The 68,150-nt window shown below is 51.0% G+C and overlaps 1 protein-coding gene and 1 long non-coding RNA gene across 2 annotated transcripts; both read left to right on the top strand.

Moving 5' to 3' along the window:
- Nucleotides 1-16,689: 16,689 nt before the first annotated feature.
- On the top strand, nucleotides 16,690-19,772 carry LOC142358987 (uncharacterized). Its single transcript, XR_012762019.1, has 7 exons — nucleotides 16,690-16,764; nucleotides 17,552-17,739; nucleotides 17,847-17,887; nucleotides 17,972-18,018; nucleotides 19,280-19,344; nucleotides 19,559-19,623; nucleotides 19,713-19,772. It is a non-coding gene; the product is annotated as an uncharacterized LOC142358987 (long non-coding RNA).
- A 20,510-nt stretch (nucleotides 19,773-40,282) lies between these two features.
- On the top strand, nucleotides 40,283-56,378 carry LOC142358986 (uncharacterized). Its single transcript, XM_075411877.1, has 9 exons — nucleotides 40,283-40,307; nucleotides 40,342-40,389; nucleotides 40,645-40,779; nucleotides 41,026-42,181; nucleotides 45,567-45,681; nucleotides 51,411-51,596; nucleotides 53,770-53,879; nucleotides 54,534-54,724; nucleotides 55,992-56,378. The coding sequence occupies exons 1-4, from the start codon at nucleotides 40,283-40,285 to the stop codon at nucleotides 41,499-41,501; spliced, it is 684 nt and encodes a 227-aa protein (XP_075267992.1). The 3' UTR covers nucleotides 41,502-42,181; nucleotides 45,567-45,681; nucleotides 51,411-51,596; nucleotides 53,770-53,879; nucleotides 54,534-54,724; nucleotides 55,992-56,378.
- Nucleotides 56,379-68,150: the final 11,772 nt, after the last annotated feature.

Raw genomic sequence — 68,150 nt, 5'->3', positions numbered from 1 at the left:
AGTGGCACAGGTGCCGTGCGCGCTGGGAGGAGCCGTGCCCTGTGTGTCCGGTGCTGCAATAAAGGACGCCTGCCTGCTTGCTGAAATGCCCAAACGGCTTCAGAGGGTCTTTGTGTTTGCCCAATGACGGCACCGTGGGATCCAGCCGTGGGCCGGAGCCGGAGGAGCCCCGGGTGCGGGCAGCACGGCTGATGGCGACGGCCCATCCCTCTGCCGGTGGAGGGCCCGGTGCTGCCGTGGCCCGGGTGGCTGTGGAGGGGCCGGTGCGAGTCGAGGGAGGAGCGGAGCCGTAGCCGGGTTGCGGCTGCAGCGAGGGAGAAGGTGAGCGCGGGGTGTGTGGGGGTGTGGATGGAGTGGCAGGTCCTGGGGAAAAGCCCCCGGGAGGTCGGGGGCAAGGAGCGGCGGGGGTGCGGCGCCGTCTCGGAGCCGCGAGTCGGGGGCTGCTCGGAGCGGGAGGCGCGCGGCAGGGCGCTGCCCGGAGCCGTGCGGAGGTGCCGCCCCCTGCCGGCGGCGCCGCCCCGTGCCGGCGGCGCGCGCTGCCTGGACCCGGAGGTGGGGCCGGGCGTGGGCGCCGCGCCGTGTCCGCTGGCGCCGTCCCCTGGCCGCGATGCGGTACTGCAGCCCGGCGTTCCGCGCAGGGACTGGGGACTGGCCACTCCGGCGCGCCGTCGGCACGTGGCGCATGCGCGGTACGGCGCAGCAGCATGGCGGCGCCCTGGTGTCGGGTGCCGGGGCGGCGGGGGAGCAGAGAGGCCAGCCGTGAGGCGCGGGCTCCCCTCCGGCGGGTGCGGGGGTGCGTGGTGGTTTCCCGAGGGTGGTGGGACGGGAAGCTTCGAGCCGCCCGCTGCGGCAGGCTGCCGGTGCGCTGGAGGCGAGGCGGGTGCGGGCAGCCCCGGGGCCAGAGGCGGGAGGTGACGGAGGGGAAGGGGGGAAGGAGGCGGGCACCCCCCCCAACTCGGCAGCGCTCCCCGGCCCCGCTCGCCCCGCGCAGCCGCCCCCAGCTCCAGCACGTCCCCTGAAGCCTGTCCCGGAGCCCCCGGCCTCCCCCAAGGCCCGTGGTGCGGGCGGCACACTGGGCCTCGAGCGTGCCTCGTCCTCCCTTAACGCGGTCGCCGCTGCTTCTTTCTCTGTGGCAGGGGCCGCGCTGAGGACGCGTTTGTCCGTTCCTGCCCTGGGGATGCCGTTGGCTGCGCCCGCTCCAGGCTTGTGAGGGCTGTGTGTGCCGGGCCTTGGTCTCCTGGCGTCGTGGGGGCGAAAAGGGAGAGGCGGAGCGCTGAGTGGCTGCGGACGGGAGCTGGCGGGGCTGAAGCTGGAGAGTCCCGAGAAGGCTGAAGAAGAAGAAAAAATGGAAGGCCACCTGGCTGGCAGCTGCCTGGCGCCGCAGGCAGGAGAGAGCCTGCTTCTGGGGGTGAGGAAAGCTCCCTCTTGGTAGCCCGCAGCAGGCCAGGCCGCCAGTGTGTCCCGCAGGGTCTGTATGTATCACCAGCAGCAGCATGGTACGGTTGTGCAGCCCACGATTGAGGCTGCATGTCTGGGGAGCCTTGTCTCCTAAAAGCTGAAAGAAACACACGTTTTCTCTTAGGTGGAGGACAGCCATGCGACCAGAGTTATGGAAGAGGAAGGTAGAAAGAGAGAGAAGCATCTGAAGTGGCAGAGTCTTCTAGGAGCACTGAGAGTGGGACCTGCGGTGAGTCCCAGGCTTGGGGCCCTGTCGTACGTCTTCTACATCCTGGGACCTTTCTGCCTCTCCCCTGGATTCTCCTCTCTCCCAAGCTGCTGTGATTTTTTTTTTTTTTTTTTTCTCTTCCCTGGACCTCTCCTTTCTATTCTTGTGTCCTGCTCCCACTCCCTGTCCCTCATTTTTTTTTCATCCTCTGTCTCTGTCCTGCAGCCCATTGCTGTATTTTCCTTTTCCAGCTGCTTTTCCTCATCTGTATCCATATCTGTTTTCCCTACAATTTTTGTGGCCTGTTCCCTGGTGTTCTTTTCCTCTGTTTTCCTCTCTTTTCCTCTCTTTTTCTCTGTGACCCTCTGTGCTGTTCCCTTCCTTTTATTTCTTTTTTTTTTTCTTTTATTTCTCCAATTACCTGTTGTCATACCTGTCCCTCTCCCTCTGTCTCTCTTCTGCTGCCTGGCTTCCTGGCCCTATTATTTATTGTTTCACCTCTTTGTCCTGCTCTCAGTCCCTGTTTTCTCTCGTGCTCCGCCTCTGCTATTCTCTCTGTTGCTCTCATTTGCTGTCTGTACCAGCATCCTGCTCCCTGTTACCTGGGCCTGCTACCCATCATTACTTCTTTCTTTCTCCCGTCTTTCTCCCTTTCTCTCCCGTCTTTCTCCCTTTCTCTCCCGTCTTTCTCCCTTTCTGTGCCTCCATCCTGTCACTCTCCTCCTCTCTTTGTCTTCAATGTTTCTTTCTCCTTCTCTGCCCTGCTCCCTGTCCCTTTTCTCTTACTCTCTCTGTCCTCCATCCTCGCTGAGAGCGAGAGCTGCAGTGAGTCCCGGGTCCTCAGGGCCCTGCCGCATCTATTCTGTGTCCCGACCCCTCACCTGGCCCCCTCTCTTCAGACGCTGCTGTGATTTTTTTTTTTTTTCTGTGTAGCTTCTTTCTCCATCTCTGTCTGACCGGCTCCCTGTCCCCATCTTTTAGGTCCTCCCTCTCTCTGCCCTGTAGCCCGTGCCTTTTTACTTCTCCATCTCTTTCTGTCTGGCTCCTGGTCCCTATTTTTGCCTTCCTCCCTCTCTGTCCCGTAGTCTGTTGGTATTTTTGCCATCTGTGTCTCTCTGTCTGGCTTCCTGTCCCTGTGGTTCAAGATCTTCCTTCTCGGCTCTGTAGCACATTGCGAGTCTACTTCTTTCTTAATCTCTCTTTATTCTGCTCCCTGCCCCTCATTTTGAATTCGTTCCTCTCTGTCCTGTCACCTGTCGCTATTTTTGACTTGCTCCATCTCGCTCTGTCTTGCTCCCTGTCCCTGTTTTTCTAAGTCTTCCTTCTCTGCCCCCTAGCCTGTCATTATATTTTTGTTTCACAGTCTCAGTTTGTCTGGCTCCCTGTCCCTCTTTCTTCATTACTCCCTCTCTGCCACGTTGCCTGTCGCTTCTTTCCTTCCTCCCTCCCTCTCTGTCTCCCTGTCCCCATTTTTCAACTCTGCCTGGTAGCCCGCCACAGTTTTTACTTTCTCCATCTCTCTCTGTCCCACTCCCTGTCTCTAGTTTTCAATTTCTCCCTCTCTCTTCAGAAGCTGTCGGGACTTTTCTCCTTCTCAGTCTCTCTGTTCTGGCTCCCTGACCCTGTTTTATAATTCCTCCCTCTCTGCTCTGTTACCCATCACCATTTTTAGTTTCTCCATCTCTCTCGGTCTGGCTCAAGGTCCTGATTTTTTTAAGTTCCTCCCTCTCTGCCCCGTAGCCTGTCACTTCTGCAGGTCTGTTTCTCCATCTCTCCCTGTGCGGCTCCCAGCCCCTCTTTCACACTTCCTCCCTCTGGAGCCTGTGGCCTGTTGCTTTCTCCCTCTTATTTCTCTCTGTCTCTCTGACTCCCCGCCCCTGTTTCTTCATTACTCCCTCTCTGCCCTAGAGCCCATTGGTAGTTCTTTCATTCTCGGTCTCTCTCTTTCCAGTTCCCAGGCCCTGTTTTTCAATTTCGTCCTTCTCGGCCCTATGCACAGTGCGATTTCATTTCTTTTGCCATCTGTCCCTGTCTGGCTCCCTGCCAGGATTTTTTAACTCCTCCCTCTCTGCCTTGTAGCCCATTGCTGTTTTTTCTTTCTCTGTGTCTCTCTGTCCGGCTCCCTGTCCCTGTCTTTACTTTTTTTTTTTTTTTAATTCCTCCCACTCTACCCTGTACACATCGCTCTTTACATTTTCATTCTTGGACATCTCTCTGTAGATTGCTCCTAGTCCTAGTTTTTTAATTCCTCCCTCTCTGTCTGTCGTGGTTTAATGTGGCAGCCAACAACTAAGCACTAGAGAGCTGCTCGCTCACACTCCCCACCCTCCCCAGCGGGATGGGGAGGAGAAATGGACAAAAGGTAAAGCGTGTGGGTTGAGATAAAGACAGTTTAATAAGACAACAAAGGAAATACTACTAATAATACTAATACTTCTACTACTAATAGCAATAATAATAATGAATATGCAAACCAAACTATATACAATACAATTTTTCTTACCACATGATGACCGATTCACAGCCAGTTCCCAAGCAGCAATCGCAGAACCTGGAACCTGGAAATCGTGAATTTTGCTAAATTCACATAAGAGTTTGACCTCCCGGCCAAGAGAGGATTCCAGCTCATGGAAATGAGAAGAGCCGATTCTGGCCCCCTGGCCAGTCCGCATTCATAAGCTGCGTGTGAGTCTATGGTATGGAATATTCCCATTGTCCAGCTTGGGCTAGCCCTGTAGCCTGTCACTTTTTTTTTTTTTTTTCTTCTTTCTCCTGTGTCCGGCTCCGTGGCGCTGTTTTTTATTTCCTCCCTGTCTGTCTTGTAGCCCATCACTGTTTTTTTTTCTTTTTCTCCATGTCTCGCTGTCCTGCTCCCGGTCCCTGTTTGTTAATTCCTCACTCTTCCCTGGAGCCCATTGCTATTTGTTTCCATTCTCCATCACACTCTGTCCGGTCCCCTGTTGCTATTTATCCATTCCTCCCTCTCTGCCCTGTGGCCTATTGCTTTTTCTGCCTTGCTCTCTGTCAGTCTCCCTGTCCCTATTTTTTTAATTCCTCCCTCTCTGCCCCATCACCTGTGTGACCTTTTGCCTTTCTGCTTTCTTGGTCTCTTTCAGGCCGGCTCTCTGCCCTTGTTCATTAATTCTTCGCTCTCCACCCTGTAGCTTTTGTCCTTTCTCTATGTTGCAGTCTCTGGCTCCTTGGTGACCTTATTTTAGAATTCTTTCTGTATGCATTGCTATTCATCTTGCTCTCCAGCTCTCTTTCTTCCAGTTCGCAGTCTCTTTTTCCTAATTCTTCCCTCTCTGCCCTGTAATGTGTAGCTATGTGGTTTGTTTTTGTGTTGTTCCCCCCAGCCTTGCCCCTTCCCTCCATCGTTTGCTCTCCCAGCTGCCTGTCCTTGGTGTTTCATTCCTCCCCCTCTGCCTTTTGTTCATAGCTTCTTTTTTTGTCTTTGCAGCTTTTTTTTTTTTGCCTTTGCCGAACTCTCTCGGTCCAGGTGTCTGCCCCTGTTCTTTTTTCCTTCCTCTCTGTCATGCTGCCTGTTGCAGGTTTTTTTTTTTTTTGCATCTGCATCCTGCTCCCATCCTCCTTTGTTGGTCTTTGTCCTGCTCCTTCTCCTTGTTTCTGCTGCTTCTTTCTCCATCTCTGTGGGACTGCCTGTCCCCGTCCTTCTCTCACTGTCCCTTTCCCTGCTTTGTGCTTTCTCGTTACACTGCTGCTGTCCAGCCATCTGTCATTTTTCTCCTGTCTTGTAGCGTCCTGCACCCTGCTCCTCATTTTTGGCAGCCCTTGCCCAGCAGCACATTGCTCCAGGAGCCGACTGACCGACTGTTCCCTGCTGGAGCAACGGGCACAGCTGCGGGAAGGACTGCGGAGGTGTTGGAGGGGTAGGGGGAGTGTTGGGGGGGGGGGGGGGGGGGGCTGAGTCCTGGAGCAGAGCGGCTCCCAGGACTGGCTGGGTCCGTGACTGAGTAAACACCTGTGGTGCCCTTTTGCCCTCCCAGCTGCATTTGTGCTTCATTTGCATGGGGCAAGGGGCTTCGACAGAGCCCAGGGGAGGAGGGGACGGGCTGTGGGGCTGGGGCGATGGCCCCCTGTTTCTGCTGGCCTGCAGCTGTGGGCCGGGACTGGAGGAACCCCAGGTGTGGGCAGTGAGGGTGATGGCAAAGGCCCCTCCCTCTAATAGGGGGGCTGCTGGTGAAGGGGCCGGTGCTGCTTTGCTGCGGGTGGCTGTGGAGGAGCCGGTGCGAGCCAAGGGAGGAGCAGAGCCGTTACTGCACGTCACCGGGATGTGGCTGCAGCGAGGGAGCAGGTGAGCAGGTCGGGGGGCGGGTGAGTAACGGGTGGGTCCAGGGGAAAGCCCTCAGGAGGGCGGTGTTGCCTGCCGGGGGCGGCCGGGACAACGGGACTCTGTCGGAAGCAAGGAGCGGCGAGGGTGCGGCGCCGTACCGGAGCCGAGTGGTGGGGGCTGTCCGGAGCTGCGCTGTGGAGCGTGGGGCTGCTATGGGGCTCGGGGGTCTTCCGGGTGCGTCAGCGGGAGGGCACGGTGTGCCCGCAAGCTTAGGCACCGGGGAAGGTGCCTATCGCGGTGTGGTGGGCGCTGCGGTCCTCGGGCGGGGGCTGGCGGTCGGCTGCGTTGGTTACCCGGGGCAACCAGGGGAGGGGCGGTCTTCCGGCTCCCCGGCTGTGCTGACCAGGGCAGGCCGGGAAGGTGCCGTTTCCACGAACTTGGCTACCGGGCAGACGCGTTGCGCTTGGTGCCGCCACGGACCTCGTTTCGCAGGACGAGCTGTATTTTGTTGCCGGTTTCGTGCGTTTTCTGGCAGGGTTCGCGGTGTGCGCGTTACCCGAAAAGTGGTTCAGCCGAAGGACCCGGCGGCCGGGCATGCGCGGTGGCGCCCGGCGGCCGGGCATGCGCGGTGGCGCCCGGCGGCCGGGCATGCGCGGTGGCGCCCGGCGGCCGGGCATGCGCGGTGGCGCCCGGCGGCCGGGCATGCGCGGTGGCGCCCGGCGGCCGGGCATGCGCGGTGGCGCCCGGCGGCCGGGCATGCGCGGTGGCGCCCGGCGGCCGGGCATGCGCGGTGGCGCCCGGCGGCCGGGCATGCGCGGTGGCGCCCGGCGGCCGGGCATGCGCGGTGGCGCCCGGCGGCCGGGCATGCGCGGTGGCGCCCGGCGGCCGGGCATGCGCGGTGGCGCCCGGCGGCCGGGCATGCGCGGTGGCGCCCGGCGGCCGGGCATGCGCGGTGGCGCCCGGCGGCCGGGCATGCGCGGTGGCGCCCGGCGGCCGGGCATGCGCGGTGGCGCCCGGCGGCCGGGCATGCGCGGTGGCGCCCGGCGGCCGGGCATGCGCGGTGGCGCCCGGCGGCCGGGCATGCGCGGTGGCGCCCGGCGGCCGGGCATGCGCGGTGGCGCCCGGCGGCCGGGCATGCGCGGTGGCGCCCGGCGGCCGGGCATGCGCGGTGGCGCCCGGCGGCCGGGCATGCGCGGTGGCGCCCGGCGGCCGGGCATGCGCGGTGGCGCCCGGCGGCCGGGCATGCGCGGTGGCGCCCGGCGGCCGGGCATGCGCGGATACTCTTAAGTAGTTACACCTTTTTAAGTAGATCGTTGGTTCTCTGTAGTATTCCATACGCTTAAGCATAGTAGGGAGTATGAAAAACCCCCTTGACTCCTTTCTCAGTGGTCTAGTCTGCCGGAAAATTGTGAGGCCTTATCTGTTTGGATTGATTGGGGAAGGAGCTGAATCATCCTTTTAGGGCTTGAACTGTGTTTTTTTTTCTGTGGCATGGGCGAATGCCTCTGCTTGCACTAGCCCAGATACCACTTCAACTCCCACTAATATGTGTTGCTTTCCCTCGGGTTTTCAGAAAGGGCCAATATAATCTGCATGCCAGGTTTCCCACAGTCCCTTCCGCTTTTAATGAGTAAGGGAGGTTGGTCTAAGGGATGTTTGTCAAGTTGACTACGACACAGGTTACATGCAGAAATACAAGTGTGACAGCTTTCCTTGGTAACGAGCCAGCCTTGAGCGTGCGCCTCACAGTAGAGGTCTTTGCTTCCTGTATGCCTTCTTTTAACATGCAGCCATTCAGGTAATCTTTCCGAATTTTCCGTTATTGGTTCATTTTGCAGGGGAGCTAAATGGGATAGTTGATCTACTTTGTTGTTTCACTGGCTAGTTAGATCACTTCTACTTTGATGGGAAGCTGTCGCGTTAATTTGGCAGAAAATAAACCCCCTTGCTTTCTAATGCTCTTCACCGAAGTGAGAGGCTAGGTGAGGCTAGGTTTAAATTCTGAGTGATGTCCAATTTGCCACTGCCAGTCCAGTTGCGTTTAATATGTATATTAAACTACCATGATTCTGGATACGCTAATAGCAGTCTGCACCTTCAGTCCAGTCATGCTCATGAACAAGCACGGCCGCATTTGGTCGTGTTCAGTGAGAAACTGTGACAACTGGCTACTTAAACAGGGCAGTTTTATTTGTGCAACAGATATATAGGTTTTTTGGATTGCCGGTGATAGTGACTGTCTGCAAGAAAGCATGTGCAAATATAAAATGCGTGAAAAGGTTATAAATAATAATACAGCCTGGCTATAAACATTAGGGAATAACTATTCCCAAGAAAAGCGCTTAGTTTAAGTCTCACCCAAGGCGTCCCAAGAGGGGAAGAAGCAAGGCTCAGCCCGTCAGCCAATCCTGGTTGTCGGAGGCAGTCTGAGGTGGAGTTTCCCTTGACTTGCTCACGGTGTTATCTTCTTTTCCTCCGAAGATCTTCTTCTCCGAAAATCTACGGTGTTATCTTCTTCTCCGAAAATCCCCCATTTCCCTGCCTATTTTTATAGCCTTTCTACCTTCAAGGTGGAGTTTGAGTGACTGTAGTCATACATACTTTTTATCATGATTGGTGTAAAATCCTCTCGCTTCACGTTTAAAGGTATATTTTATGAAAAATCGAGAGCGCAGACTCGAAGAGGGGTGGTTGCACCTTGGAGGCAGGCAGCCTTCAGGATGGAGGTGTGTTTTGGTATTAAAATGATATTAAAACGAGCAAAGTTCACGAGAGGGTAGCACTTTGGCAAGGTTTCGAAAACCTGTTGGCTCAGGGGGCCAGATGAGCTGCTTATCAGTTCTAGAGAATCATTTCTTCCCGCTTTATCATCACGGAGCAGGGCCACAGAGTCTCCACTCCGTTCTGTCCTCTATGGTACATTGCAGGGAGTTGCTGTGTTAGTGGATTCCTCGCATGCCTGCTGGAGCTGTGTCCAATCCTCAGAGCTCCTTTTGATTTCATGCTTTTCCTCAATGGGTGAACACTGCTACGTTTTTCATATAAACCTTAATTTTCAGATGTAAAACCTTAATTTTACTAATAATTCCACAGAAGCTACCCAAAGCTTCTGCTATGGCAGAAGCTATGGCAAAATTTCCTTGTTTGGCAGTTCCTAGGATATCTTGCCATTTGTCCTTCTGCCATACAGGTGTCTGATTTACCTCCCACCCATTTTGCTCCCAGAAAGAAAGCCATTCCATGAACCCCTTAAAGACAGCAAAAGAGTCAGCATAGATACAGATAGGAGAAGAAGATTGAGCTTTAGGAGAAGAGGATTGAGCTTCATGTTGGAAATACACTCCAGACTGCAACTAATTCTCCTACTTGTGCACTACCTTCTTCTTCTGTTATGATTTTTTTCTTCAGTTCGAATCTGTAAAGCCACTGCCCGACATTTCCACACTTTGCCTTCATGTCTAGCTGAGGCATCAGTAAACCAAACCTTCTCTAGTTGTTCAGAAAATGGAGGGGCAACTCATATAATGGGATGGAGGATCATTTTTGTACTTAAGGGGAAATTCTTCTTGTACAGTTAGTTTTTTGTGTATACCCTCAGATACCTGGAAGATGGTACAATAATGTTCAATCTGTGCATACCCCTTTTGCACAGATGCATGGTGTGCCACCCCATCAGGGATTGGGGTTCTGGCCAAAATTGGTTTCATTATCTTAAAGGGGCCTCTAAGTATAATTGGCTGTTAGCAGATGATATGTTCTGCTTCCCGCAATGCAAATAGTCCCTTTTCCCATTCTGTATAACTTTTTTCTGCATCCTTAAACCTACGTGAATAAAATCCAATAGGCTTTGGGGGTCCCTCTGGCTCCTTTCGTCAAAGGTGGATTAGCAGTCCCAACTGAGCAAATCCTCATTCAATCTGGATTGGGTCAGTGGGGTGAATAGGGCCTAAGGCTTGATAGTTAGAGGCTGCAAATATTAATACTTTTAGGGCTTTTTCACGTACAGGAGTCCAGTCCCAAGAATCACCTTTTTGCAATAAATCATATAATGGTCTAGCTATTATGGAAAAATCGGGAATATGTTTTCACCAGAAAACCAAGGTTCCTAACACTTGCTGCAATTCTCGTTTTGAGGTAGGTATTCATATTTGGTCTAACATTGTCAGAGTCTCATCAGGAATACACACAGATCCACCTTTCTACCAGATCCTTAAGAATTTTACCTCGAGGGGCAGGAGGTTGTACCTTTTCTGGTGAAATCTGCAGACCTAGCCCTTCTAGGTGTTTAATGACTGTGGCCTGCACTTTGTGAACTGCTGCTGCTTGCTTCCCCCCCCATTAACACATTGTCTATATACTGATAGATTGTGACCTCCTTATCCAGAGGGATTTTTTCTAATTCCCTCGCTAGGGCATGGTGTGCTAGGGTAGGGGAGTGTTTAAGTCCTTGGGACAACCCAGTGAATGTATATTGTTGTCCTTTCCAAGTGAAAGCAAAGTGGGTTTGATGTTCAGGTTGAAGGGGAACCATGAAAAACATGTCTTTAACATCAATAGTTGCTAAAATTGGGTGGCATGTTCCTAAATGAGGTCGGCCATGTAAGGCACAGCAGTGGTTAATGGTCCTGTATTAGCATTTAAATGGTGATAATTGATTGTTAGCTGCCACTTCCCATTTGATTTTTGCACTGGCCAGACCGGGGAATTGTAAGGTGAGTGGGTGGGAACTATAACTCCTTGTTCCTGCAGTTCTGCTGGTACTGGTGCTATGCCTTCCCTGGCTCCTAATGGCAAACAATACAGTTTTACATTAGTTAATTTGGAGGAGGGAAGAGGAGGGGCTGGGACTAGAAGCTGCAGATTTAATTTAGCTACTCCAAATGTCCAAGTGAGCTGGGTGGCAGCAAGGAGCAGCGTGGGGCGGGTGACTTCTCACAAGAGCAATGGTGATTTTGTGCCTCTTGGTATGTAAGGTACCAGAAGCAATGATGGCCGTGGCGTCGGAGTCTGGAATGAGCAGGTGAGCAGAGCACCGCAGCACTCTTGAGGCGGCGGCCTTTGTAGAAGAGGCTGGCGTTGGCTGCTGTGACGCTTACTGTCAGCAGTGTGTGAGGGTGTGTTTTTTTGTTTTTTATTTTATTTTTTTTGCAGATGATGATGTGGAACCAGGCGACGGCAGGAGCATCCCGGTTAGCCAATGTCTTTTTTTTTGTTGACGATGGGTGGATTCTGACCTCTGTCCTTCTGAAAGCGAAGTTGAGGGGCAGGGGCTGGGAGGAGAGGACAAGGTTGGGAATTACAGGGAAGGGTTGTGAAGTTAGCGTAGGGGAGAGGGCTGCTTGGGAGCGGGCCCCTTTGGGCAGGCGAAGGGACCAGGTTTCATTGCACGACACTCGTGTGTGCTGGGCAGGGCATTTCCAGCCTGGGTCTGTAGTTTTGTGTTGTTTGTGTGGTCTGTCTTCTGTGCCGTAGACCCTCCCTGGGTCTCGACGTCCTCGTTGCTCTTTGCACTCAAGGAGCTCGTTATGCACATCAGGCACCATCCCTAGTGTCTCGAATGCATGTACTTGTTGGCATAGTGCCCATTAGGTGCTTCTTTTCTCGTGTTGTGTGGCAGGGCTGGGCAGTTCCTGTCTCTGTCTTATCACATACCTTCCTCACGTCTTGATGTCTCCATAGCCCTTTGTGATCAGCAGGCACCTCGGCAGCTCTCCCAAGAGTCTTGAGTGCATCTCCTCATGGGCATAGCTCTGGTCAAGCCCTTTTCATCCTGCAATTACGTTTTGCTGCTACTGCTGTGGTGATTGCACTGCTGCCGTGACACCGCTGCTGTTGTGATGCCGCCACTGTTGCTTTTGTGCCACCGAGGCCTCTGTGATGCCCCTGCCACCATGATGTTGCTGCAATAATACAATTTCTCGAATGTCTAGTGCATTTAAAATGTTCTTTCTCTGCGTCATTTATTCCCTTATTTTTTTTAATTATTTCTTGTATTTCCTTAGTACTGTCACTTTTAAAATTTTCTTCCTAAGTCTTCACTTTAGTTTATTGTCTATTTTTAATTTTTTCCTCATTTCTGTACTCCCCATTGCTTTTAAAATTTTGTCTACTTTTATCCCTTTTGCTGTGTTTATTTGTCCACCTTTATTTTTTAATTATTTCTTGTCTTTCCTTAGTGCCCTTGCTTTTTAAAATATCTTTCTACGTCTCTCTGTTATCTGTTTTTCGTAAGTACTTCCTTCCCTAATGCGCATTGCTTTTTAAATGTTCTTCATATGCCTACCTTTTTCTTTTCAAAGTATTTATTTTTAGTTATTTCTTCTCTTTCTCTCGTGTCCCCACTTTTTAGATTTTATTCTACGTCTCCATTTTAGTTCACCATCCCAGTTTTTCAATTTTCTCCTCTATTTTTTCCACAGCAAGTGGCTGTGGTGGTGTCCAGGGGAGGGGGTGATAATGGCCCCTGTTTCCAATGGGCTCCATTTGTGGGCTGGGGCAGCCCAGGTGGGACCCGTGAGGATGGGGCTGGGCCAAGATGTTCAAAAGGCTGCAGGTGGGGATGGGCCAGGGTAGCCCGGGGTGCAGCTGGTGAGGTGAGGATGGGGCTGCCTCTGCTATGCCAAGGGGCTCTAGCTGGGGAGGTGGCTGCCCGGGCATGCCTGCCTGCAGGAGCTGGCTGGGGAGCAAATTGAAGGGGGTTCTGCAGGCAATGGGGGGTTCCAGCAAGGACCAGCTGGCCTCCGTGGCGAGGCAGGATTGCTCCCAGCCATCCCCGACGGACCACACCAGCAGCACACGGCTCTGGGGAGCTAGGTGCCTCCATGGGCTGCGTGTGTGAGCTGCCATGTGTCCGGGAAGCTTCGTGGGAAAGAAGTGTCGAGGCACCTGCTGCCTGCTCCTGAGTGGGTGAGAGTTGGGCAGCCGGCACTGCAGATGAGGAAGGTGGCAGAGGCAGCGAGAGAAGCCTTGGGGCAGTGAAAGTCTCATGCCAGTGCCAGGAGCTGTGGTGAGTCATGTGTCTGGGCCTATCCCTGCCACGCTTCTCCAGATCTCTGCCTGTCCCTGCCTCCATCTTCTTTTTGGGCTCTCTGGCTCCCCAAAATTTTTTGCTCTTCTGCCAACGTTGCCCTGTATCTTGTCGCCTTCTACGTTTTCTTTCTATGTCTCTCCCTTTCTGGCTCCCCACCTGCTATTGTTTCACTCTTCCCATACAGCCTTCTTCCCCCTTTCTTGGGAAAATTGCAGTTCTAGGTCTCCCTTTACCCAGTGACCTGTGTCTGTATTCAGTGACCGCCTCTGCTCTACGCCGTGTCGCTGCTCCGATGTCCTTTCCCTTGGGCCGTCTATCCAGCTCCCTCTCCCCATGTTTAAATTCTTACCCATGTGACCTGTACCCCATTGCTTTCTAAATTTTCTGTCTGTGCCTACATTCAACTCATTCCCTGTCCACGTGTTTTATTTCTTCCTGCCTGTCCTCTACTTTGTCGCTTTTAAATTTTTTTTTTTTTCAATGTCTTCATCTATTGAGTTTGCTGAGCCTATTTACGTCTTGGCTAAGTGATGTAAAGGATGGATTGTGCGCATATAATCCCTTAGACAAATGGTTTACCGAGTCCGGGGCAAAGCTTGGATCCAGCTGCACCTAGGCTCCTCTCTGAGAAGGAGTTTAGAATGCAAGGGGGTCCATTCTGAATCTCATGGCTGCACGGAAGGGTATCCATGACAGTTTTGTTTGACCCTGTCTTCTACGCAATAGATAATGCAGTGTACTTTGCCATTGAAGCTTGTTGAACCACTGTCGCATGTACTATCAAATTTTGTTAAATTGCTGTTATATATCAAGAAACATTTTGTTGCTTCTCTGTTATGAATGCAGCGCATCATTCCATCTGTGACATCTGCCTACTTTTTTTGCCTTTGTTCTCTTTAATTTCTTCTCTTGCTTCTTTGCCATCACTCTTTAGATTGTCTTTCTCCGTTTTAGTTACCCATCACTATTTTTTCTCTCTGATTCAGATGGAACCCTTCCTCAGGATTCCTCTGTGCCCCAGAGCTCTCTTGCCTTATTCAATGCCATCTAGCATGTCTCCATTCAGTTGCTCCTCCCCTGAGGACATCTGTACATTGCTGGAACACCTTCTGAAGTTTTGCATCTTGTCCCAGAGCCACTCTGTCTCTCTCTCTCTCGCTCTCAGAACCCTTCGCCTGTTGTCATTGTACTTCCCAAGGCCATCCTCGTGCCCAGCAGCATTCCTTTGTCTCTGTAGCACACTTTGCACCCTTCTGTCTCCCTAAGAACCTTTCCTGATGCCATCTTTCATCTCCAGAACACTCTTGTTGTCCTCTACGCTAGCTAGCATACCTCCGTTCAGTCCCTGGTCACCTGAGGACATCTGTAGTCTGTTCAAATCCCCTCTGGACTACTTCATTGTGTCCTCAAGCTGCCTTTTGTCTGTCCCTCTCGGAACCCCTCTGTTACCGTCACGTCATGTAGTGCTTCAGGTGGGGCCATCTTTGAGCCACAGAATGCTCGTTTGTTGCTCTACGCTCTCTAGGATTCCTGTATTCAGTCCTCAGCCACCTCAGACCATATGTACTCTGCTCAGATGGTCACCCGAGTTCCTCTTTGTGATCCCCAAGCCTTCCTGTGTCCAACAGCACCCCACCCCTCAACACCCCTCTTCTCACAGTCCCGATGCTTCCCCGAGACATTCCTCGATCTCCACAGCACCTTGTAACACTTCATCTCCCTTTCCATCTCTCTTGTTCTGTCCTTTTTGTTCTTTGCTACAAGCGCTCCTTTATCTTTTTCCCTGCCATTGTGAGTGTCTCAGTTCGGTTCCTCTCTGTTATCTCTAGTTTGCCTAGATGCCCTCCTGAGACTCCGAGGCCCTCACTGTGTCTCCATGACTTCTTTTCTTACCCTGCCCCCTCCTAATTCTTCTGCTCTCTAGAACAATGTCTTCTGAGTCCTTTCTTGTACTCCGCAGCACTCTTGTAGCACTTTAGCTCTCTTTTGGTTTTATCTGTTTGTGCTCTTCAGAGCGCTCTTATCTTACTCTTTGCTATTTAGCATGCCTTTGTCCAGCCCCCCTGCCCCCTGATGACATCTGTACTTTGTTGAAAACCCCTTTGGAGTTCCTCCTTGTCATCTCTGAGGCCTCTTTGGTCTCAGGTCTCCTCTGCTCCCTTTGCTGAGCTCTCGCAACACATTGCCTATGCCTTAGAGCCCTGTTTTTGCTTGTGAGGGCACTTTGCACCCCTCTTTTCCCCTCAGAACCCTTCCTGAGTCTGCATCCATTACCCCAGTTCATCTTTCTGTCCTCTCATCCATTTGGTGCTCCTTGATTCAGTCCCCAGACAACATCTGTCCTTTGTTCAATTCTCTTTTGAGCTCACAGCATCCCTGAGATCTCATTGGTCTCTTGGGACCGCTATAATCCATGTGACGATGCCTCCCGTTCTACCGGAATGTTTTCTAAAGCCATCTTAGTGCCCTAGAGCAGTATTTTTGTTTTTTGTCTTGTTGTATGTTTCTGTGTGGTATCTGGTACTGCAAAGATGTCCATTGTCAGCTCAGATCTCTTCAGTTTTGCAGAGAAGGTGATAGCCTTCATCTCTTTTTATTGACACATCTCCCATGGTGGTTCTTTGTTGTGTTCTGCAATTTAATTTGTTCTATCTACTAAGGTGTTAATTAGGCCACTTCATGTAATTTTCTGATATGTTTCTTATATTTCCATGGGTTTTTTCTGTTTTCTGTCCTTTGGGACTCATCTAGTTCTCTTAAGGCAGTCGGTCAGAGAGGCTTTCAAAGTGGCTCTGAACCATCGGCTATTTAGAGTAAATAATTTACTTTGCAACCAGAGTTACTATATTCTTACAGGATCTAATTCTGCTTTGTCATTCAGTCCTATCTGGAAAATACTTCTGGTGGAATTTAGGTAGCATGGGTGGTCTTGCTAGAAATTAAAAGTAAGCCTGTAGCATTTTGGGTGTTTTATAGGGAAAGTAAGCACATACATTTTGATAATAATATTGTTACTGCATTTAATGAACTACTTTCTTGTGTAGCTTAGTAGGACATCTATCTTTTTCTGTCTACACTCCAGACAAATGAGGTTTAACTACTTATTAGGTCACGTTGGTGATGCAACAGAGATAGTTATAGTAAAAGAGCAGGCATTGTTGTTTTTGGTAAGGGTCAATTTCTCTCGTCAAGGCTTTGTACACTTTAAATTTAAAGCAGATGAGAAAACTTACTGCTGCTCCTCTGGCCGCCTTAATGTCTTTTGGTGGTTCATCCCTCCCCTTTCCCAGGGGACTGTGGGAAGGGTGGTGGGCGAGGCTCGGAGTATATGACCCCCAGCCTCTGATCAGGGAGCTCATTCTACTTCTGGCTTTCTTTGGTCTTAGTGCTCTGCTGTTCCTTCAGTTGATTACAACTTTTGAGCTGTCTAAGCTACCCAGGGAGATGTGTTTTGATATTTAGAGAAGCAGGGGTGTCTGTTTGAGGTAAGACGTTCAGGACGAGTCAAGGCTCAGCAGCAGATCTAGTAGAGAATATATTTATCTGCACCTTTTTTTTCAGGTCAGTAATTTTTAATGGAGCATTTAGGGGTGGCAAGATTGTTTAAGAATAGATTGTTCTTTTTATTCTAGGTGCATTACACTTTCCTGGAACTCCTGACTTGATTGAAGGTGGAACGTTGTTTTTTTCACTAGTTTTGCTCTATACTGTGTAACTTGCTGGCATCGCATCTCTTAGTTGGACTGATGATGAGATTATCTTGCAGGGGTTAAGGTGAGCATCTTGTATGCATCTGTATAGAGATTGAGCATTTCTCAAGAAAGTGGCAAGGACATAAGGCCTATAGTATCTTTCAGAGTATGGGACAGCTCATTGCCTTTCCCGATTGCTCAGAGGACTCTGTTGTCCCTTGAAACTTTGCAGCTCAAGGCAGGCCCCTCATAGATTATAAACATTGGGGTTTCACTTACTCTGTGGCCCTGTAGCAAAGCCCCAAGGCTGCGGGAAGGCGTAAGGTGGGAGATGCCTGCAGAACGCAGGGTGTGGCTCAGAGGAACAGCTCCTGAGGAGCGGCCGATGCGGGGGGGTTCAGGGGTGCAAATACCGGGAAGGAGCAGTCAGGAGGCTGTGGGGTTCCTTCCTTGACAGTTCAGGAGCAGAGAAGGGGATTCTAAACTTTTGAGACCGGGGGATGGTTGAGGAAGGGAGGAGGGTTCATCAGCCTCTCTCAGTTTAATTTTGCAGTCACAATTGGATGTCAATGAGGTCTGTTTGGTTTAAGTCTCCCTGTAGCTGACAGGGAGTTATGACACAGTCACAAGAGATGAAGTGTGAATTCTCTGGGCCTCAGCATCTCCAGATAGAGGACTGAATGTCAGGCCTTTGAATCTCAAAGGTGTTAAGGCTTGTATGTGAAGAGCTTAGTGTTCTTTTGTGTTTGTTTTTTTAATGGCAGGCTGTAGTTGGACTCTAGGTGGCGTTCTTGAATGGAAACAAGACCTTTGGAATTGTTAAGTTATTGGTCAGCATTGGGGTGACTTCTACAATATGTTTTTTGCAGATGCAGAGAAACGAGCCATGCGCCAAAGGGCGAGGGAGGAGAGGGGAGCAGAGCGTCGCAAGAAGGTGGTTTTACATATGGTGTGAGAGGGCAGACGTGCTTTTAGGTTTTGATTTTTCTTTTTAATTTTGAAGGTGCCAAGCAATGAGTGAATCGGAGATATGGGCACCGGAGGCGACTCGGGCAAGGTGAGCCACGACCAGTGGCCTGAAGTAGCAGCTGTGGGCTGGGTTGGTGTCTAAGAGCAAAGAATCCTGCGGCAACTCAGTGAGGTGCTTCTCTTTTGGTTTTGCAGGGGCTGCGCGGGCCGCTTTTGGCATTGGACAACTGTTTGAGGTGAGCTGGGGTGGTAGAGAGGAGGAGCATGGGGCAGGTGAGTTCATAAGCACAATGGTAGTTTTGTGTCTCTTGGTATCTTAGGTAGCAGAACCAATGATGGCTACAGCATCCAACTCTGGAATGAGCAGGTGAGTGGAGCATCCTGGTGCTTCTGAGGAGGGGGTTGTTGTGGAAGAGGTTGGCATTGGTCAATGTGATATGGTCATCACTGTTTGTGGGGTGTGGTTGCTTTTTTTTTTTTTTCGAATGACAAAGTGGAACCTGTTGACTGCAGTAGCCAATGTGTTTTTTATTAGGGATGGATTCTGATCCCTGCCCGTCTGAAAGCTAAGTTGAGGGACAGGGGCTGGGGAGGGTCTGGAGGGAGGGGAACAAGGTTGGGAGGTGTTGTGAAGTTAGTGTAGGGGACAGGACTGTGCAGGAACAGGTCCCTTTGGGCAGGTAAAGGAAGCAGGTTACTCTTGCACAACACTGTGTATGCAAGGGAGGGCAGTTCCAGCCTGTGTCTGTGGTGGTGTCGTTTGCGTAGTCTGTCTTCTCTGCCTTAGACCTTCCTCAGGTCTCAATGTCCTCTTTGCACTCAAGGAGGGCATTGTGCATCTCGGGTGCCATCCCTAGCATCTCAAATAGCTTTACTCATCATTACAGTGCCAACTGGGACCTTCTTTGCTTGTGTTACAAGTGTAAAACATGGATAAGTCTTGCATCTCAGAAGCTTATGCTCTGTCTGCTTCTGCAACATTGTTCCAGGCTGGGACAGCACCTCTGATCTTGAGCAGTCTCTTTTTAGTCATCTTTTCTGAGATATCTTCCTGGCATCCCAGACTTCTTAGGTCTTCAGGAAAGGCATTGTGCGCACACTTCATCCGAGTTGCAGATAGATCTTTTTGTCGCAGTTCATAGCATTTGACTTTTCTCAGGCTGCCACAGATTCTTACTTGTGGCCCCCTAGGTCTTCTTGCCCAATGGCATCTCTGGTCCAGGAGTCGTGCTTTTTAGAGTTTTTTTATGTCTCTGCGTCATACTGTTGGTCTTGTTTGTCTGCAGCGTCTGTGCATGTTTGTCTGGGTTAGAGCTGCTCTACCTGGGGGCATAGCAGTGACAGCAAGCAAAAGAATAACAATAAGATCCTATGGCTAACATGTAGATAACCCTAGACTTCATAGGCAAAAGTTGTAGAGTCCATTTCTGAGCCAAGTAGCCCTATATGCAGTGGGCAAGGAGAGTTATTTCTGTAGCGCTAGGCAGAGACACAGGGGACGACCAGATTGCTATTAATAGCAGGCTGTAGTTGGAATCTAGATGGTAAACGTAAATGGAAACAAGACTTCTGGGACTGGTCATCTATTGTTCTGCATCTGGGTGACTTGTTCAATGTTGCTTTTACAGATGCAGAGGGATGAGCAGTGTGCCAAAGGGCGGCAGAGGACACATAAGTAGAGTGCCATAAGAAGGTCAGTGTGTGGTGTTGGAGGGAAGATAAGACTGGTGGCTGTATGACTAGCTTATAAGTTTTGGATTCTCCGTTTGAAGATGCAAAGCGGGGTCTTGGTAACAGAGGTGACTCAGGCAAGGTGGGCCATGACTCATGGGCTGAAGTAGCAGTTATTATTGTAGTGTGCATTGTTGGTGAAGTTCTAAGCATCGCTTGTTGTTTGTGTTTTTCAGGTGGGATGTGAGCTTCGAGGTGCCAACCTGCAAAATGGCAGGGGCAACACGGGTCATCAGCCAAGGTGAAAAAGCAGAAAGTGGGAATCGGTGCGGACAGGCTTAGTTTTGGGCATTATCTCAGCATGTCCTCTTTGCTTTGATTTTGTTGCAGGTGCCACACATAGCCACGGACAGCTGAAGCAGAATGCTGACAAGAGGTCTGAGATGGTGAGGCTGCTGCTGACCTGGTCAGTGTGTAAGAGCAAAATATTGTGTGGCTCCTCAGTGAGGTGTGTCTCTCTTGATTTTGCAGGGGCTGTTTTCTGTGTGTGCCGCATTAGGCATTGGACAACTGTTGGAGGTGAGCTGGGGTGGCAGCGAGGAGGAGCGTGGGGTGGGTGACTTCTCACAGGCGCAAGGGTAATTTTGTGTCACTTGGTATCTTAGGTAGCAGAAGCAATGTTGGCCGCAGCGTCCGACTCTGGAATGTGCAGGTGAGTGGAGCACCCCGGTGCTTCTGAGGAGGAGGTGGTTGTGGAAGAGGTCGGCGTTGGCCAGTGTGATGCTTACTGTCAGCCCTGTGTGTCGTCTGTGTTGTCGTCTCCTCGTTTTGCTTTTCAGATGACAAAACGGAAGCAGGCGACTGCAGGAGCATCCCGGTTAGCCAAGGTGCATTTTGTCGAGGATGGAGTCAGACCCCTGGCCCCCTGAAAGCTAAGTTGAGGGACTGGAGGGAGGGGACCACGGTTGTGAATTGCAGGGGGAGGGCTTGTAAAGCTAGCGCAGGGGAGAGGGCTGTGCAGGAGCGGGCCCCTTTGGGCGTGGAAAGAGAAGGAAGGGGTTTCTCTTCGGCCCAATTGGGCAGGACCGCTCCAGGCTGTGTCTGTGGTGCTGTGCCATTTTTGTCATCTGTCTTCCGTGTCTTAGACCGTACCTGTATCTCAACATCCTCACGGCTCTTTGTGCACATCGGGCACCGCCCCGGAGTCTCGAATGCCCCTGCTCGTCGGCGTAGTGCCAAGTGGGTGCTTCTCTTCTTGCCTTACAAGCGTAAAGCGTGGATCGGTCTCGTGGCGTGGAAGTTTCCGGTCGGTTCTCTTTTGCGGCGTCGTTCCAGGCTGTGTCGGCAGCTCTTCTCTCTAGCGGTCCATTTTCGTGGAGAGTGGGAGCTCTTCCCTGCATCCTGATGTTCTTAGGTCTTGAAGCCGGGCTTCTTGCACATGCGCCGTCTCTTTTGACCGTATCTTCGTGCCAGGGACCGTGCTGTCTGACTCTGTTTTTCTGGGGCTTCCGTGGAGGCTCCGTGCTCTGGGCCGTCGCGGCCCTGTAGGTCTTCTTGTCCGACAGTGTCACCCGTCGGGGAGTCCTCCTTCTTGCGGAGGAGAGTCTTCTCTCTTCTTTGAAGCCCATTGTTTGTGGTCTTGCGCGTAGCGTCGGTGTGTGCCTGTGCGTGTTTTGGCTTGGAGCTGCTCTGCCCGGGGCAACGGGGGAACCTGTAAACGGCAGGGCCAGGGTGGGTGAGCGGCCAAGGTAAAGGAGCAGGAGATCGGAATGGATGCGGGCAGGCTTTGGTTTCGGGCGGTATCTCAGCATGTGCCGTTTGCTTTGTTTTTATTGCAGGTGGCGCACGTAGCCTCAGAGGGGCGAAGCGGCGTGCTGACAAGAGGTCTGAGAAGGTGAGGCGGTTGTGTGCCGGGTCAGCGTGCAAGAGCAAATTATTGTGCAGCGACTGAGTGAGGGGTGTGTCTCTTGGTTTTGCAGGGGCCGTGCGGGCCACCTGTGGCATTGGACAACTGTTTGAGGTGAGCTGGGGTGGCAGCGAGGAGGAGCGTGGGGCGGGTGACTTCTCACGGGCGCAAGGGTAATTTTGTGTCTCTCGGTATCTCAGGTTGCAGAAGCGACGGAGGCCGCAGCGTCCGACTCTGGAATGTGCAGGTGAGTGGAGCACCCCGGTGCTTCTGAGGAGGAGGTGGTTGTGGAAGAGGTCGGCGTTGGCCAGTGTGATGCTTACTGTCAGCCCTGTGTGTCGTCTGTGTTGTCGTCTCCTCGTTTTGCTTTTCAGATGACAAAACGGAAGCAGGCGACAGCGGGAGCATCCCGGTTAGCCAAGGTGCTTTTTGTCGAGGATGGAGTCAGACCCCCTGGCCCCCTGAAAGCTAAGTTGAGGGACTGGAGGGAGGGGACCACGGTTGTGAATTGCAGGGGGAGGGCTTGTAAAGCTAGCGCAGGGGAGAGGGCTGTGCAGGAGCGGGCCCCTTTGGGCGTGGAAAGAGAAGGAAGGGGTTTCTCTTCGGCCCAATTGGGCAGGACCGCTCCAGGCTGTGTCTGTGGTGCTGTGCCATTTTTGTCATCTGTCTTCCGTGTCTTAGACCGTACCTGTATCTCAACATCCTCACGGCTCTTTGTGCACATCGGGCACCGCCCCGGAGTCTCGAATGCCCCTGCTCGTCGGCGTAGTGCCAAGTGGGTGCTTCTCTTCTTGCCTTACAAGCGTAAAGCGTGGATCGGTCTCGTGGCGTGGAAGTTTCCGGTCGGTTCTCTTTTGCGGCGTCGTTCCAGGCTGTGTCGGCAGCTCTTCTCTCTAGCGGTCCATTTTCGTGGAGAGTGGGAGCTCTTCCCTGCATCCTGATGTTCTTAGGTCTTGAAGCCGGGCTTCTTGCACATGCGCCGTCTCTTTTGACCGTATCTTCGTGCCAGGGACCGTGCCGTCTGACTCTGTTTTTCTGGGGCTTCCGTGGAGGCTCCGTGCTCTGGGCCGTCGCGGCCCTGTAGGTCTTCTTGTCCGACAGTGTCACCCGTCGGGGAGTCCTCCTTCTTGCGGAGGAGAGTCTTCTCTCTTCTTTGAAGCCCATTGTTTGTGGTCTTGCGCGTAGCGTCGGTGTGTGCCTGTGCGTGTTTTGGCTTGGAGCTGCTCTGCCCGGGGCAACGGGGGAACCTGTAAACGGCAGGGCCAGGGTGGGTGAGCGGCCAAGGTAAAGGAGCAGGAGATCGGAATGGATGCGGGCAGGCTTTGGTTTCGGGCGGTATCTCGGCATGTGCCGTTTGCTTTGTTTTTATTGCAGGTGGCGCACGTAGCCTCAGAGGGGCGAAGCGGCGTGCTGACAAGAGGTCTGAGAAGGTGAGGCGGTTGTGTGCCGGGTCAGCGTGCAAGAGCAAATTATTGTGCAGCGACTGAGTGAGGGGTGTGTCTCTTGGTTTTGCAGGGGCCGTGCGGGCCACCTGTGGCATTGGACAACTGTTTGAGGTGAGCTGGGGTGGCAGGCGAGGAGGAGCGTGGGGCGGGTGACTTCTCACGGGCGCAAGGGTAATTTTGTGTCTCTCGGTATCTCAGGTTGCAGAAGCGACGGAGGCCGCAGCGTCCGACTCTGGAATGTGCAGGTGAGTGGAGCACCCCGGTGCTTCTGAGGAGGAGGTGGTTGTGGAAGAGGTCGGCGTTGGCCAGTGTGATGCTTACTGTCAGCCCTGTGTGTCGTCTGTGTTGTCGTCTCCTCGTTTTGCTTTTCAGATGACAAAACGGAAGCAGGCGACAGCGGGAGCATCCCGGTTAGCCAAGGTGCTTTTTGTCGAGGATGGAGTCAGACCCCCTGGCCCCCTGAAAGCTAAGTTGAGGGACTGGAGGGAGGGGACCACGGTTGTGAATTGCAGGGGGAGGGCTTGTAAAGCTAGCGCAGGGGAGAGGGCTGTGCAGGAGCGGGCCCCTTTGGGCGTGGAAAGAGAAGGAAGGGGTTTCTCTTCGGCCCAATTGGGCAGGACCGCTCCAGGCTGTGTCTGTGGTGCTGTGCCATTTTTGTCATCTGTCTTCCGTGTCTTAGACCGTACCTGTATCTCAACATCCTCACGGCTCTTTGTGCACATCGGGCACCGCCCCGGAGTCTCGAATGCCCCTGCTCGTCGGCGTAGTGCCAAGTGGGTGCTTCTCTTCTTGCCTTACAAGCGTAAAGCGTGGATCGGTCTCGTGGCGTGGAAGTTTCCGGTCGGTTCTCTTTTGCGGCGTCGTTCCAGGCTGTGTCGGCAGCTCTTCTCTCTAGCGGTCCATTTTCGTGGAGAGTGGGAGCTCTTCCCTGCATCCTGATGTTCTTAGGTCTTGAAGCCGGGCTTCTTGCACATGCGCCGTCTCTTTTGACCGTATCTTCGTGCCAGGGACCGTGCCGTCTGACTCTGTTTTTCTGGGGCTTCCGTGGAGGCTCCGTGCTCTGGGCCGTCGCGGCCCTGTAGGTCTTCTTGTCCGACAGTGTCACCCGTCGGGGAGTCCTCCTTCTTGCGGAGGAGAGTCTTCTCTCTTCTTTGAAGCCCATTGTTTGTGGTCTTGCGCGTAGCGTCGGTGTGTGCCTGTGCGTGTTTTGGCTTGGAGCTGCTCTGCCCGGGGCAACGGGGGAACCTGTAAACGGCAGGGCCAGGGTGGGTGAGCGGCCAAGGTAAAGGAGCAGGAGATCGGAATGGATGCGGGCAGGCTTTGGTTTCGGGCGGTATCTCGGCATGTGCCGTTTGCTTTGTTTTTATTGCAGGTGGCGCACGTAGCCTCAGAGGGGCGAAGCGGCGTGCTGACAAGAGGTCTGAGAAGGTGAGGCGGTTGTGTGCCGGGTCAGCGTGCAAGAGCAAATTATTGTGCAGCGACTGAGTGAGGGGTGTGTCTCTTGGTTTTGCAGGGGCCGTGCGGGCCACCTGTGGCATTGGACAACTGTTTGAGGTGAGCTGGGGTGGCAGGCGAGGAGGAGCGTGGGGCGGGTGACTTCTCACGGGCGCAAGGGTAATTTTGTGTCTCTCGGTATCTCAGGTTGCAGAAGCGACGGAGGCCGCAGCGTCCGACTCTGGAATGTGCAGGTGAGTGGAGCACCCCGGTGCTTCTGAGGAGGAGGTGGTTGTGGAAGAGGTCGGCGTTGGCCAGTGTGATGCTTACTGTCAGCCCTGTGTGTCGTCTGTGTTGTCGTCTCCTCGTTTTGCTTTTCAGATGACAAAACGGAAGCAGGCGACAGCGGGAGCATCCCGGTTAGCCAAGGTGCTTTTTGTCGAGGATGGAGTCAGACCCCCTGGCCCCCTGAAAGCTAAGTTGAGGGACTGGAGGGAGGGGACCACGGTTGTGAATTGCAGGGGGAGGGCTTGTAAAGCTAGCGCAGGGGAGAGGGCTGTGCAGGAGCGGGCCCCTTTGGGCGTGGAAAGAGAAGGAAGGGGTTTCTCTTCGGCCCAATTGGGCAGGACCGCTCCAGGCTGTGTCTGTGGTGCTGTGCCATTTTTGTCATCTGTCTTCCGTGTCTTAGACCGTACCTGTATCTCAACATCCTCACGGCTCTTTGTGCACATCGGGCACCGCCCCGGAGTCTCGAATGCCCCTGCTCGTCGGCGTAGTGCCAAGTGGGTGCTTCTCTTCTTGCCTTACAAGCGTAAAGCGTGGATCGGTCTCGTGGCGTGGAAGTTTCCGGTCGGTTCTCTTTTGCGGCGTCGTTCCAGGCTGTGTCGGCAGCTCTTCTCTCTAGCGGTCCATTTTCGTGGAGAGTGGGAGCTCTTCCCTGCATCCTGATGTTCTTAGGTCTTGAAGCCGGGCTTCTTGCACATGCGCCGTCTCTTTTGACCGTATCTTCGTGCCAGGGACCGTGCCGTCTGACTCTGTTTTTCTGGGGCTTCCGTGGAGGCTCCGTGCTCTGGGCCGTCGCGGCCCTGTAGGTCTTCTTGTCCGACAGTGTCACCCGTCGGGGAGTCCTCCTTCTTGCGGAGGAGAGTCTTCTCTCTTCTTTGAAGCCCATTGTTTGTGGTCTTGCGCGTAGCGTCGGTGTGTGCCTGTGCGTGTTTTGGCTTGGAGCTGCTCTGCCCGGGGCAACGGGGGAACCTGTAAACGGCAGGGCCAGGGTGGGTGAGCGGCCAAGGTAAAGGAGCAGGAGATCGGAATGGATGCGGGCAGGCTTTGGTTTCGGGCGGTATCTCGGCATGTGCCGTTTGCTTTGTTTTTATTGCAGGTGGCGCACGTAGCCTCAGAGGGGCGAAGCGGCGTGCTGACAAGAGGTCTGAGAAGGTGAGGCGGTTGTGTGCCGGGTCAGCGTGCAAGAGCAAATTATTGTGCAGCGACTGAGTGAGGGGTGTGTCTCTTGGTTTTGCAGGGGCCGTGCGGGCCACCTGTGGCATTGGACAACTGTTTGAGGTGAGCTGGGGTGGCAGGTGAGGAGGAGCGTGGGGCGGGTGACTTCTCACGGGCGCAAGGGTAATTTTGTGTCTCTCGGTATCTCAGGTTGCAGAAGCGACGGAGGCCGCAGCGTCCGACTCTGGAATGTGCAGGTGAGTGGAGCACCCCGGTGCTTCTGAGGAGGAGGTGGTTGTGGAAGAGGTCGGCGTTGGCCAGTGTGATGCTTACTGTCAGCCCTGTGTGTCGTCTGTGTTGTCGTCTCCTCGTTTTGCTTTTCAGATGACAAAACGGAAGCAGGCGACAGCGGGAGCATCCCGGTTAGCCAAGGTGCTTTTTGTCGAGGATGGAGTCAGACCCCTGGCCCCCTGAAAGCTAAGTTGAGGGACTGGAGGGAGGGGACCACGGTTGTGAATTGCAGGGGGAGGGCTTGTAAAGCTAGCGCAGGGGAGAGGGCTGTGCAGGAGCGGGCCCCTTTGGGCGTGGAAAGAGAAGGAAGGGGTTTCTCTTCGGCCCAATTGGGCAGGACCGCTCCAGGCTGTGTCTGTGGTGCTGTGCCATTTTTGTCATCTGTCTTCCGTGTCTTAGACCGTACCTGTATCTCAACATCCTCACGGCTCTTTGTGCACATCGGGCACCGCCCCGGAGTCTCGAATGCCCCTGCTCGTCGGCATAGTGCCAAGTGGGTGCTTCTCTTCTTGCCTTACAAGCGTAAAGTGTGGATCGGTCTCGTGGCGTGGAAGTTTCCGGTCGGTTCTCTTTTGCGGCGTCGTTCCAGGCTGTGTCGGCAGCTCTTCTCTCTAGCGGTCCATTTTCGTGGAGAGTGGGAGCTCTTCCCTGCATCCTGATGTTCTTAGGTCTTGAAGCCGGGCTTCTTGCACATGCGCCGTCTCTTTTGACCGTATCTTCGTGCCAGGGACCGTGCCGTCTGACTCTGTTTTTCTGGGGCTTCCGTGGAGGCTCCGTGCTCTGGGCCGTCGCGGCCCTGTAGGTCTTCTTGTCCGACAGTGTCACCCGTCGGGGAGTCCTCCTTCTTGCGGAGGAGAGTCTTCTCTCTTCTTTGAAGCCCATTGTTTGTGGTCTTGCGCGTAGCGTCGGTGTGTGCCTGTGCGTGTTTTGGCTTGGAGCTGCTCTGCCCGGGGCAACGGGGGAACCTGTAAACGGCAGGGCCAGGGTGGGTGAGCGGCCAAGGTAAAGGAGCAGGAGATCGGAATGGATGCGGGCAGGCTTTGGTTTCGGGCGGTATCTCGGCATGTGCCGTTTGCTTTGTTTTTATTGCAGGTGGCGCACGTAGCCTCAGAGGGGCGAAGCGGCGTGCTGACAAGAGGTCTGAGAAGGTGAGGCGGTTGTGTGCCGGGTCAGCGTGCAAGAGCAAATTATTGTGCAGCGACTGAGTGAGGGGTGTGTCTGTTGGTTTTGCAGGGGCCGTGCGGGCCACCTGTGGCATTGGACAACTGTTTGAGGTGAGCTGGGGTGGCAGGCGAGGAGGAGCGTGGGGCGGGTGACTTCTCACGGGCGCAAGGGTAATTTTGTGTCTCTCGGTATCTCAGGTTGCAGAAGCGACGGAGGCCGCAGCGTCCGACTCTGGAATGTGCAGGTGAGTGGAGCACCCCGGTGCTTCTGAGGAGGAGGTGGTTGTGGAAGAGGTCGGCGTTGGCCAGTGTGATGCTTACTGTCAGCCCTGTGTGTCGTCTGTGTTGTCGTCTCCTCGTTTTGCTTTTCAGATGACAAAACGGAAGCAGGCGACAGCGGGAGCATCCCGGTTAGCCAAGGTGCTTTTTGTCGAGGATGGAGTCAGACCCCCTGGCCCCCTGAAAGCTAAGTTGAGGGACTGGAGGGAGGGGACCACGGTTGTGAATTGCAGGGGGAGGGCTTGTAAAGCTAGCGCAGGGGAGAGGGCTGTGCAGGAGCGGGCCCCTTTGGGCGTGGAAAGAGAAGGAAGGGGTTTCTCTTCGGCCCAATTGGGCAGGACCGCTCCAGGCTGTGTCTGTGGTGCTGTGCCATTTTTGTCATCTGTCTTCCGTGTCTTAGACCGTACCTGTATCTCAACATCCTCACGGCTCTTTGTGCACATCGGGCACCGCCCCGGAGTCTCGAATGCCCCTGCTCGTCGGCGTAGTGCCAAGTGGGTGCTTCTCTTCTTGCCTTACAAGCGTAAAGCGTGGATCGGTCTCGTGGCGTGGAAGTTTCCGGTCGGTTCTCTTTTGCGGCGTCGTTCCAGGCTGTGTCGGCAGCTCTTCTCTCTAGCGGTCCATTTTCGTGGAGAGTGGGAGCTCTTCCCTGCATCCTGATGTTCTTAGGTCTTGAAGCCGGGCTTCTTGCACATGCGCCGTCTCTTTTGACCGTATCTTCGTGCCAGGGACCGTGCCGTCTGACTCTGTTTTTCTGGGGCTTCCGTGGAGGCTCCGTGCTCTGGGCCGTCGCGGCCCTGTAGGTCTTCTTGTCCGACAGTGTCACCCGTCGGGGAGTCCTCCTTCTTGCGGAGGAGAGTCTTCTCTCTTCTTTGAAGCCCATTGTTTGTGGTCTTGCGCGTAGCGTCGGTGTGTGCCTGTGCGTGTTTTGGCTTGGAGCTGCTCTGCCCGGGGCAACGGGGGAACCTGTAAACGGCAGGGCCAGGGTGGGTGAGCGGCCAAGGTAAAGGAGCAGGAGATCGGAATGGATGCGGGCAGGCTTTGGTTTCGGGCGGTATCTCGGCATGTGCCGTTTGCTTTGTTTTTATTGCAGGTGGCGCACGTAGCCTCAGAGGGGCGAAGCGGCGTGCTGACAAGAGGTCTGAGAAGGTGAGGCGGTTGTGTGCCGGGTCAGCGTGCAAGAGCAAATTATTGTGCAGCGACTGAGTGAGGGGTGTGTCTCTTGGTTTTGCAGGGGCCGTGCGGGCCACCTGTGGCATTGGACAACTGTTTGAGGTGAGCTGGGGTGGCAGGCGAGGAGGAGCGTGGGGCGGGTGACTTCTCACGGGCGCAAGGGTAATTTTGTGTCTCTCGGTATCTCAGGTTGCAGAAGCGACGGAGGCCGCAGCGTCCGACTCTGGAATGTGCAGGTGAGTGGAGCACCCCGGTGCTTCTGAGGAGGAGGTGGTTGTGGAAGAGGTCGGCGTTGGCCAGTGTGATGCTTACTGTCAGCCCTGTGTGTCGTCTGTGTTGTCGTCTCCTCGTTTTGCTTTTCAGATGACAAAACGGAAGCAGGCGACAGCGGGAGCATCCCGGTTAGCCAAGGTGCTTTTTGTCGAGGATGGAGTCAGACCCCCTGGCCCCCTGAAAGCTAAGTTGAGGGACTGGAGGGAGGGGACCACGGTTGTGAATTGCAGGGGGAGGGCTTGTAAAGCTAGCGCAGGGGAGAGGGCTGTGCAGGAGCGGGCCCCTTTGGGCGTGGAAAGAGAAGGAAGGGGTTTCTCTTCGGCCCAATTGGGCAGGACCGCTCCAGGCTGTGTCTGTGGTGCTGTGCCATTTTTGTCATCTGTCTTCCGTGTCTTAGACCGTACCTGTATCTCAACATCCTCACGGCTCTTTGTGCACATCGGGCACCGCCCCGGAGTCTCGAATGCCCCTGCTCGTCGGCGTAGTGCCAAGTGGGTGCTTCTCTTCTTGCCTTACAAGCGTAAAGCGTGGATCGGTCTCGTGGCGTGGAAGTTTCCGGTCGGTTCTCTTTTGCGGCGTCGTTCCAGGCTGTGTCGGCAGCTCTTCTCTCTAGCGGTCCATTTTCGTGGAGAGTGGGAGCTCTTCCCTGCATCCTGATGTTCTTAGGTCTTGAAGCCGGGCTTCTTGCACATGCGCCGTCTCTTTTGACCGTATCTTCGTGCCAGGGACCGTGCCGTCTGACTCTGTTTTTCTGGGGCTTCCGTGGAGGCTCCGTGCTCTGGGCCGTCGCGGCCCTGTAGGTCTTCTTGTCCGACAGTGTCACCCGTCGGGGAGTCCTCCTTCTTGCGGAGGAGAGTCTTCTCTCTTCTTTGAAGCCCATTGTTTGTGGTCTTGCGCGTAGCGTCGGTGTGTGCCTGTGCGTGTTTTGGCTTGGAGCTGCTCTGCCCGGGGCAACGGGGGAACCTGTAAACGGCAGGGCCAGGGTGGGTGAGCGGCCAAGGTAAAGGAGCAGGAGATCGGAATGGATGCGGGCAGGCTTTGGTTTCGGGCGGTATCTCAGCATGTGCCGTTTGCTTTGTTTTTATTGCAGGTGGCGCACGTAGCCTCAGAGGGGCGAAGCGGCGTGCTGACAAGAGGTCTGAGAAGGTGAGGTGGTTGTGTGCCGGGTCAGCGTGCAAGAGCAAATTATTGTGCAGCGACTGAGTGAGGGGTGTGTCTCTTGGTTTTGCAGGGGCCGTGCGGGCCACCTGTGGCATTGGACAACTGTTTGAGGTGAGCTGGGGTGGCAGGCGAGGAGGAGCGTGGGGCGGGTGACTTCTCACGGGCGCAAGGGTAATTTTGTGTCTCTCGGTATCTCAGGTTGCAGAAGCGACGGAGGCCGCAGCGTCCGACTCTGGAATGTGCAGGTGAGTGGAGCACCCCGGTGCTTCTGAGGAGGAGGTGGTTGTGGAAGAGGTCGGCGTTGGCCAGTGTGATGCTTACTGTCAGCCCTGTGTGTCGTCTGTGTTGTCGTCTCCTCGTTTTGCTTTTCAGATGACAAAACGGAAGCAGGCGACAGCGGGAGCATCCCGGTTAGCCAAGGTGCTTTTTGTCGAGGATGGAGTCAGACCCCCTGGCCCCCTGAAAGCTAAGTTGAGGGACTGGAGGGAGGGGACCACGGTTGTGAATTGCAGGGGGAGGGCTTGTAAAGCTAGCGCAGGGGAGAGGGCTGTGCAGGAGCGGGCCCCTTTGGGCGTGGAAAGAGAAGGAAGGGGTTTCTCTTCGGCCCAATTGGGCAGGACCGCTCCAGGCTGTGTCTGTGGTGCTGTGCCATTTTTGTCATCTGTCTTCCGTGTCTTAGACCGTACCTGTATCTCAACATCCTCACGGCTCTTTGTGCACATCGGGCACCGCCCCGGAGTCTCGAATGCCCCTGCTCGTCGGCGTAGTGCCAAGTGGGTGCTTCTCTTCTTGCCTTACAAGCGTAAAGCGTGGATCGGTCTCGTGGCGTGGAAGTTTCCGGTCGGTTCTCTTTTGCGGCGTCGTTCCAGGCTGTGTCGGCAGCTCTTCTCTCTAGCGGTCCATTTTCGTGGAGAGTGGGAGCTCTTCCCTGCATCCTGATGTTCTTAGGTCTTGAAGCCGGGCTTCTTGCACATGCGCCGTCTCTTTTGACCGTATCTTCGTGCCAGGGACCGTGCCGTCTGACTCTGTTTTTCTGGGGCTTCCGTGGAGGCTCCGTGCTCTGGGCCGTCGCGGCCCTGTAGGTCTTCTTGTCCGACAGTGTCACCCGTCGGGGAGTCCTCCTTCTTGCGGAGGAGAGTCTTCTCTCTTCTTTGAAGCCCATTGTTTGTGGTCTTGCGCGTAGCGTCGGTGTGTGCCTGTGCGTGTTTTGGCTTGGAGCTGCTCTGCCCGGGGCAACGGGGGAACCTGTAAACGGCAGGGCCAGGGTGGGTGAGCGGCCAAGGTAAAGGAGCAGGAGATCGGAATGGATGCGGGCAGGCTTTGGTTTCGGGCGGTATCTCGGCATGTGCCGTTTGCTTTGTTTTTATTGCAGGTGGCGCACGTAGCCTCAGAGGGGCGAAGCGGCGTGCTGACAAGAGGTCTGAGAAGGTGAGGCGGTTGTGTGCCGGGTCAGCGTGCAAGAGCAAATTATTGTGCAGCGACTGAGTGAGGGGTGTGTCTCTTGGTTTTGCAGGGGCCGTGCGGGCCACCTGTGGCATTGGACAACTGTTTGAGGTGAGCTGGGGTGGCAGGCGAGGAGGAGCGTGGGGCGGGTGACTTCTCACGGGCGCAAGGGTAATTTTGTGTCTCTCGGTATCTCAGGTTGCAGAAGCGACGGAGGCCGCAGCGTCCGACTCTGGAATGTGCAGGTGAGTGGAGCACCCCGGTGCTTCTGAGGAGGAGGTGGTTGTGGAAGAGGTCGGCGTTGGCCAGTGTGATGCTTACTGTCAGCCCTGTGTGTCGTCTGTGTTGTCGTCTCCTCGTTTTGCTTTTCAGATGACAAAACGGAAGCAGGCGACAGCGGGAGCATCCCGGTTAGCCAAGGTGCTTTTTGTCGAGGATGGAGTCAGACCCCTGGCCCCCTGAAAGCTAAGTTGAGGGACTGGAGGGAGGGGACCACGGTTGTGAATTGCAGGGGGAGGGCTTGTAAAGCTAGCGCAGGGGAGAGGGCTGTGCAGGAGCGGGCCCCTTTGGGCGTGGAAAGAGAAGGAAGGGGTTTCTCTTCGGCCCAATTGGGCAGGACCGCTCCAGGCTGTGTCTGTGGTGCTGTGCCATTTTTGTCATCTGTCTTCCGTGTCTTAGACCGTACCTGTATCTCAACATCCTCACGGCTCTTTGTGCACATCGGGCACCGCCCCGGAGTCTCGAATGCCCCTGCTCGTCGGCATAGTGCCAAGTGGGTGCTTCTCTTCTTGCCTTACAAGCGTAAAGCGTGGATCGGTCTCGTGGCGTGGAAGTTTCCGGTCGGTTCTCTTTTGCGGCGTCGTTCCAGGCTGTGTCGGCAGCTCTTCTCTCTAGCGGTCCATTTTCGTGGAGAGTGGGAGCTCTTCCCTGCATCCTGATGTTCTTAGGTCTTGAAGCCGGGCTTCTTGCACATGCGCCGTCTCTTTTGACCGTATCTTCGTGCCAGGGACCGTGCCGTCTGACTCTGTTTTTCTGGGGCTTCCGTGGAGGCTCCGTGCTCTGGGCCGTCGCGGCCCTGTAGGTCTTCTTGTCCGACAGTGTCACCCGTCGGGGAGTCCTCTTTCTTGCGGAGGAGAGTCTTCTCTCTTCTTTGAAGCCCATTGTTTGTGGTCTTGCGCGTAGCGTCGGTGTGTGCCTGTGCGTGTTTTGGCTTGGAGCTGCTCTGCCCGGGGCAACGGGGGAACCTGTAAACGGCAGGGCCAGGGTGGGTGAGCGGCCAAGGTAAAGGAGCAGGAGATCGGAATGGATGCGGGCAGGCTTTGGTTTCGGGCGGTATCTCGGCATGTGCCGTTTGCTTTGTTTTTATTGCAGGTGGCGCACGTAGCCTCAGAGGGGCGAAGCGGCGTGCTGACAAGAGGTCTGAGAAGGTGAGGCGGTTGTGTGCCGGGTCAGCGTGCAAGAGCAAATTATTGTGCAGCGACTGAGTGAGGGGTGTGTCTGTTGGTTTTGCAGGGGCCGTGCGGGCCACCTGTGGCATTGGACAACTGTTTGAGGTGAGCTGGGGTGGCAGGCGAGGAGGAGCGTGGGGCGGGTGACTTCTCACGGGCGCAAGGGTAATTTTGTGTCTCTCGGTATCTCAGGTTGCAGAAGCGACGGAGGCCGCAGCGTCCGACTCTGGAATGTGCAGGTGAGTGGAGCACCCCGGTGCTTCTGAGGAGGAGGTGGTTGTGGAAGAGGTCGGCGTTGGCCAGTGTGATGCTTACTGTCAGCCCTGTGTGTCGTCTGTGTTGTCGTCTCCTCGTTTTGCTTTTCAGATGACAAAACGGAAGCAGGCGACAGCGGGAGCATCCCGGTTAGCCAAGGTGCTTTTTGTCGAGGATGGAGTCAGACCCCCTGGCCCCCTGAAAGCTAAGTTGAGGGACTGGAGGGAGGGGACCACGGTTGTGAATTGCAGGGGGAGGGCTTGTAAAGCTAGCGCAGGGGAGAGGGCTGTGCAGGAGCGGGCCCCTTTGGGCGTGGAAAGAGAAGGAAGGGGTTTCTCTTCGGCCCAATTGGGCAGGACCGCTCCAGGCTGTGTCTGTGGTGCTGTGCCATTTTTGTCATCTGTCTTCCGTGTCTTAGACCGTACCTGTATCTCAACATCCTCACGGCTCTTTGTGCACATCGGGCACCGCCCCGGAGTCTCGAATGCCCCTGCTCGTCGGCGTAGTGCCAAGTGGGTGCTTCTCTTCTTGCCTTACAAGCGTAAAGCGTGGATTGGTCTCGTGGCGTGGAAGTTTCCGGTCGGTTCTCTTTTGCGGCGTCGTTCCAGGCTGTGTCGGCAGCTCTTCTCTCTAGCGGTCCATTTTCGTGGAGAGTGGGAGCTCTTCCCTGCATCCTGATGTTCTTAGGTCTTGAAGCCGGGCTTCTTGCACATGCGCCGTCTCTTTTGACCGTATCTTCGTGCCAGGGACCGTGCTGTCTGACTCTGTTTTTCTGGGGCTTCCGTGGAGGCTCCGTGCTCTGGGCCGTCGCGGCCCTGTAGGTCTTCTTGTCCGACAGTGTCACCCGTCGGGGAGTCCTCCTTCTTGCGGAGGAGAGTCTTCTCTCTTCTTTGAAGCCCATTGTTTGTGGTCTTGCGCGTAGCGTCGGTGTGTGCCTGTGCGTGTTTTGGCTTGGAGCTGCTCTGCCCGGGGCAACGGGGGAACCTGTAAACGGCAGGGCCAGGGTGGGTGAGCGGCCAAGGTAAAGGAGCAGGAGATCGGAATGGATGCGGGCAGGCTTTGGTTTCGGGCGGTATCTCGGCATGTGCCGTTTGCTTTGTTTTTATTGCAGGTGGCGCACGTAGCCTCAGAGGGGCGAAGCGGCGTGCTGACAAGAGGTCTGAGAAGGTGAGGCGGTTGTGTGCCGGGTCAGCGTGCAAGAGCAAATTATTGTGCAGCGACTGAGTGAGGGGTGTGTCTCTTGGTTTTGCAGGGGCCGTGCGGGCCACCTGTGGCATTGGACAACTGTTTGAGGTGAGCTGGGGTGGCAGGCGAGGAGGAGCGTGGGGCGGGTGACTTCTCACGGGCGCAAGGGTAATTTTGTGTCTCTCGGTATCTCAGGTTGCAGAAGCGACGGAGGCCGCAGCGTCCGACTCTGGAATGTGCAGGTGAGTGGAGCACCCCGGTGCTTCTGAGGAGGAGGTGGTTGTGGAAGAGGTCGGCGTTGGCCAGTGTGATGCTTACTGTCAGCCCTGTGTGTCGTCTGTGTTGTCGTCTCCTCGTTTTGCTTTTCAGATGACAAAACGGAAGCAGGCGACAGCGGGAGCATCCCGGTTAGCCAAGGTGCTTTTTGTCGAGGATGGAGTCAGACCCCCTGGCCCCCTGAAAGCTAAGTTGAGGGACTGGAGGGAGGGGACCACGGTTGTGAATTGCAGGGGGAGGGCTTGTAAAGCTAGCGCAGGGGAGAGGGCTGTGCAGGAGCGGGCCCCTTTGGGCGTGGAAAGAGAAGGAAGGGGTTTCTCTTCGGCCCAATTGGGCAGGACCGCTCCAGGCTGTGTCTGTGGTGCTGTGCCATTTTTGTCATCTGTCTTCCGTGTCTTAGACCGTACCTGTATCTCAACATCCTCACGGCTCTTTGTGCACATCGGGCACCGCCCCGGAGTCTCGAATGCCCCTGCTCGTCGGCGTAGTGCCAAGTGGGTGCTTCTCTTCTTGCCTTACAAGCGTAAAGCGTGGATCGGTCTCGTGGCGTGGAAGTTTCCGGTCGGTTCTCTTTTGCGGCGTCGTTCCAGGCTGTGTCGGCAGCTCTTCTCTCTAGCGGTCCATTTTCGTGGAGAGTGGGAGCTCTTCCCTGCATCCTGATGTTCTTAGGTCTTGAAGCCGGGCTTCTTGCACATGCGCCGTCTCTTTTGACCGTATCTTCGTGCCAGGGACCGTGCCGTCTGACTCTGTTTTTCTGGGGCTTCCGTGGAGGCTCCGTGCTCTGGGCCGTCGCGGCCCTGTAGGTCTTCTTGTCCGACAGTGTCACCCGTCGGGGAGTCCTCCTTCTTGCGGAGGAGAGTCTTCTCTCTTCTTTGAAGCCCATTGTTTGTGGTCTTGCGCGTAGCGTCGGTGTGTGCCTGTGCGTGTTTTGGCTTGGAGCTGCTCTGCCCGGGGCAACGGGGGAACCTGTAAACGGCAGGGCCAGGGTGGGTGAGCGGCCAAGGTAAAGGAGCAGGAGATCGGAATGGATGCGGGCAGGCTTTGGTTTCGGGCGGTATCTCGGCATGTGCCGTTTGCTTTGTTTTTATTGCAGGTGGCGCACGTAGCCTCAGAGGGGCGAAGCGGCGTGCTGACAAGAGGTCTGAGAAGGTGAGGCGGTTGTGTGCCGGGTCAGCGTGCAAGAGCAAATTATTGTGCAGCGACTGAGTGAGGGGTGTGTCTGTTGGTTTTGCAGGGGCCGTGCGGGCCACCTGTGGCATTGGACAACTGTTTGAGGTGAGCTGGGGTGGCAGGCGAGGAGGAGCGTGGGGCGGGTGACTTCTCACGGGCGCAAGGGTAATTTTGTGTCTCTCGGTATCTCAGGTTGCAGAAGCGACGGAGGCCGCAGCGTCCGACTCTGGAATGTGCAGGTGAGTGGAGCACCCCGGTGCTTCTGAGGAGGAGGTGGTTGTGGAAGAGGTCGGCGTTGGCCAGTGTGATGCTTACTGTCAGCCCTGTGTGTCGTCTGTGTTGTCGTCTCCTCGTTTTGCTTTTCAGATGACAAAACGGAAGCAGGCGACAGCGGGAGCATCCCGGTTAGCCAAGGTGCTTTTTGTCGAGGATGGAGTCAGACCCCTGGCCCCCTGAAAGCTAAGTTGAGGGACTGGAGGGAGGGGACCACGGTTGTGAATTGCAGGGGGAGGGCTTGTAAAGCTAGCGCAGGGGAGAGGGCTGTGCAGGAGCGGGCCCCTTTGGGCGTGGAAAGAGAAGGAAGGGGTTTCTCTTCGGCCCAATTGGGCAGGACCGCTCCAGGCTGTGTCTGTGGTGCTGTGCCATTTTTGTCATCTGTCTTCCGTGTCTTAGACCGTACCTGTATCTCAACATCCTCACGGCTCTTTGTGCACATCGGGCACCGCCCCGGAGTCTCGAATGCCCCTGCTCGTCGGCGTAGTGCCAAGTGGGTGCTTCTCTTCTTGCCTTACAAGCGTAAAGCGTGGATCGGTCTCGTGGCGTGGAAGTTTCCGGTCGGTTCTCTTTGGCGGCGTCGTTCCAGGCTGTGTCGGCAGCTCTTGTCTCTAGTGGTCCATTTTCGTGGAGAGTGGGAGCTCTTCCCTGCATCCTGATGTTCTTAGGTCTTGAAGCCGGGCTTCTTGCACATGCGCCGTCTCTTTTGACCGTATCTTCGTGCCAGGGACCGTGCTGTCTGACTCTGTTTTTCTGGGGCTTCCGTGGAGGCTCCGTGCTCTGAGCCGTCGCGGCCCTGTAGGTCTTCTTGTCCGACAGTGTCACCCGTCGGGGAGTCCTCCTTCTTGCGGAGGAGAGTCTTCTCTCTTCTTTGAAGCCCATTGTTTGTGGTCTTGTGCGTAGCGTCGGTGCGTGCCTGTGCGTGTTTTGGCTTGGAGCTGCTCTGCCCGGGGCAACGGGGGAACCTGTAAACGGCAGGGCCAGGGTGGGTGAGCGGCCAAGGTAAAGGAGCAGGAGATCGGAACGGATGCGGGCAAGTTTTGGTTTCGGGCGGTACCTCGGCATGTGCCGTTTGCTTTGTTTTTATTGCAGGTGGCGCACGTAGCCTCAGAGGGGCGAAGCGGCGTGCTGACAAGAGGTCTGAGAAGGTGAGGCGGTTGTGTGCCGGGTCAGCGTGCAAGAGCAAATTATTGTGCAGCGACTGAGTGAGGGGTGTGTCTGTTGGTTTTGCAGGGGCCGTGCGGGCCACCTGTGGCATTGGACAACTGTTTGAGGTGAGCTGGGGTGGCAGCGAGGAGGAGCGTGGGGCGGGTGACTTCTCACGGGCGCAAGGGTAATTTTGTGTCTCTCGGTATCTCAGGTTGCAGAAGCGACGGAGGCCGCAGCGTCCGACTCTGGAATGTGCAGGTGAGTGGAGCACCCCGGTGCTTCTGAGGAGGAGGTGGTTGTGGAAGAGGTCGGCGTTGGCCAGTGTGATGCTTACTGTCAGCCCTGTGTGTCGTCTGTGTTGTCGTCTCCTCGTTTTGCTTTTCAGATGACAAAACGGAAGCAGGCGACAGCGGGAGCATCCCGGTTAGCCAAGGTGCTTTTTGTCGAGGATGGAGTCAGACCCCTGGCCCCCTGAAAGCTAAGTTGAGGGACTGGAGGGAGGGGACCACGGTTGTGAATTGCAGGGGGAGGGCTTGTAAAGCTAGCGCAGGGGAGAGGGCTGTGCAGGAGCGGGCCCCTTTGGGCGTGGAAAGAGAAGGAAGGGGTTTCTCTTCGGCCCAATTGGGCAGGACCGCTCCAGGCTGTGTCTGTGGTGCTGTGCCATTTTTGTCATCTGTCTTCCGTGTCTTAGACCGTACCTGTATCTCAACATCCTCACACATCGGGCACCGCCCCGGAGTCTCGAATGCCCCTGCTCGTCGGCGTAGTGCCAAGTGGGTGCTTCTCTTCTTGCCTTACAAGCGTAAAGCGTGGATCGGTCTCGTGGCGTGGAAGTTTCCGGTCGGTTCTCTTTTGCGGCGTCGTTCCAGGCTGCGTCGGCAGCTCTTGTCTCTAGCGGTCCATTTTCGTGGAGAGTGGGAGCTCTTCCCTGCATCCTGATGTTCTTAGGTCTTGAAGCCGGGCTTCTTGCACACGCGCCGTCTCTTTTGACCGTATCTTTGTGCCAGGGACCGTGCTGTCTGACTCTGTTTTTCTGGGGCTTCCGTGGAGGCTCCGTGCTCTGGGCCGTCGCGGCCCTGTAGGTCTTCTTGTCCGACAGTGTCACCCGTCGGGGAGTCCTCCTTCTTGCGGAGGAGAGTCTTCTCTCTTCTTTGAAGCCCATTGTTTGTGGTCTTGCGCGTAGCGTCGGTGTGTGCCTGTGCGTGTTTTGGCTTGGAGCTGCTCTGCCCGGGGCAACGGGGGAACCTGTAAACGGCAGGGCCAGGGTGGGTGAGCGGCCAAGGTAAAGGAGCAGGAGATCGGAATGGACGCGGGCAGGCTTTGGTTTCGGGCGGTATCTCGGCATGTGCCGTTTGCTTTGTTTTTATTGCAGGTGGCGCACGTAGCCTCAGAGGGGCGAAGCGGCGTGCTGACAAGAGGTCTGAGAAGGTGAGGCGGTTGTGTGCCGGGTCAGCGTGCAAGAGCAAATTATTGTGCAGCGACTGAGTGAGGGGTGTGTCTGTTGGTTTTGCAGGGGCCGTGCGGGCCACCTGTGGCATTGGACAACTGTTTGAGGTGAGCTGGGGTGGCAGCGAGGAGGAGTGTGGGGCGGGTGACTTCTCACGGGCGCAAGGGTAATTTTGTGTCTCTCGGTATCTCAGGTTGCAGAAGCGACGGAGGCCGCAGCGTCCGACTCTGGAATGTGCAGGTGAGTGGAGCACCCCGGTGCTTCTGAGGAGGAGGTGGTTGTGGAAGAGGTCGGCGTTGGCCAGTGTGATGCTTACTGTCAGCCCTGTGTGTCGTCTGTGTTGTCGTCTCCTCGTTTTGCTTTTCAGATGACAAAACGGAAGCAGGCGACAGCGGGAGCATCCCGGTTAGCCAAGGTGCTTTTTGTCGAGGATGGAGTCAGACCCCTGGCCCCCTGAAAGCTAAGTTGAGGGACTGGAGGGAGGGGACCACGGTTGTGAATTGCAGGGGGAGGGCTTGTAAAGCTAGCGCAGGGGAGAGGGCTGTGCAGGAGCGGGCCCCTTTGGGCGTGGAAAGAGAAGGAAGGGGTTTCTCTTCGGCCCAATTGGGCAGGACCGCTCCAGGCTGTGTCTGTGGTGCTGTGCCATTTTTGTCATCTGTCTTCCGTGTCTTAGACCGTACCTGTATCTCAACATCCTCACGGCTCTTTGTGCACATCGGGCACCGCCCCGGAGTCTCGAATGCCCCTGCTCGTCGGCGTAGTGCCAAGTGGGTGCTTCTCTTCTTGCCTTACAAGCGTAAAGCGTGGATCGGTCTCGTGGCGTGGAAGTTTCCGGTCGGTTCTCTTTGGCGGCGTCGTTCCAGGCTGTGTCGGCAGCTCTTGTCTCTAGCGGTCCATTTTCGTGGAGAGTGGGAGCTCTTCCCTGCATCCTGATGTTCTTAGGTCTTGAAGCCGGGCTTCTTGCACATGCGCCGTCTCTTTTGACCGTATCTTCGTGCCAGGGACCGTGCTGTCTGACTCTGTTTTTCTGGGGCTTCCGTGGAGGCTCCGTGCTCTGAGCCGTCGCGGCCCTGTAGGTCTTCTTGTCCGACAGTGTCACCCGTCGGGGAGTCCTCCTTCTTGCGGAGGAGAGTCTTCTCTCTTCTTTGAAGCCCATTGTTTGTGGTCTTGTGCGTAGCGTCGGTGCGTGCCTGTGCGTGTTTTGGCTTGGAGCTGCTCTGCCCGGGGCAACGGGGGAACCTGTAAACGGCAGGGCCAGGGTGGGTGAGCGGCCAAGGTAAAGGAGCAGGAGATCGGAACGGATGCGGGCAGGTTTTGGTTTCGGGCGGTACCTCGGCATGTGCCGTTTGCTTTGTTTTTATTGCAGGTGGCGCACGTAGCCTCAGAGGGGCGAAGCGGCGTGCTGACAAGAGGTCTGAGAAGGTGAGGCGGTTGTGTGCCGGGTCAGCGTGCAAGAGCAAATTATTGTGCAGCGACTGAGTGAGGGGTGTGTCTGTTGGTTTTGCAGGGGCCGTGCGGGCCACCTGTGGCATTGGACAACTGTTTGAGGTGAGCTGGGGTGGCAGCGAGGAGGAGCGTGGGGCGGGTGACTTCTCACGGGCGCAAGGGTAATTTTGTGTCTCTCGGTATCTCAGGTTGCAGAAGCGACGGAGGCCGCAGCGTCCGACTCTGGAATGTGCAGGTGAGTGGAGCACCCCGGTGCTTCTGAGGAGGAGGTGGTTGTGGAAGAGGTCGGCGTTGGCCAGTGTGATGCTTACTGTCAGCCCTGTGTGTCGTCTGTGTTGTCGTCTCCTCGTTTTGCTTTTCAGATGACAAAACGGAAGCAGGCGACAGCGGGAGCATCCCGGTTAGCCAAGGTGCTTTTTGTCGAGGATGGAGTCAGACCCCTGGCCCCCTGAAAGCTAAGCTGAGGGACTGGAGGGAGGGGACCACGGTTGTGAATTGCAGGGGGAGGGCTTGTAAAGCTAGCGCAGGGGAGAGGGCTGTGCAGGAGCGGGCCCCTTTGGGCGTGGAAAGGGTGTGGGTTTGTTTTCAGAACAGGAGTGTCTGGGCACGGTATTTTCCTTCTCTGTTTTTTATCTTCTGTTCTGTGGGTTTCAATGTCTCCATAGGTTTTCCTGATCAGCAGGAGCTTTGGCAGCCCTCCGGAGAGTTTCAAGTGCATATCTTCCTGGCCATTGTGCCAGTCAAGTCTTTGTTGTCTTGCAGTTATGTTCTGCCATTACATCGCTGCTGCTGCTATCGTGGTGAGGCCGCTGCCTACTTGTTACTGCTGCTTTTGTGCCACCCCATGCACCAGTACAGGCTCGGGGCGTACCTGTTGGATAGTGGCTCTGTGGAGAGGGACCTGGGTGTGCTGGTGGATGACCAGTTGACCGTGAGCCAGCAGTGTGCCCTGGTTACCAAGAAGGCCAGTGGGATCCTGGGGTGCATTAAGAAGAGTGTGGCCAGCAGCTAGAGGGAGGTTCTCCTTCTCCTCTTCTCTGCCGTAGTGAGGCCCCATCTGGAGTACTGCGTCCAGTTCTGGGCTTCCCACTTCAAGAAAGATGAGGAACTACTGGAGAGAGTCCAGCAGAGGGCTACGAGGATGATGAGGGGACTGGAGCATCTCTCCTACGAGGAGAGGCTGAGGGAGCTGGTCTTGTTTAGCCTGGAGAAAAGGCTGAGAGGGGACCTTATAAATGCTTATAAATATCTTAAAGGTGGGTGTTGGGAGGATGGGGCCAGTCTCTTTTCAGTAGTGCCTAGCGACATGACAAGGGGCAACGGGCACAAACTGAAGCATGGGAAGTTGCAGCTGAACAGGAGGAAGAAATTCTTCCCTCTGAGGGTGACGGAGCCCTGGAACAGGCTGCCCAGGGAGGTTGTGGTTTCTCCTTCTCTGGAGATATTCAAGACCTGCATCGACAAGGTCCTGTGCAGCCTGCTCTGGGTGACCCTGCTTCGGCAGGGGGGTTGGACGAGATGACCCACAGAGGTCCCTTCCAACCCCTAACACTGTGATTCTGCGATGCGATGATGATGCCAAGGCCTCTGTGATTCTGCGGCCACCGTAACACCGCCGCAATGATAATCCGATTTCACTAATACCTAATCCTCTTTATATGTTTTTTGTCTGCCTCGCTTATTCCCTTTCCTTTTTTTTTTTCATTATTTCTTGTCTTTCTTTAGTGCCTTTGCTTTTTAATTTTTCTCTCTAGATCTCTGTTTTAGTATACTGTCTCTACTTTAGTTTTTTCCTTTAATTCCCTAATGGCTATCGATTGTAAGTGCTCTTTCTTTGTCTACTTCCATTCCCTTCGCTGTCTTTTTTAACTGCTTCCTGTTTTTCTTTAGTGCCCTTGCTTTTTAATTACTCTTTCTATGCCTACTTTTATCCTGTTTACTGTCTTTATTTTTTAATAATTTCTGCTCTTTCCATTACTGCTGTCGCTTCTTAAAATTTATTGTCTGTCTGTGTGACTGGGTTCAGCTGGAATAGAGTTAATTTCCCAAGAAGCCATTTTGGCTGACTCAAACTAGCCAGTCAAATGTGATATCTGATACCGTGTGACATCATGTTTGGTATTTAAATTGGGGAACTGGCTGGAGCAGGGAGATTTGCTACTTGGGAGCAAGCTGAGCACTGGGCTGTGAGAAAATTACACTGTATGTGTGCGTGTGTGTGTGTATATATATATATATTTGTTTTAAATCAGTATTATTCTTGGTATTTTCTTTGCCCTTTGCTGTCCTGTTAAACTGTGTTTATCCCAACCCACAAGTTTTTGCCTTTTCCTTCTGATTCTTCTCCCCATCCCGTTGGGGGTGGGAGGAGGGTGAGAGAGCAACCACATGGTTCTTTGTTGCCTGCTGGGGCTAAACCACAATACTGCATTTTTGTTTGCTGTTGCTGTTTTGTAGTTCTTTCCTCTCTTAATTCCTTGGCTTTTAAAAATTTCCACTTTTATATCATTTGCTCACTTTATTTTTTTCATTATTTTGTCTTCTTATATCTTAGTGCCATCGCTTTTAAAATTTCCTTTTTATGTCTCCTTTTTTGTTTGCTGCCATTTCTTTATTTTTTCCTCTTTGTTTTCCTAATCCTCCTTTCCTTTGTAAATTTTACACTTTTATCCCAGTTCGTTTTTTAATTTGCTGTTATTTTTTAAAGTATTTCTTGTTTCCTTAGTGCCATCACTTTGAAATTTTCTTTCTCCATCCCTTTTAGTTGGCTGTCCTTATTTTTTAGTTTTTCCCTTTAGTTGTCTAATCTTCTTTGTTTTTAAAATTTTCCACTTTTATCTCATTCACTGTCTTTATTTTTAAATGAGTCTCATTTTTCCTTAATGGCATAGCTTTTTAGATTTTCTATGTGTTGATGTAATTCCTCATCACTATTTTAATTTTTGCTTATTTCCTTAATCCCCATTTAATTTAAAATTTTGTCTACTTTTATCCCATTTGTTGTCTTTATTTCACTGTCCTTGTGTTTTAATTATTTCTTGTCTTAGTGCCTTTGCTTTTTAAGTTTTCTTTCTCCATCTTTTAGTTTGCTGTGCCTATTTGTTTTTTCCCTGTATTTCCCTAATCCTCATTCCTTTTTATATTATATACATCTACCCAGTTCACTGTTTTCTTTATTTTGCTCTTATTTCTTTTAAATATTTGTCTTTCTGTAGTTCTGCTGCTTTTAAAATTTTTTTTCTACATCTGTTTGCTATCCCTATTTTATTTTTTCCCTTAATTTTCCTAAGCACACTCGCTTTCAGAATGTTGTTTCTGTGTGCTTAAATTTTTTCCCTTTGATGTCTATTTTAGTTATTTCTTGTCTTTGATTTGTGCCCTCGCCTATTACATTTCTTAGGTCTGTTTGCTGTCCCTATATTTTATTTTTTCTGTTTATTTCCCTTATCTCCTTTTGTTTTAAAATTGTCTCTATAGACCTGCTTTTATTCCCTTTGCTTTTTTTTTTTAAAGCTATTTCTTGTCTTTCCTTAGTGCCATCGACGTTTAAATTTTCTTTCTAGGTCTCCATTTTAGTTTGCGGTCTCTGTTTTTAAGTTTTTTCCTTATTTCCTTACTCCCCATTGCTTTTAAAATTTTCTGTCTACCTTTTATCCTGTTTGCAGTCTTTATTTGTCTACCTTTATTTTTCAATTATTTTTTGTCTTTCCTTAGTGCCCTTGCTTTTTAAATTTTCTTTCTACATCTGTTTTTGTTCGCTATCTGTATTTCACAATTTCTTCCTTTACTTCCCTAATACCTATCGCTTTTAAAATGTTCTTCATATGCCTACTTTTATCCCTTCAAAGTCTTTATTTTCAGTTATTTTCTTCTCTTTATTGAGCGCACTCACTTTTTAGATGTTCTTTCTACATCTCGTTCTAGTTCGCTGTCCCAATTTTTCAAAATTTTCCTTCTATTTCTTCCACAGCAAGTGGCTGCAGTGGGGTCCGGGGGAGAGGGCGATGTGCTGCTGGGGTGGGGCAACAGCCCCTGTTTCAGATGGGCTCCAGCTGTGGGCTGGAGCTGCCCAGGTGGGACACCTGAGTTGAGGATGGGGTTGGGCCAAGGTGTTAAAAAGGCTGCAGGGCTGACCAGGTCCTCCGCCTCCAGCCTCACAGGCTGCACCTACTAGGGCTGCCCCAGCCCTGCAGTGCTAAGGGGCTCAGTCTGGGAAGGGGGCTGCCCTGGCATGCCTGCCTGCAGGAGCTGGCTGAGGAGCGAGATGAAGGGGATTCGGCAGGCAGCTGCTTCCAGCAAGAAACAGCCGGTCCCCGCGGCGAGGAAGGATCGCTCCCAGCCATCCCTGACAGAGTGCACCACCAGCACGCAGCTCTGGGAGCTCAGTGCCTCTGTCGGCTGCACGCGTGAGCTGCCATGGATCCGGGAAGCTCTGTGGGAGAGAAGCATCAAGGCACCCACCACCTGCTCCTGGGCAGGTGAGGGTCGGGCAGTCGGCAGAGGAGGAACGTGGCAGAGGCACAGAGAAAAACCTCTGGGCAGTGAAAGTCTCCTGCCAGTGCCAGGAGCTGTGGTGAGTCGTGTGTCTGGGCCCATCCCTGCCACGCTTCTCCAGATCTGTGCCTGTCCTTGTCTCCATCTCCTTTTTGGGCTCTCCAGCTCCCTGAAGTTTTTGCTCTTCTGCCGACACCACCCTGTATCTTGTCATTTTCTATATTTCCTTTCTATGTCTCTCGCTTTCTGGCTCCCCACCTGTTACTATTTCATTCTTCCCACACAGCCTTCTTCCCCCTTTCTTGGGAAAACTGCAGTTCTAGGTCTCTTTCTACCCAGTGCCCTGTGCCTTTTTGCCCCCCTCTGCATTGCGTTGCTCTTCCAACGTCCCTACCTTGGGGCCGTCAGTCAGGCTCCGTCTCCCGATGTTTAACTTCTTACCTGTACCGCCAGTACCCCATTGCTTTCTAAATTTTCTCCCTATGTCTACTTTTAACCAGTTCCCCGCCTGTGTGTTTTATTCATTCCTGCCTGTTTTCGACTTTATCGCTTTTAAAATTTTATTTCATCTTTTTACTTTGCTGAGCCTATTTTTAATTTTTTTGGCCTCTCTGTTCTTCATCTCTTTTCTTTTTAAATTTTCTTATTTAGTCAACTTTTATCCAGTTTACTGTCTCTATTTTTAAATTTTTTTTTCTGTCTGTCCGTGAACCACTTTGCTTTGAAAATTTTCTTTGTATGCCTACTTGTATGAAGCTGCTAATCCCTATTTTTAATTGTCGGTCGTGCACCCCCTTTGTTTTAAAATCGATATTAAGTTTGCTGTTGCTATTTTAAAATCTTTTTTCTTTATCTCCCTAATTGCTTTTGCTTCTTAAAAGTTCTGTCTACTTTTATCCTATTTGCTGTGTTTATTTGTTAATTTTTTTCTGGTCGTCTTAGCGCCATCGCTGTTTAAATTTTCTTTCAACTTCTTGATTGTAATTCACGGTCCCTATTTAAAATGTTTTTCTGTTGTTTCCGTAATCCCTGTGGTTTTTTAATTTTTTGGCTTATATCACATGCACTGGATTTATTTCTTCTCTTTTCTTAGTTTCACAGAATCACACAGAATGGTCGGGGTTGGAAGGGACCTCTGTGGGTCATCTCGTCCAACCCTCCTGCCGAAGCAGGGTCACCCAGAGCAGGCTGCACAGGACCTCGTCCAGGTGGGTTTTGAATATCTCCGGAGAAGGAGACTCCACAACCTCCCTGGGCAGCCTGTTCCAGGGCTCCGTCACCCTCAGAGGGAAGAAGTTCTTCCTCATGTTCAGACGGAACTTCCTGTGCCTCAGTTTGTGCCCATTGCCCCTTGTCCTGTCACAGGGCACCACTGAAAAGAGCTTGGCCCCGTCCTCCTGACACCCACCCTTCAGATATTTATAAGCATTTATTAGGTCCCTTCTCAGCCTTCTCTTCTCCAGGCTGAACAAGCCCAGCTCCCTCAGCCTCTCCTCGTAGGGCAGATGTTCCAGTCCCCTCACCATCCTCGTAGCCCTCCGCTGGACTCTTTCCAGTAGCTCTTCATCTTTCTTGAACTGGGGAGCGCAGAACTGGACAGAGTACTCCAGAGGATGCCTCACCAGGACAGTGTAGAGGGGAAGGAGAACCTCCCTCAACCTGCTGGCCACACTCTTCTTGATGCACCCCAGGATCCCATTGGCTTTCTTGGCAGCCAGGGCACGCTGCTGGCTCATGGTTAACCTGTCGTCCGCCAGGACACCCAGGTCCCTCTCCACAGAGCGGCTCTCCAGCGGGTCCACCCCAAGCCTGTACTGATGCATGGGGTTGTTCCTCCCCAGGTGCAGGACCCTGCATTTGCCTTTGTTGAACCTCATCAGATTCCTCTCTACCCAACTTTCCAGCCTATCCAGGTCACACTGAATGGCAGCACAGCCTTCCGGTGTGTCTACCACACCTCCCAGTTTGGTGTCATCAGCAAACTTGCTGTTTAGATTCTCCTTCTGTGTGTCTGCTGTTTTAGATTACTGTTCCTATTCTCGAATTTTCCCCCTTTATTTCCCTAATCTCTATTGCTTGTATAGTTTCTAATTTTATCTCCTTTGGTGCCTTTATTTTTGAATTATTCTTTCTCATTTTTCCTCAGTGCTATTGCATTTCAGATTTTCTTTCCATGTCTCCGCTTTAGTTCACCGTCGCTACTTTTTAATTTGTGGCACGCGACGCAGATCAACGCATTTTGTGCTGCCGCCCACCAGTAATGGTGCTGCAGGGCGCTGCCACCGTGCTCACCGCTGCTTCCGGTAATGAAACGCTGCGGCCGCCTCGGGTGCGAAGCGAGGTCTCGCAGCACTGGCACTGCACAGAACCGCAGCAGCGCCGCCGCCTCCCCCAGCCGCAATGTGGTACTTCAGCCCGGCATTCTGCGCAGGGTCTGGCCCTCCCGTGTGCCGTCAGCATGTGGCACGTGCGCAGTGCCTTGGTCATGGCGTGCTCCCCATTTTTATCCCAGTGTCTTGATCCCCGTTCCTCTCTCTGCCTCTCTGTCCCTGTCCTTATCCCTGTTTTTTCTTTCTCCAGTTCTTTGTACTGCTGCCTATCTCTGTCCAGTTTGCTTTCTGTTTGTTGGAGTTTTTTTGCTCTTCATTCCTCTGCCTTGCTCCGTGTTCCCTCCCTCTCACTCCCCCGGTGTCCTGCTGTGTGTTACCTGTCCTTCTTGTCCTGGGTTTGGCCAGGACAGGGTTAATTTTCACCAGACTCCAGGAAGGGGCACAGCCGGGGGGTGGGGGCTGACCCCACCTGGTCAAATAGAGCCTGGTATTCCATACCATGTGACGTCACGCGGGGTTCTGGGGGGGGGGGGGGGCGGCGCGGCGGGAAGGCACTCGCGGCTTGGGGGGGCGCAGCGTCGGTCCTGTTTCGGGAGAGCAGCTGTCTGTACGGTTCGTTGTTGTGTTTTCTCCTTATTTGTATCGTTGTTGTTCCTGTTTTCCCTCTGTTTGCTGTTCTGTTAAACTGCCCTTATCCCGACCCACCAGTTTCTGCCTCTTTCTTTTCATTCTCCTCCGCACGCCGGCGGGGGGAGGGGCGGCCGCGTGGCGCTTTTGTTGCCGGCGGCAGCCGAAACCGAAACACTTCTCCATGTTGATTTCCCCACCCCCACCCTACCGTTGCTCTATCCCTCTGTCCTGGTGTGTGGAAGTATTTTTTTATTCTCTGTTTCTGTTGTTCTGCCCGTGGCTGTTTTTTCATTCTCTGCCTCTTTCCTGCTCCCCACCCTCGCCTTTCTCTTGCTGTGATTCTTTCCTCTTCCCCGTACCTCTGTTTTCATATCCTTGGACCGCACTCCCTCCGTCTCGCTCTATCGCACTGTCTTGCTCCCCGTCCCTCTCTCTTCCTTTCTACCCTTCTGATGTGTGTGTCCCTCGGGCCCCCCCTGTACGTGTCCATGTCCCAGTCTTTCTGTCTACACCCTTCTGTCATTTTCTTCTCTTGCTCTTCTTGCTTTTCTTCTCTCTCTTCATCTATGCTGCAGCCCGTCGCTGTTCTTTCCTCCTCCATCCCTTTGTTCCACTCCCCGTCCTTGTCATTTTGACCTTTGTTCTGCCTCCCGTCTTTGCTTGTTTTCTCCATGTCTGTCCTTTTCCCTGTGCCTTTTTGTCTCTGCTCCTCAGTCCTCCTCCCTCATCTTGTTTTTCTCTTTTGCCATCCCTCTGTTTTTCTCTGTGACCCTCTGTGCTCTTCTCCCTCTCAATTTGCGGTTGTCTTATGTGTCCCCTTCTCTGTGTCTCTCTTCTGTTGTCCTGCTCTTCGGCCCTATTATTTATCGCTTCACCCCTCGGTCTTGCACTGAATCCCTCTGTTTTCTGTGATGCTCCGCCTCGCTGCTGTTCTCTCTGTTGCTGTCGTTTGCTGTCTGTTCCAGCATCCTGCTCGCTTTTGCGCTCTCTTTAACAGTATCTTTCTTTATGGCGTCCTGTCCATCACCTGTTTTCTCTCTCACTCTGTCCTTCCTCCTGTCTTTTCCTTGTCCCTCTGGCTTGCATCATTACATTTTACTTTCTCCATCTCTCTGCCTCCGTCCAGTGGCTCTCCTCCTGTCTCTGTCGCCAACGTTTCATTCTCCATGTCTGCCCTGCTCCCTGTCCTTTTCCTCTTATTCTCTCTGCTCTAGGTCCAATCTTGGTTCCTGTAAGCGCTTCCTCTTCTCTTGGTGCTCCTACCACCCCATCCCTTGGGCTGTTTGCTTTCTGACGGCAGCTGATGTCGTTCACACATCCTCTCTCCTGCAGCTGTTGGGGTTGACTTGCTGTCTTGGGATCCCATCCTTTTTTCTCCACAAAACTTCTGGAAATTATTGTGATTCCCAATCTCAATGCGATACTCTGTTCGTGGAGAAAAGAGTGCCTTTTATTCCTTCCCACCCCGTCTTTTTGTGACATAATTGTGCTCCGCTACTTAAACCTGGCCATCTGACGTCTGGACTCCTTGCTTCTGAAGGCGAGACAGGGTACACTGAAGTTCCGGCGCATGAGCTCTTCACTTTGAGATCCACGTGAAAAGAGGCAGGGCCTCCTTAATATGTAGCATATAAAGGAAGAGGAAGGAAGAGAGCTGTCTGAAAATACCGACCTCCAATTTTGATGGCCTCCCACCCCTTTTCAGCCTAAGCTTTTTTTTTCTTCCTTCTACTTGCTCCCCCTGGCCTCCCACTCCTTTTTGGCCTTCACTTTTTCTGGCCTCTAGTTGCCCTCTGGCCTCCCACCCCTTTTTGGCCTCTATGCACCCACTAGCCTCCCAGCCCTTTGCACCCTCCACTTTTTTTATGGCCTCTACTTGCCCTCCGGCCTCCTACGCCTTCTCAGCCTCCAGTTTTTCTGGCCTCTGACCAGTTTTTGATCTCCCACGCCTTTTCAGCCTCCATTTTCTTCTGGCTTCTACTTGCGCTCTGCGCTCCCAACCCATTTTGGCCTCCAAATTTTCTGGCGTCTACTTGCTCCCCCTGCCCTTCCACCCCTTTGCAGCCTCCCACCCCTTTTTGGCCTTTTTGTGAAGCAAGGAAGTATGAATACATTGCTGGGTAGGGCACGTTCCAGTTATCCAGGCGTGCTGGCGATGCTGTTAAACACGTCCTTTTTAAATCAGACCAAATGGGTATTGCTGGCCCCAGCATCTGCATGAACAGCTAGGTCTGAAGGGGCTCTGGAGCAATCGGCCACTGCTTCTGGCTCATCGTATCTCCAGGGTGAGGTAAGTTCATGCCAGCAGCTCTCTAGTCAATGTTCTTGTCCCAGGATCTACCATTCTCTCTGTTGCTCTTGTTTGCGGTCTATCCCAGCATCCTGCTCCCTGTTGCTCTCTACTTCACAGTATCTTTCTGTCTGTCGCTCTATCCTTCCTCTTGTCTTTTCCTTGTCCCTCTGCCCTTTTACTCATAGCTATTTTTTCCTTCCTTTCTCCCTCTCTCTGCCTCCGTCCAGTTGCTCTCCTCCTCATCTCTCTGTCGCCAGCATTTCTTTCTCCATCTCTGTGCCGCTTGCTGTCCCTTTTCTCTTATTCTCTCTGTCCTCCATTCTCCCTGTAACTCTTTGTATCTCTCCATAGTGCTGCCTGGCCCTTCGTTTCTCGCTATATGCCCCTGTTCAGCTCACTGTCCCGTTACTCCCCTCTGTCCTGTTCCTTGGCCTTTTTTCTCATCCTGCAGCCCGTAACTTTTTTTTTTGTCTTTCTCCACCTCTTTGTCCTGACCTGTGTGTCCCCCCCTCCCGCCCCTGTCCCTCTGGCTTGTTCCCTGTCTTTTTCTCTCCCTTCTGCCCTCTTTATTCCTCCGATGAAATTTTTCGGGCCGAGCGCAGAGAGTGGTGGTGAATGGAGTTAAATCCAGCTGGTGGCCGGTCGCGCATGTAGTTTCCCAGGGCTCCATTTTGGGGCCAGTCTTGTTTAATACCTTTATCAGTGATCTGGCTGAGCGGATTGAGTGCTCCTCAGTAAGTCTGCAGATGACACCAAGCTGGGTGGGAGTGTCGATCTGCTTGTGGGTAGGAAGGCTCTGCAGAGGGATCTGGACAGACTGGATCAATGGGACGAGGAGAATTGCGTGAGGTTCAAGTGCTGAGTTCTGCCCTTGGGTCAGAACAACCCCATACAATGATATAGGGTTGGGGAAGAGTGGCTGGAGAGCTGCCTGGCAGAAAAGTATCTTGGAGTGGGTTGGCAGCTGGCTAAGCATGAGCCAGCAGTGTGCCCAGGTGGTCAAGAAGGCCAAGGGCATCCTGGCTTGTATCAGGAATAGGGTGGGCAGCTGAAGTAGGGCAGTGATCATGCCCCTGTACTCAGCACTGGTGAGGCGGCACCTCGAGTACTGTGTTTGGTTTTGGACCCCTCAGTACAAGCAGGACGCTGCATTGCTGGACCGTGTCCAGGGAAGAGCAACGAGGCTGGTGAGGGCTCTAAAGAACAGGTCTTGCGAGGAGTGGCTGTGGGAACTGGGGTTGTTTAGTCTGGAGAAGAGGAGGCAGAGGGGAGACCTTATTGCTCTCTACAGCTACCTGAAAGGAGGTTGTAGTGAAGTGGATGTTGGTCTCTTCTCCCAAGTAATTAGCGATTGGACAAGAGGAAATGACCTCAGGTTGCATCAGGGGAGGTTTAGATTGGAGATTAGGTAAAATTTCATAACTGAAAGTTGTGAAGCATTGGAACAGGCTGCCCAGGGACGCGGTGGAGTCACTATCCCTGGAGGTATTCGAAAAATATGTAGATACGGTACTTCAGGGCGTGGTTTAGCAGGCATGATGTTGTTGTGTTGACAGTTAGCCTTGATGATCTTACAGGTCTTTTCCAACCTCCACGAATCTGTGATTCCCTCTTGATCTGTCTGTTCTGCTGCTCGCTCACCATGCTCTCTCTCTCTTTCCCTCTGTCCTATTCCTGTGCATAGTACGTCGGAGAGTGAGGCTGTGTGTCTAGGGAGCCTCATCTCGTAAGAGCTGCAAGACGTGTACGTTTTCTCTTGGGTGGAGGACAGCCAAGTCACCGGACTTAGGGAAGAGGAAGGAAGGAGAGAAGGAGAGAGAAGCGTCTGAAGCGGCAGAGTCTCCCGGCAGTGCTGAGAGCGAGAGCTGCGGTGAGTCCCGGGCCCTTGAGGCCCTGTTGACCCTCTTCTGCATCCTTAGCCCACCCATGGCCCCCTCTCTTTCCTACAGTGCTATGATTTTTTTTTTTTTTTCTTCCTCCTACCTCCTGTCTTCTGTTTATGTTTGCGTCCTCCTTCCTCTCCCTCTTTTTCTCCCTCCACATTTTCTCTGCCCTGTTCCCTGCTGATGTTCTCCTCTGCTCCTGTACGTGCTACTCCCTGTCCCTGCCTTCTTATTCCTCTTCCTCCTCCTTCCTTCTCTTTCTCTCTGTATCCTTGTGTCTAGCTCACTGCCGCTGGTTTTTTTCATCACATATCTCACTGTCCCCATCATTCCTTCTTTTCATCTGTTACTCTCTCTGACCCTTTGTGCTGCTCCTTGGCCCCCTTTGTTTTTTTCTCCATATTCTGTCTCTTTGCAGGGCTCCTAATATACTGCTCTTTTTTTCTGACACACTACATGCTTCTCACAGTCCGTGTCTTTCTCTCTCGTTATCGTTATTCTGGTGTGTCGCTCTGTCTCGCATCCTGTGCCGTCTCTATCCCTCTGTCTAACTCCCTGCCCGTATTCCTATTCCTCTGTGTCCTGTTGACCATCCAGAGTTTTTCCTCCATCTCCATCCTGCCGCTGTCCTGATCTATCTTTCTGTGCCTTGCTCTTTCTGTGTCTTTTCCTGTGTCCCCGCTGGTTTTTTTCCTCCGTCTCTGTACAGATTCCTGTCCCTTTCCTTTTTCCTCTTGCTGTCCTTGTGCCGTGCTTCCTCTCACTGCTTTCTCTGCCTTTCTGTGCGCCATTTGCTCTGCCATCCTTTCTTTCTCTATCCCCTTGTGCAGCTAGCTGCCCCTTCTTTCCTTTCTCTCTTCCTCGGTATTTCTTTCTTTCTCCATACCTCTCTCCCACTGCACATCACGGTTGTTTTCCCCTCACCAATGCTGTTCTGCTCTCTGTCCCTTTTTTGTGTCATTCTGTCCTGCTCCCTGTGTCTGTTTTTTAATTCCTCCCTCTCTGTCCCGCAGCCCAGTGTTTTTTTTTCCCCCCCTTCTTCCCTGCTGCCCAGCCGAGGCTTTTCCCCCTCCGTCTCTGACCTGCTCCCCCATCTCTTATTTTTGCCTGTCTTTCACTTTAATCTGCCTCCCTGTTCCCTTTTTCTTTCTCAGTATCACCTTGTCCCGCTCCCTGTCCCTGTCTTTCTCTTACAATCTGTCCCGCTCCTTGTCCTTCTCTCCCTTCGCTATTATTCCCTGTCCTTCTTTTGGCCTTTCCTTCCCTCTTTGTCTATCCTACTGCCCCAGTGCTTCTTTATCCACTGCTGTCCTGCTCCCTGGCCCTTGTTTCCTCTCGCCGTCCCTCTGTCCTGCTTCCTGTCCCCGATTTTCCCGTCTCTCTATCCTGCTGCCTGTCTGGTTGTTTATTAGTGTACCTCCCTGTCCATCCGGCTCTCTCTTTTTGCCTTTCTCTCCTTCTCTGTCCTGCTTCCCAGCAGCCCTTTCTTCTCTTCCTCTCTCGCTGTCCTCTGGCCCCTTGCTGGTTTGTGTCGGCGTTCCAACCCTAACCACCCCCTTCGTCGTCTGACCCTTTCTTTGTTCCTTAGTACCTTTTTTCGTGTTCCCTGTTCTCTCTCTGTCAGTGCGTCATGCACTCCGTGGGACGGGGGTGGGAGGCTGAAAAAGCATTGGAAGCTGGGAGGCGGGGAGTGGAGGCCGGAAAGAGGTAGGAGGTTGCAGAGGGGTGGGAAGCTGAATTAAGTAGAGGCCAGCAAAGTGGGTGGTAGGAGGCTGATGAGGGGGGGAGACTGGGGGGGGGGGCGGGCCGAGGAGGGGGGAGTAGAGGCCAGAAAAAAAAAGGAGGCCGGAAAGGGGTGGGAGGCCAGGGGTGAGAGTAGAGGCCAGACAAATAGGAGGCTGGAAAGGGGTGGGAGGCCGGGGGGGTGCGAGTAGAGTCCAGAAAGGCCCTTTTCTTCCGGCTTCTTCCCTGTATTTCTCTTTCCTGCCTTGTTTATTCCTCTGATTCAAGCTCTCTCTCAATCCGTGTGTTCTGCTTCCCACTCATCATATTCTCTCTCTTTCTCTGTCCTGTTCCTGCATATAGTGTGCAGTGAGGCTTCTTGTCTAGGAAGCCGCGTCTCATATGAGCTCTAAGACACCTACATGCATTTTCTCTCAGGTGGAGGAGAGCCAAACGACTGGAATTACAGAAGAAGAAGGGAAGAGAGAAGGAGAGGGAAGCATCTGAAGTGTCCAAGTCTCCCGGCAGCCCCGAGACCGAGAGCTGCAGTGAGTCCGGGGCCCTGTCACCCCTCTTCTGTATCCTGGGCCCTCCCCTGGCTCCCTCTCTTTCTCACATTGCTACGATTATTTATTTTTTTCTGCTCTTGTGTACCTTCTTTCTCCATCTGTCTCTGACTTGTCCTCATCGTTTAGGTCCTCCCTCTTGGTCTTTTTTTCCTTCTTCCCTTCTTTCTGTGCAGCTCTCTGTTACTAGTATTGCTTTCCTCCTTTTCTGTCCCATAGCCTGTCAGTATTTTTGCTTTGGTGCTCTCTGTCTGGCTCCTGGTCCCTTGATTCGAGGCCTTCCTTCTCGGCTCCGTAGAACTTCACAGATCTACTGCTTTCTCCATGTCTATTCTATTCTATTTCCTCATCTCTCTTTGTCCAGGTCCCTGCCGCTATTCTTTTTTCCTCTGTCATGCTGCAGGTTTGTTTTTTTTTTTGGCATCTCCTTCCTGCTCCCCGTTCTTCATTTTTGGTCTGTGTCCTGCTCCTTTTTCTTTCTTCTGCTGCTGCTTTTCCTGTCTCCATGCTGCTTCTTTCTCCATCTCTGTGGGACTGCCTGTCCCCATTCTTCTTTCGCTGTCCTTTTCCCTGCTTCGTGCTTTCTCGTTACACCGCCCCTGTCCAGCCACCTGTCATTTTTCTCCTCTCTTGTAGCAGCCTGCACCCTGCTTCTCATTTTTGGCAGCCCCTGCCCAGCAGAGTGTGGCTCCAGGAGCCGACTGACCGACTGTTCTCTGCTGGACCGATGGGTGCAGCTCCGGGAAGGACTGCCGAGGTGTCAGAGGGGCAGGGAGAGCGTCGGGGGCACCGAGACTCGGAGCAGACCGGTTCCCCAGACTCATTCGGTGCGTGACTGAATAAACACCCATTGTCTCTTTTGCCTTCTTGCCTGTGTTTGTGCTTCCTTTGCATGGGATGAGGGGTGCAAGGGACCCCAGGGGAGGAAGAGACTCACTTTGTGGCGTGGGAGATGGCCCCCTGTTCCTACTGGGCTCCAGCTATGGGCAGAGGATGGAGAAGCCCCAGGTGCGGGCAGCGGGGCTGATGGCGACGGCCCCTCCCTTTAATTTGGTGGCTGCCGGTGGGTGTGCTGGTGCTGCCGTGCCCCGGGTGGCTGCGGAGGGGCCAGTGCGAGCCGAGAGAGGACTGGAACCATCGCCGAGCTCCGGCTGCTGCAAAAGAGAAAGTGACCGGGACTGGGTGGGTAGGGGGGGTGACCCCGACCGGCGGGTCTTGGGGAAAGCCCCCAGGAGGGCAGCAGCGCCTGTGGGGGGCCTGCTGGGTACTGCGTCGGAGGTGACTAGCGGTGGGGGTGTGGCACCCCGTCGGAGCCGCCGGCAGGTGGGGCGCGGTGTCCCAGCCAGCTCGGGCAGAGGGGAAGGTGCCTTTCGCGGCGTGCTGGGAGCTGTAGTCTTGGGCTGCTTTAGTTCCCTATTGCTTTTAAAATATTCTTGCTACACCTCCCTTTTTTCCATTTGCTGTCTTTTAAAAATTATTCCTCGCATTTCAGTAGCGCCCTCTCTGTTTAAATTTTCTGTCCGGGTCTTCATTTATTTATTTGGTCTCCCTATCTTTTAATTCTTACCCCCCCTTAAACCCTTGGGTTTTCAACTTTGGTGTCTGCTGTTGTCAAGCTCCCTATCCCTATATTTTATTTCTTTTCTGCGCACCGTGTGCCCTGTTGCTTTTGTAATATACTTGCTATGTCTCTATTTAGTTTGTCATCCTTATTTTGTAATTTTTTCTCTCTTAATCTGATGGATGTTAATTTTTGTTTACATCTGATTTTACGTAGCTTTCTGTTTCTCTTTTTTCATCTTTTCCTCTCTTAATCCCCATCGCTTTTAAAATTTATTCTCTATGTTTCTGTTTATTTTGTTTACTATCGTTAATTTTAAACTTTTTTCCTTTATCTTCGTAATTCCTGTCACTTTTAATATTTTCTATGTTTAAGGAAGGGGTTAAAGGGATTTTATTAGAAGCAGACTTGCCTAATAGGTAAGGAATTTAGTAGAAGCAGCACGGCCTGATAGTTGCTGTGCAGAGAACTGACAGTGCTTATCTATTGTGTAAATTAACTGAGGCAGAGTCTTGCATTTCCTTACAAGGCAGGTAGTTCCTGGTAAGGCTGGGGAGTCGCCTAGAACCAGCTAAGACTGACCTTGCGGTTTGGATGGAAGCTAGAAGAGAACTGAGTTTGGCCAGAAACAAAAGTCAATCAGCAAACACCGCGACGAAGAGGATGAGCCTTCATCTTGGGACTCCCTATGACCACCACCAGGAGGCACTGCACAAGCGCAGCTGGGAGGAGTCTATGGAAATGATGCTTTGGAACGGATTTTAATACGAAGCAGGGATAAGTCATGCATATGTATAGGTGGACTGGGAGTTTGATAAATATATAATATTTGACTGTATAAATTGAAGAAGCAAGTTACTGTCCGGCACGCACGACTTTGGTGGGGCTACCCCCGTGCCGCCCGTCACCGAATAAACGTACCTACTTTATGATCTCACAGATCGTGGAGTCTGTTTTCCGCATGTCAATGTCATCTTTTTTCCAGTTCGCTGTCTGTATTTTTTTTTTCTCATCTGTCCTTTACACATTTGCTTTTGAAATGTCATTTCATTGTCTGCATTTTTGTTATAGTTTGGCTGTAGCTGGCAACAATAGGGCCACGCGGCTGCTCTGCCACCCCTCTCCCCGCTGGGCTGGGGAGGACAATAGAAAGAAAAAGGCAAAAACGCATAGGTCGGGATAAGGGCAGTTCTAACAGAACATCAAACAAAGGGAACAGTAACCACAACAATACCGATAGGGAGAATACACAAAACAAATAGAAGGATGCACAGAGGGACTCTCACCACCCGCTGCCGCGTGCATCCGAGCCTCGACTGACTTCCCGCCGCCCAGGTCCCCCCAACCAGAACCCAGTGTGACGGCACGTGGTATGGACTACCCTGTTCTGTTTGGCCAGGTTGGGTCAGCCTGCCCGGCTGTGTCCCCTCCTGGCTCCTGGTGAAAATTAACCCTGTCCTGGCCGAACCCAGGACAGTTTTACTTCACCGTCTGTATTTTTCTTTTTTTTTTTTCCTTTATTGTCTCAATTATTTTTTCAAAATACCCTTTCTGTGTTTATTTTTATCCCACTTGCTGGTTTTGGTTTTTAGTTTTCTTGTTTTTCCTTAGCACCGTCACCTTTACAATTTTCTATCTATGTCTACTTTTATCCAGCTCCCATCCCTAGTTTTAATTCTTTCTTGTCTGTCATGTACCCTGTCAGTTATAATTTTTTTTATGTCTCCATTATAGTTCGCTGTCGCTATTTTTAATTTTTCTTTTATTTTCTTAATCCAGTCGCTTTTAAACTAATCTTTCTGTGTCTACTTTTATCTACCTCGCCGTCCCTGTTTTTCAGTTGTTCACTTGCGCATTCCTATTAGTTTTGAAATTTTGTTTCTAGGAGTGCTTTTATCTCATTGTCTCTCCCTTTGTTAATTTTTTCCTGTTTCCCGTATCCCGTCTCCTGTAAAATTTTTGTCCTAGGTCTGCTTTTATCAAGATGTGTCTCCCTGTTTTTTAATGGTTTCTCGTCTGCCCGGTACCATGTTGGTTTTACGTTTTCTTTCCTAGTCTATTATTACCCAGTTCGCCACCTTTCTTTTTCAGTTTGTTCTCGTCTGTCCTGTACATGGTCACTTTTGTAATTTTCTTTCCATTTCTCTTAGCTATTTAGTTTTTTTTGCTGTTTTAAAATTTTTTCCTCTCTCCATGTCTTCACTTTTGAATTTTTGTTTCTGTGTTCACGTTCATGTATTTTTCTGTCTCTATTGTCTGCTTTTTTCCCATCTGTCCTCTACATTGTCAATTTTAAAATTTGTTTTTGAAGTCTACCTCCTGGGTTCAGCTGGGCCAGCGCTAATGTTCACAACAAGCGGGTCTGGCAAACCGAAACCAGCCGATTGAACGGGACATTCTGTACCGTGTGATGTCACACTTGTTATTTAAGGGGGCGAGCTGGCTGAAGGAGGGGGATTTGCTAGTCATGAGGAAGGTGAGCATTGGGCGGCGAGAACATAGCATGCCGTATATACTTTTTATCGGTAATAGTTGTTATCTTTCTTCTCCCTTTGCTGTTCTGTTAAACTGTTTTTATCGCAACCCACGCGTTTTGCCTTTTCCTTCCGACTCTCCTCCCTGTGCCACCGGGGGTGGGAGAGAGCAACTGTGTGGTTGGTTGTCACCAGCAGGGACTAAACCACAATGCTGCCTTTTAGTTTGGTCTTTTTGTTTTTAAGTTCTTTCCTCTCTTACTCCCGGGGCTTTTAAAAATTTTTATTTTTATTTCATTTCTGTATTTATTTTTTAATTATTTTGTCTCCTCATCCGTTGGCACCATGGCTTTTTAAATTTACTTTCTGCATCTCCATTTTAGTTTGCCAATGTTTCTTTTTATTTTTTTCTATTTATTTCCCTAATCCCCCCCACTTTTAAAATTTAATTCATTTATCCCAGTTTACTGTCTTGATTGTGCTGTTATTTCTTTAAAATATTTGTTGTGTTTCCTTAGAGCTGTTGTTTTTTAAGTTTTCTTCCTCAGGCTTTTTCAGGTTGCTGTCTCTATTTTTTTAGTTTTTCCCTTTATATTCTTCATGCCCCTCGTATCCGAGCGTTCTACGTCTGCTTTTTTCCCTTCGATGTCTTTATTTTTAATTATTCATTCTCTTTCCTTAGCGCCCTTTCCTTTTAGATTTTCTACGTCTCTGTTTTAGTTTGCTTTCCATAATTTTTAATTTTTTCCCCTTTATTTCCCTCATCTCTGTCATTTTTTAAATTTCGTACCTTTCTGTCATTCGCCGCCTTTACATTTTAATTATGTTTTCTCAGGTTTCCTTAGCGCCATTGCTTTTTAGATTTTGTTTCTTTTTACATCTCGGTATAATTTCCCATCGCTCTTTAAATTTTGGTTTGTTTCCTTAATTTCTTTTATAACGTTCCGTATAATTTTATCCCGGTTGCTGCGTTTATCTCCCTGTCCTCGTATTTAATTTATTTCCTGTGTTTCCTTAGCACCCTCGCTTTGTAAGTTTTCTCTCTCTGTTTCTTTTAGTTTGCTGTTCTGTTTGTTCATTTTTCCCTTTATTTCCCTAATCCCCTCGCTTTTTAAATTTTCTTTTTAGACCCGCTTTTGTTCCTTTTGCTGTTTTTTAAAATTATTTCTCGTCCTTCTTTTGTGCTATCGGTTTTTAAATTTTCTTTCTGAGTCTCCATTTGTGGAATTATTAGTAAAATTAAGGTTTATATGAAAAACGTGTTCACCCACTGAGGAAAAGCATGAAATCAAAAGGAGGTCTGAGGATGGGACACAGCTGCAGCAGCCATGCGAGGAATCCACTAACACAGCAACTCCCTGCAATGTACCATAGAGGACAGAACGGAGTGGAGACTCTGTGGCCGTGCTCCGTGATGATAAAGCGGGAAGAAATGGTTCTCTAGAACCGATAAGCAGCTCATCTGGTCCCCTGAGCCGACACGTTTTCAAAACCTTGGCAAAGCGCTATCCTCTCGTGAACTTTGCTTGTTTTAATATCATTTTAATACCAAAACACACCTCCACCCCGAAGGCTACCCGCCTCCCAGGTGCGACCACACCTCTTTGAGTCTGCGTTCTCGATTTTTCGTAAACTATACCTTTAAATGTGAAGCGAGAGAATATTACACCAATCATGATAAAAGGTGTGTATGACTACAGTCACTCAAATTCCACCTTAAAGGTAGAAAGGATATAAAAATAGCCAGGGAAATGGGGGATTTTCAGAGAAGATTATCTTTGGAGGAAAAGAAGATAACACTGTGAGCAAGTCAAGGGAAACTCCACCTCAGACTGCCTCTGAAAACCGGGATCGGCCAACGGGCTGAACCTTGCTTCTCTCCCCCTCCTTGGGACCCCTTGGGTGAGACTTAAACTAAGCGCTTTTCTCAGGAATAGTTACTCCCTAGTGTTTATAGCCAGGCTGTACTATTTATAAACTTTTCACGCGTTTCATATTTGCACGTGCTTTCTTGCAGACAGTCACCATCCCAGGCAATTCAAAAAACATATATACCTGTTACACAAATAAAACTGCACTGTTTAAGTAGCCAGTTGTCACAGTTTCTCACCGAACGTGACCAAATGCAGCCGTGCTAGTTCATGAGCATGACTGAGTGCTATTAGCGTATCCAGAATCGTGGTAGTTTAATACACATATTAAACGCAAGTGGACTGGTAGTGGCAAATTGGACATCACTCAGAATTTAAACCTAGCTGCACCTAGCCTCTCACTTTGGTGAAGAGACTTAGAAAGCAAGGGGGTTTATCTTCTTCAAAATTAATGCCATACCTTTTTAGTTTGCTATCTCTATTCCATAATTACTTCCTTTACTTTCTTAATGCTTATCAGTTTTAAAACGTTCTTCGTACGCCTGCTTTTGTTGCTTCGATGTCTTGAGTTTTAGCTATTTCTTCTGTTTCTTTAGCGCCCTCGCTTTTTAGATTTTCTTTCTGCGTCTGCATTTTAGTTCACTGTCCCCGTGTTTCAGGTTTTTATCCTCCCTTTTTTTCCACGGTGGCTGCAGAAGGGCCCCGGAGGGGGCCATGTGCTGCAGGGCTGGAGCCAATGCCCCTGTTCTTTCAGGATGGGCTCCAGCTGTCTACCAGGGCAGCCCAGGTGGGACGCGTGAGGTAAGAATGGGGTCAGGCCAAGGTATTAAAAAGGATGTGGGCAGGGATGGTGCTGCCCCTGAGGCTGAGGATAGGGCCGGCCCTGCTGTGTCTCTGGGCTCCTGCTGGGAAGGGGAATCCCAGAGCATGCCTGCCTGCAGGAGCTGGCCGAGGAGCAAATCGAAGGGCGTTCCGCAGGCAGCCGCCTCCAGCAAGAAACAGTCAAACCCGCAGCGAGGAAGGATTCCTCGGAGCCATCCCCGACACAGCGCACTGCTGGCACGTGGCTCCGGGAGCTCGCTGCTTTTGTCGGCTGCATGTGCGAAGCGTCAAGCGTCTGGGAAGCCTCGCGGGACAGAAGCGTCCAGGCTAGGATCGGGCAGCTGGCACTGCGCAAGAGGAAGGTGGCAGAGATTGACAGAGAAGCTTCAGGGTCGCAAAGGTCTTTTGCCGGGAGCTGCAGTGAGTCATGAGTCCGGGGCCCATCCCTGCTGTGCTTCTCCAGATGTCTGCCTGCATTCCTCTCCTTTTCAGGCTGTTTGGCTCCCTGAAGCGTTACGTTCTTGTGCCAACACTGCCCTGTTTCTTGTCGCCTTCTACGTTTCCTTTCTACGTCTCTCCTGTTCTGGCTGCCCAGCTGTTATGTCATTCTTCTCCCACTGCCGCCTTCCCTCTTTCTTGGGAAAATTGCAGTTCTAGGTCTCCCTCTACCCAGTGACCTACATCTGTTTTCAGTGACCCCTTCTACTCTTCTCCCTGTCACTCTTCCGATGTCCTTTCCCTGGGACCGTCTGTCAGGTTCCCTCTCCTGATGTTTAACTTCTTGCCCGTATGGCCAGTACCCTGTTGCTTTCTAAATTTGCTCCTTGTGTCTACGTTTAACCGGTTCCCCGTCCATGTGTTTTATTCCTTCCTGCCTGCCCTCTATTGCTTTTTGAATTTCATTTCATTTATGTAGTTTGTCGAGCCTATTTTTAGGCATTTTTTCTCTCTCTTCTTAATCCATTTGCTTTTTAAATTTTCCTAATATGTCAACTTTAATCCAGTTTGTTGTCCTTATTTTTCAATTTTTTTCCCATCTGTCCTTTACCCCGTCACTTTCGAAATTCTCCTTCTGCATCTACTTTTATGAAGCTGCCCATCCCCGTTTTTAATTGTTCTTTGTCGGTCATGTAGCCCATAGCTTTTACTATTATTATGAAGTTCGTTATCCCTATATTTCATTTATTTCTTTAATTCCCTAATCGCTGTTGCTTTTTAAACGTTCTCCCTGTCTACTTTTATCCTGTGTGCTGTGTTTGTTAATTTTTTTCTTCTCTCTTTAGCCCCATCGCTTTTTAAATTTTCTTTCGGCGTCTTGGTTTTACTTCGCGATCCCTATTTTTGAACATTTTTTCCTTCCTTTTCATAATCTACTTCGCTTCTAAAATCTTTCTGTGTACCTTTTTCCCAATTGCCATCTTTAGTTTTAGATAATTTCTTCTCTTTCCTTAGCGCTGTCGCTTTTTAAATTTTCCATCTGTGTCTTAGTTTGCCGTTGCTATTTTTTAGTTCTTCCTCTGCCTTTTTGAATTATTTTGTCGTCTTTTTTTCCTCGGTGCCGTCGCTCTTTACATTTTCCTCCTGCGTGTCCATTTTAGTTCGCTGTAGCTAATTCTTAATTAGTTCTTTGTTTCTGTGGTCACCATCGGTTTTAAAATTGTCTGTCAGTTTTTATTTCATTTGCCGTCTCTTCACCTATTTGTCCTTGTTTTTTCTGTAGCGCCTGTCCTGTTTCACAATTTTTTTCTACTTCTTTCAGTTCAATGTTGCTATGATTTAATTTTTTACGTATTTCCTTGATCCTATTTGCTTCTAAAATTTTATATCTTCTTTTATTCCATTCCCTATCTTTATTTTTAATTATTTCTCGTCTTCTCTTAGCGCTGACACTCTTTAGATTTTCTTCCTACGTTTCCATTTTACTTCACTGTCCCTACGTTTGATTGTTCCCTTTATTTCTCTAAAATGGCTTGCTTGCAAAATTTGCTTTCTATGACTAATTTTATTCCCTTCGCTGTTTTTCCTAAAATTATTGCTTTTCTTTCATTAGCGCATACACTTTTTAAATTTGTTTCTATGTCTCTGATTTAGTTCTCGGTCTCTTTTAAAGTTTGTTCATTGTTTCGTTGGTCTCTGTGGCTTTTAAAATTTTTTGTCTTCTTTTAGCCCATCCTCTGTCTTTGCTTTTAATTATTTCTTCTATTTCCTTATCACCCTCGCATTTTAGTTTTTCTTTCTTCCTCTCTTGTTTTAGTTTGCCATTTTTCCATTTATTTGCCCGATCTCCTTTGCTTTTAGACTTCTGTCCCATTTGCTGTCTTTATACCGCTGTTTTTTTAAATTATTTGTTGCGTTTTCTTTGCGCCGTCGCTTTTTACGTGTTCTTTCTACATCTGTTTTAGCGTGCTGTCCCTCTTCTTTCATTTTTTCCTTTATTTCCCCAACGCCCATTGCTTTTTCTATGTTCTTTCTATGTCCAGTTTTCCCCCTTCAACGTCTTTATTTCTGGACTTTTACTAGCGCTGTTGCTTTTAAAATTGTCTTTCTATTTCTCCTTATAGTTTGCCATTGCCATTTTTTTTCCTTCCTTCCTTCCTTGCCGCTGGTTTTAAGTTTTCCCATCTACTTGTGTCCCTTTTGCTGTCTTTATTTTTTCTTTCTTGTCTTTCCTTAGCACGGTCAAGTTTTAAACTTTCTCTTTACGTCTCTGTTTTGGTATGCTGTCCATATTTCATAATTTTCTCCTTCCCTAACAGCTGTGTTCTTTTTACGCCTACTTTTGATGCTTTTGCTGCCTTTTTAAAATTGTTTCTTGTCTGTCTTTAGTGCCGTTGCTATTTAAAATTTTTTTCTGTGCCTGCGTTTATCCCATTTGCTGTTTTTATTTTGCTATTGGTTAAATAATTTCTTATCTTTCCTTAGCGCCCTCGCTTTTAAAATTTTCTTTCTGCAGCTATGTTTTTGTATGCCATCGCTTCTTTTTTTGCCATTTATTTCCTTAATCCCCATCGCTTTTTGGATTGTATATATTTATCCTGGTTCGTGGTCTTTGTTTCGTCATTCGCGCTTTTGAATATGTGTCGTGTTTCCTTAGCGCCGTCGCTTGTTACGTTTTCTTCCTATACCCTTTTTAGTTTGCTGTCCCTGTTTTTTAGTTTTTCCCTTTATTTCCTTAACACCCGTCGCTTTTAAAATGTTCTTCCTGTAGGCTTTTTCCCCGTAGGTGCCTTTCTTTTTCTTTCTTCTGTTTTCATGGTCCCCCAGCCCGTTAGCTTTTCAGCTTTTCTTTCTATGTCTCCGTTTTAGTTGTCTGTCCTTAAGTTTTAATTTTTCCTTTTATTTCTCTAACCTTTGTCGGTTTTGTAACTTTCTACTTCTATGTCATTCGCCGCGTTTATTTTTTAATTAACTTTTATCATTTTTCTTTAGCGCTGTGGAGTTTTACTTGTTATTTCTACATCTCTGTTTTAGTTTGCTTACACCACTTTTTAGTTTTTTATTTTTGTAATCCTCATTTGCTTTAAAAAACTCTGTCTACTTTTATCCAATTTTCCGCTTTTATTTCTTGTCTTTCCTTAGAGCCCTCAATTTTTAGGTTTTCTTTCTACACCCGTTTTGGTTTGCCATCCCTATTTTTGAATTTTTCGCTTTATTTCCTGAACTCCTGTCATTTTTTTCAGTTTCATTCATTTACCCTATTCGCTGTTTTTCTTTTGCTGTTATTTCTTTGAAGTATTTATTGTCTTGCCTTAGTGCTCTTGCTTTTGAAATTTTCTTCATACATCTTAGCTTTATGTTCCAGTTTTTTTAGTTTTTCCCTTTATTTTCCTAAGCCCGCTCGCTATTTTAACGTTCTTTCAACGCTAGCGTGGTTTTGTTTTCGACGTCATTATTTTAGTTATTTCTCATCGTTCCTTAGCGCCCTCGCGTTTCAGATTTTCTAAGTCTCCGTTACAGTTTGCTGTCCCTGTATTTTTTTCCTCTTTATTTGTTTAATCTCCCTCGCTTTTTAAATTTTCTGTCTACACCTGCTGTTATTCCCTTTGCTATTTTTTAAAAATTATTTCTCATTTTTCCTTAGTGCCGTAGATTTAGAAATTTTCTTTCTAAATCTGTTTTGTTTGCCACGTCTGTTTTAAAATCTTTTCCTTATTTCTTTAATCCCCGTAGCTTTTAAAATTTTCTGTCTACTTTATCTCGTTCATTTCTTTATTTGTCTGCCTTTATTTTATTTTATTTATTGTCATTCCTCAGCGCCGCAGCTTTTTAGCTTTTATTTCTAGACCTCTGTTTTAGTTTGCTGTACCTTTTTTTTTTTCCATAATTTTGTTCCTTTATTTCCCTAATGCTCGTTGGTCTCTAAATTTTCTTTCCTTTAGCTGTGTTTTTTTAATTGTTTCTTCTCTCGCTTCTACGCCATTATTGTTTAGATGTTCATCCTACCTTTTCGTTTTTAGGGCGTCATCTTTGTTTATGTAATTTTTCCTTATTTCCTTAACCATCGTTGTTTTTAAAAACTCGCCCTACTTTTATCCCGTACTCCGTCTTTATTTCGGTGTCTAAATTTTTACATTATTTCTTGTCTGTCTTTAGTGGCTTCTCGTATTACGTTTTTTTTTCTACGTATTTGTTTTAGTTTACTGTCCTTAGTTTGTCTTTTTGCCCTTTACGTCCTTAAACCTCCTAGCTTTTTCAAAGTTCTTTCTACGCCTACTGTTTTTTTCCATTCACTGCCTTTTAAAAATTATTTCTTGTCTTGCTTTGTTGCCATCTTTTTTTAGATTTTATTTCTACATTTGCATTTTAATCGCCCATCGCTATTTTTAATTTTTTTCCTTATTTCCTTAATCCTCATTGCTTTTAAAATTTTCTGTCTCCTTTTATCCCGTTTGCGGTCTGTATTTGTTCACCTTTACTTTTTAATTATTTCTCGTCTTTTCTCGGCGCTGTCGCTTTTTAATTTTTCTTTCTGCAATTCTCTCTTGGTTTGCAGGCTCTCTTTCACAATTTTTTCCTTTATTTGTGTTACGCTCATAGCTCCTCAAATTTCATTCTATGCCTACTTTTTCTCCTTGTTGTCTTTTTTTCTTTATTTCTTCTTTCTTCTATGCTACGCCTTTTAGATTTTCTTTCTATGTTTCCATTTCAGTTTTCCATCATGACTTTTAGATTTTTGAATTATTTCTGTAATCATGAGAACTTTTAAAATTTTAAAATTGTATTCCATTTCAGTCTTTGTTTTCGTTTCTTGTCTTTCCTTAGCGTGCTCGCATTTTAAATTTCTCCATCTCTTAATTTGCTGTCCTGTGGTTTATTCTTTCCCTTTATTCCCCTCATTCCCCTCGCTTTTTCAATTTTCTTGCTGTACCTGCTCTTATTCCCTTGGTTTTCTTTTTTTTTTTTTAATAATTTGTTATCTTTCCTTGGCACCTGCGCCTTTTAGATATTCCTTCTAATGGATGTGCAGAAACAAACTCCACGACTCACTGTGAGTTATAAAGCAGGTACGTTTATTGCAACGCCGGGTGCAAGGGGGATCCCTCCTCCTAACTTGGACACCGAGTCACAAAGCATGCACCTATTCATTACGAAGTTTATCTAAGTAGGCTGGATTATTATAATTATTTCTAGGAATAGGTGTGATTATTATTGTTCTCCGCCCCTCTTTAGGGCTTGCACAGTGCTGTCCAATGGTCGTCGGTGGGGGTCTTCTGGATGAAGGCTCCTAGTCGTCCTCGCGGCGTGCTTTCGCCTTTGGCTCAGAAATTCCCCGAGTTGTCTGTGTTGGCCGAGTCCCAAACCACGGAACCAGTTTCAGCTAGAGAGTTGCTTCTCACAGACGATAAAGTTCTGGTTATCAGTCCTTGTTTCTCTTCGTCTTGCAAACGGTCCTTGTTAGCAACATTTGATCTCACAGCAGTTCTTGTTAGCAAGGTTACCAAGAACAGAACTAAACTACATGTCAGCAGTTAACTCTTAACATAGCAGCAAAGCTATAGAACAAAATGGAACTAAAGCTATAACAAAATTGTACTAAACATCAATTTCCTACATTGAGTCCCCTCTTTTCTTTCTTCTGTTGCAAATTCTTTTGCTATAAGGTTACCCTCTTTAAGAGTTTTGGCAAAATATTTGCCACTGTTATAAGCAATTCCCTGTTATCATTTGACAGTTGCTAAATCCATTCCCGCTAAATCTCTTCCTACAATTCCTGTATTTCCAAAATAGGCCCTTGACCAAGGTCATTCCCAAGTATCAACTCCCATGGGTTTTAGCACAGTCACAGCCCACATTATCGCTAAGGTTCTTCGCTTAGCTTGGTTAGTCCACATTAGCATCTTTGGATGCGGAGCTTCAGGGGTCCAGCAGATGTTATTTTCCATTGCTGCCGAGGAACTTTCTTCACCCTTGTATGCTGGATCCAGGATGTCTGCTCCTCAATCTTAACTGCTGTGTGGGATGTCAGCAGCACTTGGAACAGAATCACAGAATAGTAGGGGTTGGAAGGGACCTCTGTGGGTCATCTAGTCCAACCCTCCTGCTGAAGCAGGGTCACCTACAGCAGGCTGTACAGGACCTTGTCCAGGCGGGTCTTGAATATCTCCAGAGAAGGAGATATGGTCCTTCCCATTTTGGTTCTAGCAGAGAGTCTAAAAGAGATCCGATATATACGTAATCACCAGGTTCAATATTATGTACGGGCCCATTGAGACCTCGGGCTCTAGTTCCTAAGACCAGTTTCTCTATTTCTCAAAGCTGCTTCTGCGAGCTTATTATGTAGCCTGTTAATACCTGATCCACAACTTGACTTGATGTTCCTGCTTGTACAATGCAGGGCCTCCCGTATAGTATTTCGAAAGCACTTTGTCCTTCTTTGATTCTGGGTTTGGTTGTAATTCTCAGGAGTGCTAACGGCAATGACTGGGGCCAAGACAGGTCAGCCTCCTGACCCAGTTTTAAAATTTGTAGTTTAATTAGGTGGTTCATTTTTTCCACTTGACCACTTGACTTTGGATTATATGGGGTATGTAATTGCTAATCTATTCCCAAAAATTTACTAACTTGTTGAATGATCTTGGCCATAAAATGTGACCCCCGATCTGATGAGATTACCGCAGGAACCCCAAATCTCGGTATTATTTTTTGTAATAGTACCTTGGTTACTTCCCTAGCTTTATTAGTTCAGGAAGGGAATGCTTCTGGCCATCCTGAAAAGGTATCCGTCGAGACCAACAGGTATCGAAACCCCCTTTTCTTGGGAGTTCTGAGAAATCAATTTGCCACTGCTGCCCTGGGTAATTATCTTTCCCGATTTGTCCTATTTGGGCTTTAGGTCCCGTCTTAGGGCTACTCTGTAAACAAACCTTGCATTGTTGTGTTACCTGCTTAATAGTGGTGTATTGATCTCGGGCAACAATCAGCCGGTTCAAATATTTATACGGGGCCTCTGTTCCCCAATGAGATTTTCTGTGTTCTACCATAACTACGGCTCATAACACAGAAAATGGTATTATTATTTTACCTT

The sequence above is a fragment of the Opisthocomus hoazin genome, unplaced genomic scaffold (assembly GCF_030867145.1).
Source record: "Opisthocomus hoazin isolate bOpiHoa1 unplaced genomic scaffold, bOpiHoa1.hap1 HAP1_SCAFFOLD_158, whole genome shotgun sequence".
Classification (NCBI taxonomy): Eukaryota; Metazoa; Chordata; class Aves; order Opisthocomiformes; family Opisthocomidae; genus Opisthocomus; species Opisthocomus hoazin.
This window is presented reverse-complemented; position numbering and strand designations above follow the sequence as displayed.

What these genes read in the sequence shown, in the direction of transcription:
- LOC142358986 (XM_075411877.1), top strand. Translation starts at nt 40,283, where the DNA reads ATGCTTACTGTCAGCCCTGTGTGTC. An exon ending in TACTGTCAGCCCTGTGTGTC is followed by an intron (nt 40,308 to 40,341) that starts GTCTGTGTTGTC and finishes TTTGCTTTTCAG; the next exon opens with ATGACAAAACGGAAGCAGGC. An exon ending in GAGCATCCCGGTTAGCCAAG is followed by an intron (nt 40,390 to 40,644) that starts GTGCTTTTTGTC and finishes ATGTCTCCATAG; the next exon opens with GTTTTCCTGATCAGCAGGAG.